The following is a 72,089-nucleotide window of genomic DNA, read 5'->3' as shown; positions in this document are numbered from 1 at the left end:
TCAATAATGTATATATGTGTAGACCAAAAAACTATATATATACCATAAAGGATGTATGTATATATATATATATATATATGTGTGTATGCATTGAGCACACAAGACCCTCCCATTCTTAAAAATGTTCATCTACCTTTATCTACCTACACATATATACATTATTGAACATTTTGCACAAAAAATTCTTGTATGGAAGGCAATTATAGGGACCAACATTCATACATACATTTTAGGTTAAATATTTTCTTTTGTTTGCTTGCTTGCTGTTCACCTTTTGGTTGGTATTATACACAACTGTATTTTACCAACCTTTTGGTTGGTATTATACACAACTGTATTTTACCAACCTTTTGGTTGGTATTATACACAACCTAAAGGTTTGGCCACTGCTATCGCTTCTTTAGCGAAGCATCTTGTACAGAGTCAGTACTCTTCCCCAGTCTAGTAACAAAATCTAAAGGAGGGCCAATTAGATTAGTGGCACTATACGCCCAGTAAAACACCAGCTATTGTTACATGCTCCTACACATGCCTCTGTGTGTAAGCACGGATTATTCTCCTAAAAGAAACTTCAATCCAGAACTTTAACAATACCTACACTGTACTCTCTATTTGCTCAATTTCCATGATTTACCATAACGACTAAATCTTTTTAACTGACTTGAGTGTCGTCTGTTGTGATAAATACCAGTGAATTTTTAGAACTGTTCTGGCATTTAGCGTTGTTCTATGTACTCCCTAAATGATCACATTGACTACATTTGCTTAATGTCTAAATGTTTTGTACAAGTTAGTGATATTACTGTTGTTTTGGAAATAACTGTTGTAATACTTGTCCATCTGATTTTTATTTCTATATATACTGGCTATAACTTCTAATACTATCTATTTCTTCACTCCCTGTCTCTTCCTACTTATACTAGCCTGGTGAACTTGTCCAGTCAGCACCTGAACTACCAGAAAATCCCTCTCCTTGAAGTCACTGGAAACTGTCAGGACTCTGGAAATACCCACCAGCTCCTTGAGAAGCCAGCTTGATTAGGACAGTGAAAGTATGTGCTAATCTTCAAACCTGAACCTTGTAGCAATATCTCTGTTTTTAAGAACCCTGCTACCTTAGGCAAGTTTCCCTCTCAAGTTAGCCAGCAGCCTACAACCCCCTCCAACTAGACTTTTTTCCTGCTCAGTTGGCCTTCGCAGTTTGACTACCTATTCTCTCTTCTTGTATTTCTGTACCCTACCCCCTCTCTCCTACAGCCTGGCTCCTTGTAAGTGGGTTGTCTCCAAAATCAGTTGCAATTAACTCACTGGTCACTAGGAGGCATCTTTCTGTACTGTTCAGTATCACTGACCCTGCTTTTTATCTCCCTATCAGACCCCCTAGCCCTACTTTAATACTTTTTTATTCTTCTCTCCCTAGAACCTGTTCTGCACTTCCCTACACTTATCCCAGTATATATTTCTCACTACACCCTAACTGTCTTACAAGTCTAAGCACCTTGTAGTAACCTTCTCTGTGTTCCTGACTATACCTAGGATATACTAGCCTGCTGACCTTCTTCAGCTTTCTCACACTACTAAACTTAATTAATTTACCTGCTTCTTTCTCCCGTACTACTGATTGTCTTCCTTGGGTGTCCACTCTCTTGTCTCTGCCCGCTCCGTTCGCCCTACGGGCTCACTCCGCTCCCCTCCCTACCCCCAATTCCCACCCACCCCCAGGAGTCCTACCCTTATACTTCCCTAGACACACCCCCTACCTCTACCATCCTATCCCTCTCTTTCCTGTTAACCCGCCTATCTACACACCATTTTCCTCCCTATACAATTGCTGTGACTATTCACACACCTCTCTTTATTTTTAGCCACACACCTTCCCATCTATTACTACTCTTTATTTACTTCTCTTCTCACTTAACTAGCCTTATCCTCCTTATACCCTTTAAACTTCCTCTAGTCCCTCCCACTGTATTACAGGTATACTATTCCCTTTCTAATCTACTTCCTGTACCTTGTTATTACTATCACTTTCTACCTTAACTCATCTCAAATAATGACTCCCTACTTGCCAACTCTGCTCATACTCTCAGTCTTACTCTTAACTACCCTATTCTCTGCTTACCATCTTACCTTCTTTGAAAATCCACTTATTATCCAGCCTATCAACACACAGAAACATACCACAACATGTATACATACTTGTCTTATCTCTCACTCAAATACTACTTCCACCCCTTCCTATCATCTACCTAAATTCCACAGACTGTCCCACCTCAACTATGTCTTACCCTCTGATAAAAAAATGAAAGTACAAACCCTTCTGAAGAGCATCTTCAAAACCAAACCAGTTAAACCCACCTTACAAGATGGTGACATCCACTCCAACCCTGGCCCAGTATACCCCTCTCCTCAACTGACTAGACCTACATCCAATAATACCCTCTTAATAGGATATCTTAACATTCAAAGTATAAACAACAAAGTATCCCACCTGCATGCCCTCCTTGATACCCATTCATTTGACATTCTCTGCCTCTCAGAGACCTGGCTAAAACCAGTCACTAAAGATACTGAGATTATACCCCAAGGCTATAATATAGTAAGACTTGACCATTCAAAACGTAAAGGTGGTGGAGTAGCAATTCTCTTTAAGAATCAACTAAATATCTCCACCCTTCCAGCTTGCCCAACCCAGGACAGTAAAGTAGAAGCCATCATAACTAAACTCCAAATAAATGCTAAGAAGTCCCTTCACATCATCTGCATGTACTTGCCACCAGGCAACAATATATCCATTTTAGAAGACTTTCTCAGTTGGGTATCTGCTACTTACCCCCAAGAAACTATAATTCTAGGTGACTTTAATATAGACTGGAACAGTATTAATGCTGAAAATCCTTCCTCTCATATGAACCTCCATGGTTTCACCCAATCCATTACCTCAACTACAAGATTCAATAAGCCTAGCAAGAAAGAAAGTATTTTAGACTGGATACTCATAAATAAAGTCAAAATCTCTTATAAAGTAGGAACCATGCCAGATGATGTCAGTGATCACTGTTTAACATATATAACAAGAGAAAAGACTGATTTTCCAATCCTCCCTAATATAAGAAAAATACGCTCTACCAAACATTTTAATATAGACCTATTTCAAACTGAACTCAGCATGTGTAACTGGAACCCCTTAAAATCACTTCCTCTTGAAAATGCAGTATTATACTTTAATACCACTTTCTTATCTATTCTTGACAAACATGCTCCCGAATGCACCATCAAAATGAAGTCCAATACAGCCCCATGGCTCTCTAACGAAACAAAAAAACTAATTCTCTCACGAAATAAAGTCTGGGCCAAATGGAGATACCATAGAGACAACTCTGATCTTCTCCATTTCCGCCAGCTTAGAAATCTGGCAAAAAAAGCAATAATTACTGACAAAAAAAACTTCTACTGCGAACTTCAACAAACTCATCTTAACAATCCAAAACAATTCTGGTCTTCAGTCAATAGACTCCTTTCCCCAGGAACATCCAAAACTCCTACCCCCCTTAATGCTGACCCAGACACCCCGCACCTTACTGCAAATGCTTTCAACTCTTTCTTTACTGACACTATTCAATCTCTAACAACTTAACACTAACAACTTCTACCCTCCAAGTAACCTAGCAGACTCTTCTTACAACTTCACACTACAACCTATCTCTACCTCTTTCATCTACAGACTTATTCATAAACTGAAACCTTGTACCCCTTCTGCTGACAAGCTCCCTTCTCTTTATCTCCAAAAGGCTGCTAAAGTAATCGCATACCCTATATCCATACTCATAAATAGGACAATCCAAGAGGGAACCATCCCAGACATCTGGAAAGTCCCTCATATTATCCCACTACATAAAGGTGGAAACTCTATTGATTCTTCTAACTATAGACCAATTGCTCTCCTTTCGCCTTTAGCAAAAATTATGGAGAAATGCATTCACCAGCAACTTGTTCAGTATCTCTCTCTCTATACAACATAATAGCAAACTGTCAACATGGTTTTAGACCTCATCATAGCACTACCACTGCTCTCCTTTCCTTTGTAGACACTATCAACAGGAACCGCAACAATAACCTTCTATCTTCTGCTCTCTTCATTGATCTCTCTAAAGCTTTCGACATGGTCAACCACTCTTTTTTAATTAACATTCTTGAATCCCTCTCTTTTGATAACCTGGCCATTAAATGGTTTAGATCCTATCTTAGTAACAGACAACAAACAGTTCTATGGGATAACCACATTTCTTCTCTATTGCCAGTTACCATTGGTGTTCCCCAGGGCTCCATTCTTGGACCACTTCTTTTCTCCCTCTTCATTAATGATCTTCATTCTGCAATCCCTCAAGCAACCTGCATTCAATATGCAGATGACTCTACCCTTATTTGCTCAGCATCATCCACCACAGAACTTATATCACTTACTCAAAATATCTTCAACACAGTAAAAACATGGTTCTCTAGACGGTACCTCCTGCTGAATGCCAAAAAAACTAAACTTCTCCTCTTCACCCCCACCACTCGGACCCCCCCCTTAAACTTCACCATCTCCTCAAACAATGCCACTGTCATCTCACCTGACCTGATGACTAAACTGTTAGGAATAACCATCGACAATAATCTCTCCTTCGACCAACATATTAATAACACCATTAAATTAGTCAACAGAAAAATAGGATCCTTATATCGAATTAAACCTTTTCTAACTGCATCTACTCGGGCCAAAATTGCTCATTCCCATCTTATATCAACTCTTCTATATGCCTCTCCCATTTTTACCAACCTTAAGAAAGCTAACCTTAACAAACTGGCAACTTGTTATAACAACATTGCCCGCTTTGCCACTGGTAATCCCTTCAGAACTCACCACTGTCTTAACTTAAAACTACTAGACTGGCTTGAATTCCAAAACTATCTAGTAATTCCTCAACTTACCATTTCCCATAAAATACTGCATCAACCTGATAACACACCCATACTCTCTAAACTTTTAATCCCTTATAATAATCTTAACTCCCTTCGTTCCTCTAGTAAACTCATGGCCAGTTCAATAAAGTCAAATAACTCAGCCGGCGACTCTCTATTCACTAACACAGTAGGCAGAAGATGGAATTTATTACCTAGTGATATAACACTGATCACATCTTTACCTCTCTTCAAACATAAAATCAAACTGTACTTCAAAAGTCACTGGCTCTGTTCCTGTAATAAACCTGACTAACAATCTTACCTTTACTCTGTTTTCTTCACCTCTACTTTCTCCACTCTACTATTCAGCCCCTATGCTTGTTTTAAGCTATCTCTATAACTAACTCTAGCTTTATGTATTGTTTAATACCTCAGATCTGCTTTATTTTTTTTGCATCTATTTCTCCTCTCTTACTCAACTGACTTTTGTTCTTCTCTTTTGACCGTTTCTAAATCTTATTAACTTTCAAATTTACTTGCACTCTAATAGGCTACCCAAAATTAGATGCTATTACTTTTATCCTTTTATCCATGAAATGTCTTTCTTTTGAAATTTGACTAGGTATTTTTTATGTCTTTGTTTGGCTGTAGTTTTTGTATTGTTGTCTTTTTTAATTTTTTTACTAGCATGTCTTACTAGTATGTTTTGTGGAGCTTTTCTCCCCGGGCCTCTACTGAAAATGGAAATATTCTCCAGCTAGACTAGCCCGGTCAACAAATGTAAAATAATAATAATAAAATAAAATTATTCTGTATATTTTATTCATATTTTTAGGTTTTTACAAAAGAATGTTAGGCTTGAAGCTAATTAATTGTATAATTGTATAATTGTTTTGAAACATTTATGATGTCATAATTAATTGTAGTATTTAACATTGTGAATGATTTCTATGTTTGTAGCATTTTGTCTGAGGAAGGTGGGGAGAATATCTCTACCGAAAGCGCTTATAATTAAACGGCTATTTGGTTTGAATCTGCTCAGCCTTTGCTTCAATACTTCGTGGTTTCCCATTTTTTAGTTTTTGTTTTTTGTCTTTTGGCGTTGTGGTTTACTTCTCCAATATGAGAAGGGATCATGTGCAAGTTATGTGACTTGAAAGTAATGATTATCTTTGGACTGTCAGATTCTAATAGATGAAATGCTACTTTAGTGATATAGTCTCAGTCCAAATAAAAATTCTGAAAGCCAAAACATAGTTTAGATCTTCATCTATCTTAAGATATGTCACAAAAGAATAGTTTAATTGCATTTTGCACATAGTCTATCCCTTAAAATAAGCCCCTTGTTATAAAATATAGTAATTTTGAAGAAGTCATCTGAATTGGGCCTCCCTCCAGACAATTATGATACTCTTTCTCTCACTGCTGAGAGCAATCATTATAAGAGATGGACCACAATTAGGCACCTGCCATAGATTTTTCAAGGATTTTTCATTTTTTTCTGCCATCCATCCCTGGACATGGCCAGATACACTTCAGCTTAAACAAGCAAAATAATACCATCACCATAACTACCGACTCAGTCTAGCCTCTTTCTAACTGGGTACACCTCTGATGTTTAATTGCCATTAATGGAAAGGAATTCTGTCTATAATAATGGACTTTAGGTTGCTGTTACATTGTTTTTTGTATGCACACTTCCCATCACAATCCAGATCCATAATTATTTTGTTGTGATCTGGTTACCATATGTTAGATGATTTCATCTCCCCATCTTCTTGCCTTGTTACAGCTCTATCAAGTTTTACTCTGATCACTTTAAAGATTTTCTGCCTTTACAAATATATTGCAACTCATTAAACACACAGAGACACACACACACACACACACACACACACACACACACACACACACACACACACACACACACACACACACACACACACACAGACACACTTATCTTCTCAATGGAAGGGCAAGTTTAAATTCTGCACACAAGTGTGGACTGTGTTTATATCTGTGTTGGCATGTGTGCACACTTTGTCCCCCTTAAAGGAGAAGACACCACCACAGCCGAGTGAAGACTTTTTTTTGTTGTTGTTCTTGAAACCTCCTGGACAACTTGCAGCTATAAAAGTGGGAGGGCACTTGACCCCCTTGCCCTATGTGTGGGAGGGCACTTGACCCCCTTGCCCTATGTTTCCGGCACCCTTGAGATGCATGTAGGAAGAGATGTTAGGAGAAAATAACCTTTTTGATGCTCTAGCTGGTGAATAATCTGATTCTAAAGATCAAGGATTATTTGTACATAAACCCAGTAAACATATTCAACTGGGGAAAGAAAAAAATGAGAAAATGGGAATTTAAAAAATATTTCTCCTAAGTTAAAAAAGAAGGAAAAGCAGCAATATTAGAGTACCATCAGTAAATGTGAACAGTATTAGTAACACCGTAAGACAGACAGGGATACTGGAATGGTGTGCTAAATGTGATCTGGATGTTATTGTGTTAGGGGATGTAAGATTCCTGACAAATGAAGGAAGACTACAAACAGAAACATTGTGGGGGAGGAAATATAATATGAAACTTAGGAAGTGAACATTTTCTAGAGCAGCTGTGTTGTGGAAAAAACAGTAAAAATACTAGATGCTACACTGGTAAGGATGGGTGATGGGAAGGTTAACGGCTATCGATGTGAGGTGTAGAGAACATGTTTATATAATTTCAGCATTATATGCAAGCAATAATGCCCAACAGGGTGTGTGTTAATGTGTAATTAACACCCACCCAAGGGGTGTGATGAGGCCCAACATCGCAGGCAGAGGGCCTCTACACCCCTGGAAGGGCATTAATTAAACATTAACACACACTCTGGAGGGCATTATTGTGCTTAGAAAATGGACTACTAGTGGCTATATTAAAAAAAAAAGACTTGGATTACTTTTTTCAAATTTCTTTTAATTAATTTTTATAATAGTTTTGACATAAAATAATCCCTTATTTAATTATTCATTTCTAGAACTGTATTGTTGCTATGTATTTCTTTTCCATTAATAACATTTTATTGGAACATTCTAAATTATGAAAACTATAATATTTTAATGAGAATAACTAAATTTACATGTTTAGTAATAGTTTATGAAAACTAAAACATATTAATGAAAACAATTAAATGTATAGGTTTACTAATGTAATGCTCATCTGTCTTTGTTTTCTATGCATGATGTTAGTTTAAAATAAGTTGCATCCGCTTTCAGATTTTCTGCTTTTTGTTGATTGTTGGTTGTTTTGATGATTGTTTTTTGTTCCTGTAGTGTTGTTTCTTCTGTTGATAACAGTATATTGCTCCAATGTTTTCTGTTTTCATTTGTTGGTGTCCAGTAGTTTATAAGGCTTGCTTCTGACTTGTGTCCAGTTACTGATGTTATTCATTTGGGTTCAGTCCTGCTTCTGCAAGTATTTGTATAGCAGCCGCTCTTATACTGTGGTTGATATATCTTCTGGTAAGATTTGCTATGTCGCTTATCTGTGGCATCATGTTTCCTAGGTAATTTTTTTCCCATAGGTTCTCTGGTGCACCAGCATATATTTTATTTATTTTTTTTACATTTGTTTACCGGGTAATTGTCTGACTGGGTAAAAAGCCTGTTTTCAGCAGAGACCCGGACAGAAGCTCAAGTACATACAGCACAGTGATATATCATGAGAAAGACACTGGGCCGGATTCACGAAGGCTTGCACGGAGTCTAAGAGTAGCCTTCGTGATCCAGGAACAGCCCAAAGTCCGTGTAAGAGACAAGCTAAGACGGCTCTTACACGGAGTGGGCGTGGATAAGCTAATCACCTCACTTGCAGCCAAATAGGATGCAAATGAGGATGATTAGCGATCCAGGAAGCCCAGAACAGCCCGTGTAAGAGCCATTTTAGCTGCAGAAATGTACTCAGTTGACAACTGAGTACGTTTCTGCAAAAACTGCAATGGAGCCATGTCAGCTCCAAATAAAGGGTGCATATGTGTCAGGCAGCATGCCAATTGCCAAATATGTGGCCATTGGCAAAGTAACCTGATGCAAATATATTAAAAATATAAAATTTTTTTCGGCGATTGCCGATGTTTAAACCAAGCGCAGCCCCGCGCAAATGGGCTGCGTTGTATAAAACATAAAAACGAAGGTTTTAAACCTACAAATGTACGTTTTATGCAATACATGGAATGTCAATGCAGGGACCAGCAGACCAAAACCAACATGGCCACCGTGTAGTGGTTGCTAAGGGGGGAAACTGAGTCTAAGACATGTAACTAAGCATTAGTAGGCAATCTGATGCAAATGAGTGTAAGGATACTAAATTCCACTGTCACATAGCAAATGAACACAGTCGGAGTAGTGTAAGAGTTACAGAAGGGGGAGGAACAGAGTAGGAGATAGGTGACATCACAGGGGGGAATGGTAGAAAGAAATGCAGTTCATTGGAGGTCAGAGTTACATGACAGATGTCAGACAGATATCATGGAAAGAGGTGTGCCACTAACTAAGCATGAGAAAGTCAAGAAATGGAAGGTGTACACTGTTGCCTACACCAAAGTTTCTTGCTGGATGTGTATGCGCACGTGTGCATGCCATGAAGTGCGAGTAAGGCAGTTTGCGTGCGTGTAAGACAGACTGAGCATGTGGGAGCATGTTGGGAGATGTTTAACACTGTTTGCGCAGGCGTGCACACGTTTTAATCCGAATAAGCAGATTCTGAACCGTGTAAGTATGTGTGCGCGCGTGTATGCCACTGTGAGCGTGTTTCTGCTGGTTTACACACGGCTCCACCCTGAGGAAACAGAAAGGAAAAAGGAAGCAACAGATTTAGTAGGAAGCTAGCAGGGAATACTGCTGGAGCTAGCAGGTGAAAACAATTAGATGCAGGCAATTACACAGGCAGAATAGTAGCCCAGCCCAGCACTTAAAACTCTGCAAACAGCAGTGCAGGATGTTTCTCTCAAGAGACACTGCAAGACAGGAGTTAAGTTATCAGAAGTGAAAACTGAAAAAGCTGAACTCAGAGCAGAAATGTTAGGGGCTGCCATAGCTGTCATAATGAGACATAGGCGACTTGCTGAGGGTGGTGACAATGCAGATGGTGCCAGATATACATACCCTCAGCTGGCATTCCATGTCCCTACCGCATAAAACCATACTCCTTGGTGATTTCAATATTGATTGGAATGGATGTACCACTGCCAACCCAACTACTCATATAAACCTCTTTGGCTTCCTGCAAACCATTAACCTCCCTACCAGAACCCACAACCCTAGCAAGAAACAAACCATATTAGATTGGATACTAGTTAATAGTAACCTCCATGCCTATAAAACAGGTATACTCCCAGATGACATAAGTGATCACTCTCCTACTTACATTACTAGTTGGATACTAGTTAATAGTAACCTCCATGCCTATAAAACAGGTAAACCCCAAGATGACATAAGTGACCACTCTCCTACTTTCATTACTAGTTGGATACTAGTTAATAGTAACCTCCATGCCTATAAAACAGGTAAACTCCCAGATGACATAAGTGACCACTCTCCTACTTTCATTACTAGTTGGATACTAGTTAATAGTAACCTCCATGCCTATAAAACAGGTAAACTCCCAGATGACATAAGTGACCACTCTCCTACTTTCATTACTAGTTGGATACTAGTTAATAGTAACCTCTATGCCTATAGAACAGGTAAACTCCCAGATGACATAAGTGACCACTCTCCTACTTTCATTACTAGTTGGATACTAGTTAATAGTAACCTCCATGCCTATAAAACAGGTAAACTCCCAGATGACATAAGTGACCACTATCCTACTTTCATTACTAGTTGGATAGTAGGTAATAGTAACCTCCATGCCTATAGAACAGGTAAACTCCCAGATGGCAAAAGTGATCACTCTCCTACTTTCATTACTAGTTGGATACTAGTTAATAGTAACCTCGATGCCTATAAAACAGGTAAACTCCCAGATGACATAAGTGATCACTCTCCTAATTTCATTACTAGTTGGATACTAGTTAATAGTAACCTCCATGCCTATAGAACAGGTAAACTCCCAGATGACATAAGTGATCACTCTCCTACTTTCATTACTAGTTGGATACTAGTTAACAGTAACCTCCATGCCTATAGAACAGATATACTCCCAAATGACATAAGTGATCACTCTCCTACTTACATTACTAGTTGGATACTAGTTAATAGTAACCTCCATGCCAATAAAACAGGTAAACTCCCAGATGACATAAGTGACCACTCTCTTACTTTCATTACTAGTTGGATACTAGTTAATAGTAACCTCCATGCCTATAAAACAGGTAAACTCCCAGATGACATAAGTGACAACTCTCCTACTATAGTTACTAGTTGGATACTAGTTAATAATAACCTCCATGCCTATAAATCAGGTAAACTCCCAGATGACATAAGTGACCACTATCCTACTTTCATTACTAGTTGGATAGTAGTTAATAGTAACCTCCATGCCTATAGAACAGGTAAACTCCCAGATGGCAAAAGTGATCACTCTCCTACTTTCATTACTAGTTGGATACTAGTTAATAGTAACCCCAATGCCTATAAAACAGGTATACTCCCAGATTACATAAGTGATCACTCTCCTACTTTCATTACTAGTTGGATACTGGTTAATAGTAACCTCGATGCCTATAAAACAGGTAAACTCCCAGATGACATAAGTGATCACTCTCCTAATTTCATTACTAGTTGGGTACTAGTTAATAGTAACCTCCATGCCTATAGAACAGGTAAACTCCCAGATAACATAAGTGATCACTCTCCTACTTTCATTACTACTTGGATACTAGTTAACAGTAACCTCCATGCCTATAGAACAGATATACTCCCAAATGACATAAGTGATCACTCTCCTACTTACATTACTAGTTGGATACTAGTTAATAGTAACCTCCATGCCAATAAAACAGGTAAACTCCCAGATGACATAAGTGACCACTCTCTTACTTTCATTACTAGTTGGATGCTAGTTAATAGTAACCTCCATGCCTATAAAACAGGTAAACTCCCAGATGGCATAAGTGACAACTCTCCTACTATAGTTACTAGTTGGATACTAGTTAATAATAACCTCCATGCCTATAAATCAGGTAAACTCCCAGATGACATAAGTGATCACTCTCCTGCTGTCATTACTAGTTGGATACTAGTTAATAGTAACCTCCATGCCTATAAAACAGGTATACTCCCAGATGACATAAGTGATCACTCTCCTACTTACATTACTAGTTGGATACTAGTTAATAGTACCTCCATGCCTATAAAATAGGTAAACTCCCAGATGACATAAGCGACCACTCTCCTACTTTCATTACTAGTTGGATACTAGTTAATAGTAACCTCCATGCCTATAAAACAGATAAACTTTCAGATGACATAAGTGATCACTCTCCTACTTTCATTACTAGTTGGATACTAGTTAATAGCAACCCCCATGCCTATAAAACAGGTATACTCCCAGATGACATAAGTGATCACTCTCCTACTTTCATTACTAGTTGGATACTAGTTAATAGTAACCTCCATGCCTATAAAACAGGTAAACTCCCAGATGACATAAGTGATCACTCTCCTACTTTCATTACTAGTTGGATACTAGTTAATAGTAACCTCCATGCCTATAAAACAGGTAAACTCCCAGATGACATAAGTGACCACTCTCCTACTTTCATTACTAGTTGGATACTAGTTAATAGTAACCTCCATGCCTATAGAACAGGTATACTCCCAGATGACATAAGTGATCACTCTCCTACTTTCATTACTAGCGGATACTAGTTAATAGTAACCTCCATGCCTATAGAACAGGTATACTCCCAGATGACATAAGTGATCACTCTCCTACTTTCATTACTAGTTGGATACTAGTTAATAGTAACCTCCATGCCTATAAAACAGGTATACTCCCAGATGACATAAGTGACCATTCTCCTACTTACATTACTAGTTGGATACTAGTTAATAGTAACCCCCATGCCTATAAAACAGGTAAACTCTCAGATGACATAAGTGACCACTCTCCTACTTTCATTACTAGTTGGATACTAGTCAATAGTAACCTCCATGCCTATAGAACAGGTATACTCCCAGATGACATAAGTGACCACTCTCCTACTTTCATTACTAGGCAAAAGGCACACTTTCACAATCAAATAGCATTTAGAACTACTAGAAACAAGACAAACTTCAACTAAGATTACTTCCAAGCTGAGCTCAAAGCCTGTAATTGGTCACCCCTAAAATACCTACCTCTTAACGATGTAGTTTCTTTCTTTAAAAAAAATGGAAATCCTAGACCTCCATGCTTCCACCTGCACTGTTAGAATTAAAAACAAACCATGTCCCTGGCTCTCTAAGGACACAAGGCTTAACATTCAACTAAGAAATAAACTCTGGTCCAAATGGAGAAAAACTAAAAATCCTATTGACCACCTTAACTTTAGAAAACTTTGTAATGCCACAAAAAAATCTATATTCCTTGACAAAAAGAACTGCTACCTCAAATTCCAACAGACACAACAGCAAAACCCACAAATGTTCTGGTCAGGAATCAGTAAACTACTCCACCCAGGACAGTCCAAAACACCCTACCCCTCTAACTTAACTCAAACTTCTCCCAACCAAATTTCTGACACCTTTAATAAATTTTTCTCTGAAACAGTTCAATCACTAGCATATACCTTACCACCTGTCACCACCATCAAACTACCCTCACTAACTTGCCCCAGACATTTAACCTCCAGCCTGTTCCAACATCTCTCATACACTCCCTACTTCTCAAACTTAAACCATGTACACCATCAGCTGAGTTCCTCCCAGCTGAATACCTGCAAATTGCAGCTGGTATACTTGTCTACCCTATTTCTATCTTAATAAACGGAACCATTTTGAATCCTGTGTCCCATCCATCTGGAAAGTCTGACATATTATCCCTTTGTTTAAGGGAGGTACCTCTAATGACTTATAAAACTTCTGCCCCATAGCCCTTCTCTATCCTCTAGCTAAAATTATGGAGAGATGTATCCACCGTCAGTTACTGCATCATATCATCCAAAATGACCTACTAGTGGACTGCCAACATGGTTTCAGACCTTACCATAGTACTACAACTGCTCTTCTATCCTTTACAGACTGCATTAATAAATATAGGAATACTAACCTGTTATAGTCTGCCCTTTTCATAGACCCCTCAAAGGCCTTTGATATGGTTAACCACCAACTATTGACAGGGATACTTAAATCACTTTCTCTTGATTCTAAATTAGTACAATGGTTCCAATCCTACCTGGAAAACAGAAAATAAGCAGTCCTGTGGGACAATAAACTATCCTCTCAGCTTCCAGTCACCCTTGGAGTTCCACAAGGATCAATTCTTGGACAACTCCTTTGTACTATTTTCATTAATGATCTGAAAATTTCCCTTCCCTCAGCTATGTGCATACAATATGCAGATGATTCAACTCTGATATGTGCCGCATCTTCTCCAGCAGAACTCCAATCCAATACACAAACAGTCTTTACCCAAGTAGAAAACTGGTTCCATCAAAAATGTCTCCTCCTTAACCCAAAAAAAAAACTAAATTATTACTTTTTACTCCTCCTATAAACCAAACTCCTGGGTGTAACTATTGACAATAATCTCAACTTTAACAGACACATAAATGCAACTATTAAATCAGTTAATAGAAAACTTGGATTCCTTTATAGGATCAAGCCCTTTCGCACAGCCTCAGCTAAGATTTCCATTGCTCAGACCCACCTCATTTCCACCCTTCTCTATGCCTCCCCTATCTATACTAACTTATCCAAAAGCAACCTGAATAAACTAGCAACATCCTACAACATAGCCAAATTTGCCACCAGTGCCCCCTTTCGTACCCACCATTGCCATAATCTTAAACTTCTAGGATGGCTGGAAGTTCACAACCAAATACTTTTCCAGCAACTCATTTTTATCCACAAGATCGTACATCATCCTACAAATACTCCCATACTCTGTAACCTCTTTAACTCCTATAAAAATCTACCAACCTTAAGATCCGCAAAAAAACTACAAGTAGCCACCATAAAATCCAACAACAAATCCGGGGACTGCCTGTTCTCAAATGCTGTTGGCAATACTTGGAACAAACTTCCAAGAGAACTAACATCCCTGACTTCTACCAACCTTTCAAGAAAAAATTGAAAATCGTCATTAAAAACCAATGGCTCTGCCGCTGCTCTAATCTTGACTAATACTAATTCTCCAATTTGTCTAAATACTTCAACTAAAAACTTTTTTTCTGATATTTCTCTATACTCTACACTGTTTTGGAATCAAAAAATGTTCTCTCTGACTGTATGTTTGACTGCCCTACTGTCCTGAGGAAACTCTTGTACTGTAAATGTTTTTGTTATTTTTTTCTTTTAATACATCTGTAAAATAACAATCTGTCTTCTGTGTGTAACCTTATAACTGATTTGTAAATATTTTTGCTAAGTAGTTGCAATAATTTTGTAATTTTTTTTGTTTTTCCACTGTTTTTGTGGATTCTATGTATAATATTTTTTCTCAGAGCTTTTCTCCCCAGGCCTCTACTAAAAATGGACATGTATCCAGTTAGACTAGCCCAGTCAACAAATGTAAAATAAAATATTAAAAAGTATATATATATATATATATATATATATATATATACATGTTTCAGACTTCATATCCTTCAGAAAATACATGCTAACATAAATCCTGTTATTCTAGTAATGTTCAAAGTTAAAAAGAGCAATATTTAAAAGCTATCCCTATTTTGAGCCATTGTATCCTGTTATTTCAGTCTTTGTCCAGATTTCTTGAAAAATTTCCTGATTTTTGCCTCATATACGTATCTCTCAACTGTACAAATTTTTGCAGAATGTCCTGATTTTTCCTCATATTTTGGCCTATTCCTCATTTGTCTTTATTTTTTTTTGACAAATCACTGAGGACTGAAATGACTAAATCATGTCATATATTTCAGTTTCAGTTTTCACTTTCTTTAGAAAATGCATGCTAAGACAAATAATATTCTTCTGACAACTTTCTAAGTGTATAAGAGCAATATTTAACATGTGTCCCTATTTTGGGGTGTTTGCCCCCCCCCCCATTATTTTAGGCTTTGTCTAGATTTCTTATGCTAAGAGATTGAGAAGTATGGAGGCATGATATATAATGCCCCAGTTTGGGGGGAAGGTGGGTTAGTCAATTAACTTGACCCTGTAACTTGGTTAAATGAGACAAGAGTCTGAATCCCCTACACCATCTACCAGACTGGTGAAGGAATTGTGAGTTTGAGTTTCAGTGCATTTTCAAGACATTAAGTGTTTCAGTGCATTTTCAACGAATTAAGAGTTTCAGTGCATTTTGATGGAACTGTGAGTTTTAAGGGAAGAGAGGTTTACTGTTGCTCATGCTGAGTCTGTTTTCAATGTGCAAATAATGGTTTTGTTTAGCAAATGACAGTCACTGTTTGTGCTGTAGAATTCGAAAGCAGTGTTAATAGCATAATTGCCTTTGAAGCAGAAGACATTGGGTTCTACTCCCACACCATGTAGATGGAACAAGGGAAAGAATACAAAAACTGGGTAAACGCCTGGTATACACCTCAAGCGGAAAAATGAAAAAAACAATGGTTAGACCACAGCTGAAGATATAAAAATGGAATTCTCCACGCCAGGAAATAAATCACTTGCACTTCACAGTAGTGCCCTTTATAAAACCAAAAGTTGTGACTGAGATGTAGTAGTCAAAGTAGGAAACAATTCACTTGCAGTTTCACTCCAGCTGCCCTTTATAAAACAGTAAGCGCTTTCGCGATCTAAATCAACTGATCGCTTCTTCAGACTCATAAAAAACAGTTAAACGTCTGCAAACGGACACTGTAGGACTCACCACGAAACAGGTAGAAGCCAAAAATCAACAGTCTTAAAACTCTTCCAAACCAAAGCAATTTATTGAAGAATAAAAATGCAGGATAAGCGCTTTCGCGTACTGCAACGTACGCTTCCTCAGATCTACATTGAAGTGAAATCTCTCAGTTTAAATACAGCCATAATTGAAGCTAATTAAACAATTAAGCAAATGCTTAATCCATCTAAGACCTATTTAAAGAAATATAGCAATAATGAATCATTACATAAATGCAAATGCATACTGAAGTATGCATTAATTCAACTAAAATACATAAAACACCTAAAACACAAACTGCCTAAAAATGACTTTCCTATTTTCCTACTTAACAACTGCTGTAGAATAATACTTAGAAGTATATAGGCACATGTAGTAAATATACAACTAATAATTGATGGTGTATATACATACATAAAATCATCAACTCAGAACTACAATAGAACACTTCTTTGTGCTGATTAAAGTGGCATTCAAACACAATAAATATTCACATCTAACGAATGAAGCACATCCTGTTATTTAATAATGTATATTATATATAATTACATATTCAATACAACAAACCTCGAAAATTAAATTTTAATAAAATATTCTACAACATATAAATATATATATATATATATATATAGTTTAGAGACAATCTATATGCATTGTGTATGAAAATATATAAATATAAATAAAAATGTATATATGAATATCTAAAATTACTTAATGAAGTTACCCATTCTGTCTAAACCATAAACCTGATCAAGGTACTTATTTCCTAGATACTAGAATGGGTTTAAGTGAAACATATAGGTTAAGACCTGGGTGCACATGTGCTCTTAGTTTAAAGATCCAATCCAAATCGACCTTCTCTAAAGTGTTCATGTGGTCCCTTCCTCTCTCGCTTTTAGGTACAATTTGAAGAACTCTAAAGCTGAAAGTATGATCATGAAATGCAATAATGTGCTTAGCTAAAGCATTTTGTTCCTTCTTTGTCCGAATATCATACACATGATTGTAAACCCTCTTCTTAAATTGTCTCTTTGTTAGCCCTACATAGAAGGCTGGATATCTATCGCAGGTGGCTAGGTATACTAGATTTTGTGTCTCACAAGTGGCATGAAACCTAGGTGCAAATACATAATTGAATGAAGGATGGGTAAACTCTTGTACTTTACTGATATACCTACACATATTACAATGTGTACATGGATAGGTACCAAATATCCCCATTGTACCCGTACCTATTTCTCTTTCAGGTTTAGAACTATCACATAACAATCTTTTTAAATTCCTATGGTTACGGTAGGCAAGACTTGGTTTATTGCCTACTAGTTGTAAGGTTGACTGATCAACTGTTAATACTTTCCAGTTGTTCTGAATAATATTCCTTATAGCTATGTAATCATTAGTGTAGGTGATAGTTAACCTAACTCTATCATTGACTGTGTGGTTTAAATTGACAGTCTTATATCGCATCCTGTTTAAGGGTTGATGTTCCTGAAACTGATGGAAAATTTCAGACCTTATATCCTTAACCATCCTTCTATCATAACCCCTCTCCACAAACAGCTCTTCCATAAGGTCAACTTGCTCTAATTTGGTGGCTTTGTCTTTGCACATCCTATCTAGTCTAATAAACTGACTTCTGATGATACCAGGAAAGACATGCCTAGGATGCATGCTGTCAAAACTTAGGAGCGTGTTTTTCCAACAGGGTTTCCTAAATAATGTGGAGACCAGCTTACCAGCTTGTATACTTAAACTCACATCCAAGAAACTGATCTCAGTGTGGGAGGCTTCCAAGGTGAAGCTTAAAAAATCACTGGTGGTTTCTAGATGACCAAGGAAACTTTCAAACTCAGCCTGGCATCCTTCCCATACTATCAGTATATCGTCTACAAAATGCTGGTACACTACAATCCTCTTATACAGTTCATGGGTGAACATATGCTCTTTCTCCCAGTGGTAGACGACCAGGTTGGCATACGTGTTTGCACACGATGTGCCCATAGCTACTCCCCATTTTTGATGGTATAGCTGTTTCCCAAAAGTGAACACATTATATGATAGAACCAATTCCAGCAACTGACAAACAAGGATTTGTCTGTCATTTCTTAAATCAGTATCCGTCAGCATGAGTTCCCTAATCGCCTGAATCCCCACATCATTGGGGATAGATGTAAATAAATTCTTTACATCAAGGGTAATTAGGACATAGGCACCCTGCTCTAAATAGACCTCTAAATTCTCAAGGGAGTCAAGTAACTGGTATGCATCTTTTAAAACATGTGATAACTCATCCACCATAGGTCTTAAACCTTTTTCCAGATAGACAGAGATGTTATCTGTCACCCAACCATCACCTGATACAATCGGCCTCATTGGGGGTGGAATCAGGCCTTTGTGCATTTTAGGGAGCCCTTTTATAACTTGAACCCGTACAAAATCTTTGTGAAAAAAAGTGTATAGCTCTTTGGTAATTTGTTGACACATTAGCATATCAAATAAAGAATCTTCAACAATTTTATGAAAGTCATTTACCTTGCTCATAGTAATGGGTGCATAGGTCTTAATGTCATTAAGCATATTACACATACTAGCTACATAATCCTCAGTTTCAAATATAACAATCCTGCCCCCTTTGTCCGCTGGTCTAAAAGTCAAAGTGTTAGTCCCTGACAAAAATCTTAAAGACTCATTCTCTTCCTTGCTCATGTTAAAATACCTACATTTCCTCTTATTACCATTATAAAAATATTCATATAAATCATCCTCACAAAGTTTGATAAAACACTCAACATGCGTAGGCAGCGGTGGAGAAAAAACACTCTTCTTTTTGCACTGTTCAAGTGTAACAACACTACTTGTATTAAAACTGTTTCTATCATTAAAGTAGAGTTTCAGAGCCAAACATCTCCCAAACAACCTGAGGTCTACACAAAGTTGATTTAGGCTACTACATTGTGATGGAATGAACGTAAGCCCTCTATTTAATAATCTAACATCTGAATCTGACAAGGCAATATTGGACAGGTTAAAACATAAAGTCTTTACTGTTTTCGTTGACGCCTTTGCTGTGGACTGTCTTCCGAAAATTTTCTTTTCTTTCTGTCCCAGCTGTTGAATCGACCTCTCTAGTAATTCTGCGTTTTCACCGGAAGGGGAAAAAAAGGGCGACTGGTGTCTTTGTCGGATAGCACAGTTTTCGGTTTCGCTCCCTTCTGATGGTATTCCAACTGGATCAGATTGGCCTCCTGGTTAGGCAGGGGAGTGTGGACCAACAAACTCGCTACTGTAGCTGGTAACTCATTGGGTGGAGTTATGAAAGCTCCATCGGAGCTATTGCTGGATGTGTGTATCTCTATCCTCGGCTCCAAAGGAGTACCTGCTTATACAGTGGTGAGTGTACATTCAGTAGACGTAGAGTGATGCTGCAACCCGTCTTCACGCTCATTGGGGCAAGAACATCTCGGCCAAACAAATACATTGCCCAATGAGAAATCTCTGTGGTCTCTTTGAAGTTTGCGGTGCTTAGTTAACTGTAACCTGTTTCCATATGATTGTATCTGCACATATAGATAGTCCAATTTATTCAAACACAGTTCATTGTTGAAACGATCTCGTATCTCATGGTTCAGCTGTTCAATTTTAGCTAACAACTGTTCCTCTATTGGAGAAAAATAATCAATAATCAATTTAATATACTTAAAACTCAGGTCTAAGTTTAGTTCTTGCCATTGCTTGAGTAAATCAGGATGACTGTCCCCATAGGTAGGCATGCACAGCACCCTCATGCCTCTGGGGACAATCTTAAAGTGAATACAAGCCTCCATGTGCTTGCGCTGCCAGACCAATCGTTGATATTTAAATAGATCATTCTCAAGCTCCTTCATTAGAGTGTAAAATTGTTCAATGGTATCCGCAGTACCACTATCACAAACTGTGTCCTGGAGCTGTAGATCCAGAGTCAATAAAGGATTATCAACTTGCCTGGTGATATGGTTCCACTTCTCACCATATGTCCTCGTCTCCGGATTGAACGGTAGCTCTATAGACAGGTTAGCCATTTCGTGGGGTGATGCAGTAAAAAGTAGAGCACAGTTACAAGATAAATACTGCAGCACACACAGAGTCTCCACGTGAATGAAAAGAATAACGTCTGCAAACGGACACTGTAGGACTCACCACGAAACAGGTAGAAGCCAAAAATCAACAGTCTTAAAACTCTTCCAAACCAAAGCAATTTATTGAAGAATAAAAATGCAGGATAAGCGCTTTCGCATACTGCAACGTACGCTTCCTCAGATCTACATTGAAGTGAAATCTCTCAGTTTAAATACAGCCATAATTGAAGCTAATTAAACAATTAAGCAAACGCTTAATCCATCTAAGACCTATTTAAAGAAATATAGCAATAATGAATCATTACATAAATGCAAATGCATACTGAAGTATGCATTAATTCAACTAAAATACATAAAACACCTAAAACACAAACTGCCTAAAAATGACTTTCCTATTTTCCTACTTAACAACTGCTGTAGAATAATACTTAGAAGTATATAGGCACATGTAGTAAATATACAACTAATAATTGATGGTGTATATACATACATAAAATCATCAACTCAGAACTACAATAGAACACTTCTTTGTGCTGATTAAAGTGGCATTCAAACACAATAAATATTCACATCTAACGAATGAAGCACATCCTGTTATTTAATAATGTATATTATATATAATTACATATTCAATACAACAAACCTCGAAAATTAAATTTTAATAAAATATTCTACAACATATAAATATATATATATATATATAGTTTAGAGACAATCTATATGCATTGTGTATGAAAATATATAAATATAAATAAAAATGTATATATGAATATCTAAAATTACTTAATGAAGTTACCCATTCTGTCTAAACCATAAACCTGATCAAGGTACTTATTTCCTAGATACTAGAATGGGTTTAAGTGAAACATATAGGTTAAGACCTGGGTGCACATGTGCTCTTAGTTTAAAGATCCAATCCAACTCGACCTTCTCTAAAGTGTTCATGTGGTCCCCTCCTCTCTCGCTTTTAGGTACAATTTGAAGAACTCTAAAGCTGAAAGTATGATCATGAAATGCAATAATGTGCTTAGCTAAAGCATTTTGTTCCTTCTTTGTCCGAATATCATATACATGATTGTAAACCCTCTTCTTAAATTGTCTCTTTGTTAGCCCTACATAGAGGGCTGGACATCTATCGCAGGTGGCTAGGTATACTAGATTTTGTGTCTCAAAAGTAGCATGAAACCTAGGTGCAAATACATAATTGAATGAAGGATGGGTAAACTCTTGTACTTTACTGCTATACCTACACATATTACAATGTGTACATGGATAGGTACCAAATATCCCCATTGTACCCGTACCTATTTCTCTTTCAGGTTTAGAACTATCACATAACAATCTTTTTAAATTCCTATGATTACGGAAGGCAAGACTTGGTTTATTGCCTACTAGTTGTAAGGTGGACTTCATAGGTTCATAGGTTCATAGATTAGTACTAGGCTAACTGCCCTTGCGAGCCATTTTAAGCCTAGCCAATTATCCCCTGTGAGATTCAAACCCTGTACCTTGTGTTTGTAAGCAAACACCTTAACCATTAGGCCACCCTCCCAACCCCTGATCAACTGTTAATACTTTCCAGTTGTTCTGAATAATATTCCTTATAGCTATGTAATCATTAGTGTAGGTGATAGTTAACGCTGACTCTGCTGTTCCTGGGTTTTCAGAAGAAACAACGCTGACTCTGCTGTTCCTGGGTTTTCAGAAGAAACAACGCTGACTCTGCTGTTCCTGGGTTTTCAGAAAAAACAACTCTGACTCTGCTGTTCCTGGGTTTTCAGAAGAAACAATGCTGACTTTGCTGTTCCTGGGTTTTCAGAAGAAACAACGCTGACTCTGCTGTTCTTGGGTTCTCAGAAGAAACAACGCTGACTGTGCTGTTCCTGGGTTTTCAGAAGAAACAACGCTGACTCTGCTGTTCCTGGGTTTTCAGAAGAAACAAAGCTGACTCTGCTGTTCCTGGGTTTTCAGAAGAAACAACGCTGACTCTGCTGTTCCTGGGTTTTCAGAAGAAACAACGCTGACTCTGCTGTTCCTGGGTTTCAGAAGAGGTTAATACAGTCGCTTCATTGCCTTGACTTTTTTTTCTCATTTGATTCATTACAGAAAGTTGTCCCCAGTTTTATTAGCTTTTTAAAGTCATGCAATAAACAATTTATTTAAAAGCACAATAAATACATACATATATATTGTGCATGTAATGATCATAGGAGGTTACTAGGCTAATGGCCCCAGGGCCCTTACACGCCTAGCTAAGTACAACCCATGTTCCCAAGGGTGTCTGGTTCAAGCACACACTAAAATCAGCACCTATTTTCCCTGTCCAAGAGAGAAACAGGTGAAACCCCCAGGGTGAATTTTCTGGATACCCATCCAATTGTCCAAATTATGCTTAAATAGGGCCAATAAGGGGCTTTATTTAAAATGAATAGGAAGCTTGTTCCAAAGGTGGGGCAACTTCTGTGAGACAAATGTGTCTCCCCAGCAAGTTCTGTTGATGTCACATACCAGGTTTAAGTCCTTTGAGTGAGTGGCTCATGTGCCATTTAACTTGTGAATGTGCAGTATTTCCATTAAAGCTGGGCCACAGATTTCTCTATATGCAAGGCATAGGTTGCCTCTGAGCAGTCTGTACAACACAGAGTAAAGTGATAATGATTTCAGTCTGTCCACATAAGACAGATCTTAAAGACCCTGAATTTTCTTTGTAAGGAACCTTTGTGGTCTGTCCAATTACTGCAGGTGTTGGGAAAAAGAACATACTAAAGGGAGCGTTATACACTATTATTGGCCTTATGAGAGAAGAGCACAGGGAGGTTATAACATATTTTTTTCTGGTGGTAATGCCCTTATTAGACGAGCAATATAAAATGCCCTTCTTACCACTGTGGAGAGCTGGTGATTGAAGTTAAGGTTGCTGTCAACCTGTATGCTCAGATCTCTCACTACTGGCTGTGTGCTTAGGGTACTGCTGCTGATGTAGTAGTAGTTTGTAGGAACATCACCCTTGCCAAAGAGGATGATAATGCATTTTTTTGCATTAAGTTTAAGGCCATGACTTTGGCACCAGTCATTAGTCTGTGTAAGATCTTCTTGCAGAATATTGACATCACTAGGGGTTTCAATGATTGCTCCCAGTTTGCAGTCATCAGCAAACTTTGTCAGCCACAGTTCTAGCCTGTACTTTGCAGAAGTATATTCTGAACAGCAGGGACCACAGAACTGATCCCCTGTGGAACACCACTGGTTATGGGTCTGCCAGAAGAAGTGGAGTCCCCTATTTTGACTGTATGAATTCTATCAGTGAGCCATTTTGCAACCTACCTGACAATATATGGGTTGATACTCAGCTGGGTGAGCTTATCAATGATGCCTGAGTGGGAGATTTTGTCAAAGGACTTGGCTAAGTCCAGTAAGGCTGTATGCACAGATTTGCCTTCGTCTAGGGCTTTGTGTCTCTCTCGAAGAAGTCCACCAAGTTTAACAGGCATGATCTCACCTTGACAAAGCCAAACTGGGTGTGTTCAAGTGTTTGACGATTTTCTATATCTCCGTTAATAAGGTCCATGATGATTTGTTCCATGGCCTTGCAGATAAGGCTGGTCAGACCCATTTATGCAAAGGAAATATGGTAACTGTTCTCTATTCTACTCAGACGAAGCCAGTGTTTAGGCTATGATTGAAAAGCATGCCTGATAGTGATCGTGTTAAGGATGCTTTGGGATATCTGTGGCAGGGACAGGGCAGTGAAGTCTTCACTGAACCTGTCAGCCAGCATTTTTGCTCTATCCACAGGTTCCCTACAGGTAGCACCATTAACTACGAGTTCAGCACAAATCCAGGCCTTGCCTTGGAGGTTAAGGATGTAACTAAAGAATGCCTTGTGGTTATCCTTAGTTAGGGAAGCTAATTTGGATTTGTAGTTAGCTTTGGAGGACTTACTAGGAGTCTTATTTGCTTGTTTAAGTTGAGAAGGAAGCGTTTCCAGTTTTCATACTATTTCTTCCTACTCATAGACTGCATTTTCTTTCTCCTATTCTATAGCCTATTAATGGCAGTTGTCCATCAGCCAGGTTTGTTTTTTCCTTGAAGATCTTGCTTTGGTTCTATCAGGAAGAGGAGAGTCAATACAATTGTACAGGTGCTTGTTTAAAACATTGGTGTATAACTCATCATAACTGTCTGTTCCATCAGCGGGGGGGAGGAGCCATCATGTAAGAGGTTGTAATTGGCCTTGGAGAAGTTTTTTAGTCTAGTTGTTGCTAAGCGGGGGAAGGGTCTTGTGTTATAGTTACTTCTAGTGAGACTGATTTGTGGTCACATCTCACCAGTGATGGGCACACACTCTCGGGATGGTACAGTAGTCTCCCATGTTGGTGAGCACCATGTCCAAGATATTTGAGCTCCTTGTGGATGTGTCAACCAGCTGGTCCAGTCTATGGATGGGTAATTAAAGTCACCCAAAACCAGGGTGTTTGGTTGTATCTTGAGCGACTCAAGTAGATCCAAGTAGGCTGAGTGGATATTCTGATTCATGGTAGGGTCCTACAGCTGGAAATGACTTGAAGAGGGGTCTTACCTACAGTCAATTGCACCTGAAGTAATTCAAGGGAATTGTGCTGTTTAACCAATCTAGAGGTCTGTTTATCTTTAATGAATATTGATGAACTACCTCTGTTAGTTTTCATGCCTTCAGTTTGTGGTCTGAACTTGTGGAAGGAAATGTAAACTGGTATAGCTAGGGTGCTCTTAGCAGCCTTAAACCAGATCTCAGTGACTGCACAAATGTCAGCATCTTCCAGGATGAGGATTGATTGCAGTGAGTGCAGTTTCTGGTTTAGACTCCTACCATTTAGCAGCATAACCTTGAGGTTGTTTATAGAAAGTATTTTATGTTGGGAATTTTGTTCTTGTGACATTGCCTAAAAAAGGCACTGTGAGGATTGCAAGAGCCTTAGCCAGTAACTGAAATCCCAGTGGTGACAGATGAAGACCATCTCTGGCAAAGCATCAGGGTCTGTTGACCATGTCATCCTAGGCTGACAGGTACTGGATCCCATTTGAATGACACCATAAACTAAGCCAATTGTTGAAGTCAATCATTTTTTGTTTGCATTGAGTTATCATCCTAGGCAAGGCTAAAAATGCTGCTTAAGGCTAGGGACATACCTGCCTGAGACACATGATCAGAGAGCACAGTCATGTCTTTCTTTATATAGTCCAGTGAGGTACGTCTCAAGTCATTCACAAAAACATGGGCTATGATGAAGTCATAACAGTGACGGTTATTGAGAGACTTGAGTGCATGTGTGATGTGTTGGATCCGGGACATAACAGACAGCTGACCATGACCTTCTCCTTATGCAGCCTGGTGAGAGGGACATCTGTGTCCTGGCACCTGACAGACAGCTGACCATGACCTTCTCCTTATCCAGCCTGGTGAGAGGGACATCTGTGTCCTGGCACCTGACAGACAGCTGATCGTGACCTTCTCCCTATCCAGCCTGGTGAGAGGGACATCTGTGTCCGGACACCTGACAGACAGCTGACCGTGATCTTTTCCTTATCCAGCCTGGTGAGGAGGACATCTGTGTCCTGGCACCTGACAGACAGCTGACCGTGACCTTCTCCTTATCCAGCCTGGTGAGAGGGACATCTGTGTTCTGGCACCTGACAGACAGCTGACCATGACCGTCGCCTTATCCAGCCTGATGAGAGGGACATCAGTGTCCTGACACCTGACAGACAGCTGATATTGACCTTCTCCTTATCCAGCCTGGTGAGAGGGACATCTGTGTCCTGGTACCTGATAGACAGCTGGCCGTGACCTTCTCCAGCCCGGTGAGAGGGACATCTGTGTCCTGACACCTGACAGACTGCTGACCGTGACTTTCTCCTTATCCAGCCTGGTGAGAGAGACATCTGTCTCCTGACATCTGACAGACAGCTGACTGTGACCTTCTTCTTATCCAGCCTGGTGAGAGGGACATTTGTGTCCTGACACCTGACAGACAGATGACTGTGACCTCCTTATCCAGCCTGGTGAGAGGGATATCTGTGTCCTGACACCTGACAGACAGCTGACCATGACCTTCTCCTTATCCAGTCTGGTGAGAGGGACATCTGTGTCCTGACACCTGACAGCTGACCATGACCTTTTCCTTATCCAGCCTGGTGAAAGGGACATCTGTGTCCTGGCACCTGACAGACAGCTGACCATGACCTTCTCCTTATCTAGCCTGGTGAGAGGGACATCTGTGTGTCTCACAACTGAGTTGCCTATGACTAAGATGTTTGTTTTTGTAGGGACTTGACTGGTGAGACACTGCTGTGTCATACATTACATGTTCAATGTTCTGCAGAGGATGTATTATGTGACTCATGCTCGTGTTTGTGTTTGGGAGCTCTCTGATGTTTATGTCAGCTACTGGTAAGAACCTCCACATATGTAGGTTTATGTGTTGTTGGTTTGGTAGGTACAGGAGGTGAGGTGTGCATGCTGACAACCTGCTTAGTATCAGATAGATGGACTGGTAAGCAAGAGATCCTGGATTCTAGGTTCTTGATACAGATGTATCTCTCACATAATGAATTTGTGTGGACTAGACGTGGGTTGTCAGTGTACATGAGGCAGTTGCTACATTGCCTCAGGATGCCATTGTTGACCAGGCTGGCTGGAAAAACTGTGGGAAATTGTCCATCCATAATGTTAGGTCAGTTGATGTGGTCAGAAAACAGGAAGATGACAGGACAGACCAGGTAAAGTAGAAGACAGGAGAAGTGGACAAAAAATATGAAGGGCTAGTGGGTAGGATCTGTGTTGGTACCTTAGGAACTTCACTGAATGTATCAACTCTTAGTGAGGGACAATCATGAGAACTCACCAATGGAGCACCAGCAGAATACTAAGGGAAAAGTTGCAGGCAAAAATGTTGCATCTATAGCCACCAATGATGTCCACTACTGTGCAGCAGTGTGCAATGCACAAATGCGGTGCTATGTAGCAAACTAGTACAATTGGATCTAAACAAAGTAACCAATAAAAAAGCTCAGAACTGAGCCCTGTTCCAGCAATCATCAATCAGGTGAGTTCCAACTGCACATTCCTGCCACTAGGGTACAGGAGAACTCTCTCTCTAACAAAAGATGCCTTGGTTTAGTGCTCAAGTTATACAAACAGAACTAGATTCAGCAGGTCTGAATCTAGTCTATGCTACAGCAAACAAAGTGCAACAATTTCAAGAAAAAAAAAACAGTTCAAATAAGCAGGCATAATAAGCCTTCAACCAGCAATTTTCAGGTCAGAAGGGCAGAAGCTACCCTCTCCTACAACAAGGCTGTAGACCACAAAGCTTCTTAATTTAAAATAACTGGCCTGAAGCCCAAGTGCTTAAACCAGAACAAAGCACTTTTAAAATAACAGACACACTAAGCCTTCAACCAGCAATTCCCAGCTTAGAAGGATGTAAGCTACCTGTCCTGCCACAACAGTGCAAACCACAAACCTTCTTAATGTAAAACAACTGGTCTGAAGCCTAAGTGCTTAAACTAAAAGGCTTACAATTACAATTTAATCAGGCTACTAACAAGCAGTAATAAATGCAGCACAATAAATACAATTGAGTACTTTTAATGAACAACCAGCAAAATCAAAATAAAGTAATAAAGGTGTAAGAAAATTACAGTTAAAGCAGATGAATAAAGTGCAGTTTTTTAGGCTAAGTTGGAAGGGAAGAAACAGAAGATAATTAAAGTTTCAAAAACTAAGGGGTGGGCCTTCCCAAATGATCTCTGTCTGTACTCAGTAAGTAGAATGAGCTGATGAGATGGGACTGGAATGAGTGGCCAAAAACAGATTTATAGCATGAGTGGGCAATACAAAAGCCACCAACTTTAAGAACATGATAAAATGCAACCAGAACCAGAGATCAGCAATATTCAGGCAGAGTACAGCAAGCAGCCAAACACTTCAGCTAAATAGAGATATTTCTAACTAAAAGAGGAATGCTGTTTCTCAGCTCCTCCCACTAATCAACTGATGTTATTCACTGTTTGCAAAGGAATTCTTTGCTAACTTTTCTAACTGACCCTAACCAAGACCTCTTAAAACTCCAACAGAACAGAAAACTTAAAACAAGACAAATGCAATACAAGAACAAGATACAGAATACAAGTGACCAAATCTTAAATGAAAAACTTCAATTCAAGGGCCTTCTCCAGGGATTTTGCACTTTCAGAGTTAGTATATATAATAAGCAGTGGGTGGGGGGCACAGCCGCCACATTCGCTTGCATGAGGACTTGCTACCCCCCTTGCAAAAAAATCTTTTTTTTTAGTTTTAATTTCCATACAGCAGGACATTCCTCACATATGGGTGGTATGCTGTTGACTTTTGCATTGCTAACCTTTTGTAGTTGATGTTATTGGCTTTGATGTTTGGGTGCTTCAATCACAGTCATATATATATATATATATATATATATATATATATATATAAATGAAATAGTTTGAAAAGCAAGCATTTCATCTGAGAAAGAAGAAGAGCAGTTAATCTTATGGAACGTGTTTTTGATGTAGATATATTATTGCTATTTGTTGCAGCCGCATGGCCACTTATCTTAGGTGTAGGTCAGTAATCTTATTAAAACGTCCTTTTAGACCTAGCTCAGATGTTATCTATAAAAATGTTATGTACGGGCAGGGTGAATATATTATAAAACAGCTTAAGGCTTAAAGTGGCAGCAAATATAAGGAAGTTTCAAGATGGTTCCAGAAACAATTTGAAAATACTCACCTCATAAGGAAGAAAAAGATTGTGCAGAAAATCGGGATAGACGGTTGTCACAATGCCTGCCTCCCCTCCAAGAGACAAAAATGAAAGTAAGGGAAGAGCATACATTTAGGCTTAATTGTTACACTAAGGTGTTTTCAGATCAACAAAGCTGGAAATAGGAAACTGAGGTTGGCATAATGGTTAATGTGTAGAGACACAAGGTGCAGGGTTTGATTCTCACATGGGGTAACTGGCTAGGCTTAAAATGGTCCAAATAGCAGTTTGCCTAATGCTAACCTATGAACGAGTTTTATTATATTATTTTATAGAAATCTGTATATGGGCATGGTTAAGGCCAAGGACAGTGGTGACGTATAGTAGATCCTCTGGATAAGTAGAGTTAACAGGATTTCATTGACCCTAGAGAATGTATGTGCTCTCAAGAAAGATGCCCCTAAGTATTTTGAAGATGAGAAAAAAGGGCTGGTGGTGTTTTTGGTTGGTTTACTAAGTATTTTGAAGAGGTTTTTTTTAGGAAAAGGGAGAACTTCCCTTTAATAATAGACAATAGAGTTCTTGCAGGTCACCTTAATCTACCTGTTGATCCTTGGATGGACAGGCTGCTTAACAAGGAGGAACAGCATTTAAGACCCCAGAATACTGATAAACATTGGTAATGAATAATGGATGGGTAGATTGCTAATGCAGTATATGAAGGTGGCTTTTTTGGAGAACTTGTAAAAATGTACTTGATTAGAATGCAGTTTTCCCCTTTTGGATGATTACTGTGATGGCTATCAGAGTGATAAAGGAAACTGCCCCATGACCGTGCTTCAGTTGTTATAATTTTTGGAATTCCCAGTGAAGGTGTTGTGATTAAGCTTGTTGAGGTGGGGATATTTTATTTCTTTCCTTATTTATGGTTGGCAACCAGGATGGTCCAACCGGGCCTTGTAAGATCGCTTTTCAGCAAAGGTCTGGGGTGAAAAGAACCAAAAACAAGAGAAGTATACAATGTTTTAAGATTATACAATATAACAAGATGAAATGAGCAAATACATGAAATAGAGAAAAAGAAAAAGAAGGCTATGACTAAACAGAAATTGGTAATTTGCGTGAACAGAAGTATTAATAAAATAAAATAAGTATTAATAAAAAATCACAAATACATTAAGTGAATAAGTAATAAATACAATTACCTGATGCAGAGATTAGGCTAGGAAAAATGAAAGTGAAGGTTTGAATGAATAAAGAAAAGAAAAGAATTAGACATCTGTGAAGGAAAAAAATATGTGCACTGGAACACCATCAAGATTAAAATGGTTTTGTGTAAATTAAGATATTTAAGGTTAAGAGAGAGGAGAGACAAGAAAAGCACATGATGATTATATGGGGAGTTAGAAAATAAGTTTGGGGTACCGTTAGATGTGGTAGATGAAAGGTGTGAAGAGAGAAGACTTTAGTTTGGAGACAGAGAGACAGTGAGAGAGAGAGAGTGAGAGAGAGAGAGAGAGAGAGAGAGAGAGAGAGAGAGAGAGAGAGAGAGAGAGAGAGAGAGAGAGAGAGAGAGAGATAGAGAGAGAGAGAGAGAGAGAGAGAGAGAGAGAGAGAGAGAGAGAGAGAGAGAGAGATGGAAAAGGATTTTTCTACCTATAAATTGCAGAGGGTCTAGTTAGGGAGTATCACTGAAAGTGAGCTTTAGTTCAGTTTAACAACTCCATTAATATGCAAAGCCATGGAATAAATTATCTTACAAATGATAAACAACGACATTGGCACTCTGCAGACACTGGATCCATTTCAGTTTGGCTTTGCTATTGAAAGTCATGCCTACTTAACCTGGTTAGCTTCTTTCAGTAGGTCACCAAGGCAATGCATGAGGGTAAAACTTTGCATACTGCTTGTCTTGACCTGACTAAGGCATTGATACAGTATCACACTCAAGCATTGTTGACAAACTCTCTGAGCTGGGCATTAATGCTTACATAGCTTGCTGGATTGCCAGCTGACCCACAGATAGGACCTAAGAAGTCAGGATCAGTGAGACCACCTCCACCAAGAGACCAGTCACCAGAGGAGTACCCCAGGACTCCATGCAGTGTCTGCTCATGTTTGGCATCTGCTTCTCTTAAGTCAAGGATAATATTCTAAACATCTAGTTCAACAAGTTTGTAGATGACTGTAAATTGGGACCTGTCATACATTCCCCTTAAGACACCAACATCTTGCAAGAGGGTTTAACACAGACCAATGACTGGTGCCAAAGCTATGGCCTAAACCACAATGCTAAAAAAAGCATTATAATGTCCTTTGAGAAACGGTCAACCCAAGTTAAATACTCCATCGATAAAACACCCCTAAGAGATGACCCGGTAATAAGGGATCTGCAAATATATATAGATAGCCATCTGGCGTTTGATCAACATATAGCTAATATAATAAGAAAATCATTCTATGTCTCCCAACTTACAGGTAAGGGTATGGTATCCAGGTATAAAGAAGTTATAGTACCACTCTACTGTTTGGTCCTTATCAGACCCATCATTGAATACAATGGACACTTTGGCATATCTAACCAGACACTTTCAACAATTGGAACACCCAGAAAAGTTTCTCAACAGAAGAATTCAGGGCATTAACACCCTCTCCTACACTGATCACCTAAAGTCTCTGTCACTGTATTCAGTCTTCTACAAGCTGCTGATAGGTGATCTTTGCCTGGCTTACACAGATTCCTCAGATACAGCCCTGATGGATTTGTTGGACATGCGAAAGACAAACAGCACTAGAAACACTAGATCCAGAGATCCAAACTTCACTTGTGACATAAACATAATGCACTGTATGGACAGATATGTGTCCCAAGGGATTGCCACACTATGGAACAGGCTCCTCATCCATGTAAAACAGGGCTCATCCCTGACCCTATTCAAACAAACCTTGACAGTTGGATCAGAAATCAATGAAAATCATAAATTTCCCCCCAGTCTGGCCCCCATGTCCCTTATAGATCAGAGGCTGTCAATAAGAAAAGTATTATCCTATATAACACCCCCTACAAATCCCTCAGTTGCCTCACTAAGAACATGTCCCCCTCATATAATTGCCCATGACACTTGGAACCCAAATGGTTTGGGGTGAGTGGGTAGGGGGGTGGGCAGCTAGGCTTGTAAGGATCCTAGTGATCATTAGCCTGGTAACAACCTATGACTCTATGAGATGATTTAGGAAGGGTAGAGAATCTTAGGTGTCAGTTTTAACTGTGTAAGCGTTAAGTAGTTTGGGGAATTTAAGCCAGTTTAGTGAGTAGTGTGTGGAGTTGGGCATTATTTTACTTTTTTTAATTTCTCCAAGTCTTTTGGGTTTCTAATACCATGATGGGAATGGACCCCATTCCTAAGTCAAAGTACAATTAAAGTTCATGGAATTAGTATTGTTTCAGTCTTTGATGCCAGCCAACAGTGCTCTTCGGAACACCCACAATGTGACTAGTAATGACTCCTTCTGCAATTCGTACAGAGTTACATGGATTGGTAACATATCTAAATACGATTGTAGATTATTTTTTATCAGACCTGTTGCTTCTACTACTACTGGAACCATCTGGGTATCTTTATTCCACTTTGCTGTCATTTCTGCCTGCAGATCTTGATATTTTATGACTTTGTGTCTCTATGTACGCAAGACACTGTAGTCACGGGGTGTGACAATTTCAGTGATCAATGCTACTCTTGCCTTCTTTTCTTGAACCACTATATCTGGTTTTCTAGCATCTATCTTTTGAACTGTTGGTAATGGATGATCCTATGTGATGTAAACTTCATCATTTTATATGATGCTCTGTGGCTCATGTTTCCAGTGTTTTTCAGTGACTTCAGTACCATAATGTTTGCACCATCCCCAGTGCAACAATCTTGCCACATTATTATGCCTTTCAGTATACAGTCCTTCTGCCATTAGTATGTCGCAACCTGCAACAAGGTGTGCAACTGTTTCCAATATCTGTTTCTCCCACATGTTCAATGGACTTTGTAAACCAACGTGTACGTAGCCCACTATCTTGGGCTGCCAATATTAACCTTTCATCTCTTGGTTTGAATTTGCCTCTCCTTAACTATTCCTGCATTCATTCCTGATCAACATGAGGTTCTTCCAGAAGTTTTCTATACTTGCAACTACATTTATGCTTTTTCCACATTTCTTGGCTTCTCATCTGGTCCTTCACCTTATATTCTTCCTTTTGGTTTTTAGCACATTCAGTTGCTGCCTGATCTTTATCCACTTCTGGTTTGATTTCTATTCCTGCTTGATACTGATATGCTTCTGCTAAATTAAGCACAGTAGTCATCGTAGATTTATACTCCCCATGTTTCAAAACTTTCACTACATTTGGGTCTTGTGAGGTTAGCAGATATATATGAAGTCCTATAATTGCAGATCTATACATATAATCTATTTCAAGGAGGCCCATCCCTCCTTCAGAATGGGGAATATATAATATTGATATGCACTGATTTTTATAAATCATTTGATGAGCATGAAGCATTCTTCTTGTTTTCCTATCTAATCTATCCAACATGTTTTGGGGCCAATCACTCCAAAACTGTAAGTTAGGACTGGAAGAGCAAATTGGTTTATAGCTTAAATTTTGTTCCTAGATATCAGTGCTGTTTTCGAGATTAACTTAAGTCTTATGAAATATTCCTTCTTCTTCTTCTTTTGGGTTTTCCTGGTTAGGGGTCACCACAGCAGATCACCTTGTCTGCTCATGATTGGCAGTGGAGTTTTATGGTGTTTAGTTGCCAGCCCAGCACCCAACCTTCCACAGAATGCACATACACACATGCACTCATGCCTAGGGCCAATTTAGAGTGCCCAATCAACCTACAGCATGTCTTTGGGATGTGGGAGGAAACCCACGTGACCACAGGGAGGACATGCAGACTCTACACAGAAGGCACCCCAGCTGAGGATTGAACCAGAGAACCTCTTGCTGTGAGGTGGCAATGCTAACCTCTGCACTAACGCGGCCGCCCCTTATGAAATATTCCTTACTAAGTTTTATTCACATTAGTTCATGTTTTATTGTTGATCCTTCATCAAATCCCATGTATTTATACACTCCCACTTGCTCAAGTTCTTTTATATCACATTCTTGTCCCAAACTGATGTCTTCCTGACGTTCCATCTTTGTGATGTTATTTTTTTATTGTGAAATTTTCCATATCTGGATGCCTTTGCCTGTATTTCTCTTCGAATATCTTTGGCGCTGCCTTCTTCACATTGATTAATTTTGCTTTCTCCTTTGCATAAATATTGTACCATATCAAATGTCTCTTTCTTTCCCATGTCCATATTTCTTTTTTATACTTTTCAAATATCTCTTGGTTTTGATGTTTATATTTTCCCACTTCCTCAGATGCTTCTTTTTCCAAACAGGTAAAGGTTTTGTGATCTTTATACTGTTTTTTACAAATCTGTTGTATCAATGAACACAAGTTTTAATTTGAAGCTTCTGACAGTTTTTCTTGCGGAAGTATTTTTCTTTCCTTTAATTTCTCTTTTAATCATTTTGTATATCTTGTGTCTGGAAATTCTGGGCTTTTTGCATAATAGTAACAATGCGGTGGTGGTGCTGCGGTAGAATTGTCACCTCATAGCAAGACGTTGTCCCGTTCGATTCTCAGCTAGACCGTCTTCTGTGTGGAGGCATACATGAATAGGGCATGCCTTTGTTGAAGGTTGTACATCAGGGCTGGTAACCCGGTACGTAAAAATCCACTACCAATCATTAGCGGACCGGAGTTCCGCTGTGGCAACCCCTAACCGGGAAAAGCCGAAAGACACAAACAAGTAACAATTCATAATTTCTTTCTTATCCTCAATAGTCCACTTTACTGTCTTTATGGCTCTTTTTTTGGCCTATCAATTTTTGTGGACTGCTACTTACTTCTACAACAGGGGGGCCATCCTCCCCCCTGGGACTAGCTTGACCCCATTGTAGGAATGTTTCTGTATTTTGAAAATTCTACACTGTCATCTTTTGCAGTCCTGGCACTAGTGTGCCTACCAGGATTGGGCACTTTTTTATCCTGGGCCTTGTGCACCCAGCTATCTTTTTTAGTTTTTAACCTACTTCTGTCCATGATATTTTCTATACAAATACTGTCTATATATCAGTGTCACCTTGGTGAGATTTTGTAAAAACAGGGTCCACCTCGTGAAGGTACTCACCGAGACTTGAGGATGAATTCAATGTCAGCACTACTACTCTCCTTTTCTTGCTGACTTTTCATCTCTCCATTGGGACCCTCGAACCCTTGTTTTACCTTAGGGACTCATATAGTGTTAGTAAGAATGCGGGAGGCATGTAGTAGGCTAGAGAGGGGATAGGCAAGACAATGAAACTGAATGATAAATGGAAAGGTGAGCAAGAAAAGTTATACAAAACTGTAGAAACAACAAACAATAGGGGGCATCACAGAGAATTTAATTGCAAACAAATCTTTTTGGCTACCTTGGATGCAGTGGTTTTACATGCTTGTGGCAGTTATAGATCGGCTGTGTGAAGGCCCTACAACTGGATTCATAGCGGATTTACTATATCTTTTACTTTTGGCTGTTTTATTTATTTGCTCAATTTTGTTTTTGCATTTGGCTGTTGTGGCAGTGAGGGAGTAGTTTGCCCCTAATTATACATTATACCAACATTTTTATGCATCACTATTGTCAGAGAAAGAGTTGTTACATTGATATATATATATATATATATATATATATATATATATATATATATATATATATATATATATATAATTTTTTTTTTTTACCAAGGAACTCATCTCTGAGTTTGAGGTACTGTATGAAATCTTCATCTCGGAATATAACCAATTTGAGTTAAGAAGCTTGAGAAAGACAAAATAAATTTAAAAAATGCAGGCAGTATCTCTCAACTATATCACTTTTGGCAGTAAATGTCACCTTTCAGCCTTAATTGACAGGCTCTCAGAAAATATAGGTCTACACACTACATTTGATCTTAATCACAACATAGAGAAGTGATTCTGGCTCATTTAAAACATTATTTCTGTTTATGTGTTTATTTTTTGCTTGCAGAGTCACAGGCTATAACCAATGAGGCATAAAGGGATCAGCATTCCAAGAATTAGTGAATGAGAAAACACACAAAGATCTGAAAAAAATGGTGGTGCCTTTTGGTGTTTAATGAATATGTTATCTATTTATTTATTCATTCATTCATTTACTTAGATAAAGGAGTAATTGAACTAAGTGGACAATGTTAACTTTATCTGAAAGTGTTTCTTCTAGCAATGGTTTTCTAAATCAAGCTGAACAAATATAATAGCTTGTACTGGACTCCTACTTTTTTAAAGTCTGTATCACAGAATAATGTGGCAAGACTGAGATAAGTGTGTTATTTCCCATAACAAAAACAAATGTGCTACAGTTTTCATGTTGTTACTTAACGGGAAGAGTGAGACACTATTTGCACCTCGACCATAAGGGAGTTCTTGTTTGTTCTCTGGTTTAGAAGTCCTCCATTTCTGTTGCTACTTCTTCAGTCTTCATGTTGGTGTGTGCGTGTTTTCATTGTAGTTTGTGAATAAAATCTGTAAAGGCATCAATGTCTAATAAACCACCACATTTTGATACTTACTACATATAATCCTTAAGATTTACAATTAAGGTATTAAATGGGAGTAACCAAAAAGGGTACATCAGGCTGTTGCGTCATCCCAAAAGTTCAGAATCATCCTAGTAGCTTAAAACCACTTATTTGTGAAACTTTTCAGAACAGAACTATTTATTTATTTTATTGAAGCTAAAGTTAACTGTAGGCTTCCTGTTAGTTTGTGTGAAATGTCAGTTGTGTACCTTTCACTGAAAGAGTTTTCAGGAAATTAATGAAACAAAGAGAAGGAAGTTAACTCTTTACAAAAGGACCAGATAGTAGCTAGTGTATGTGCAATATGATGGGGGTAACATTGTCGCCTCACAGTAAGAGGTTCTTCAGTTCGATTCTCTGCTGGGTTGCCTTCTCTGCAGAGTTTGCATGTTCTCCCTGAATTTGCTTGGGTTTCATCTGGGTACTCTGGTTTCCTCCCATAATCCAAAGACATGCATCTGGAGCATTTCTCTCTGGGCCTCCACTGAAAATACACTCTGTCCTAGTAGGGACTTTCCTGGTCAACAAATCATAAATAAATAAATAAAGCAGATACTCAGTTTTGGAAGAAATGGATACATCTTTGCCTTACTGAGACAATTGCACCAAACCAGTTTTGTTAATAGTTCCCAAATCAGATGTGGGATGTGTACAATAAGTTAGGTTTGAGAACTCCATCTTGTCAGTGAACACTCACCCTGGGGTGTGTGGTGGAGTCTTTCATCATGCCATCTTTGTGGTCTAGAGAGAAAAAATCTTAACAATTTCCCAAATGACCTAGGTATAAGCCGCTTCCTGGTTGTTGAAGGAACCAGTTGGGGATGGTGGTAGTGAATAGCCAATACAAGCTCTCCCATCCTAGTGGGGCAGTGGTTCTTCCAATGTAAATGAGATCCTGACGTGACGGTGGTGGATACCCTCACTGTTTTTTTTTTTCAATATGACATTTATTTTTAATTCAGTGGTAAAGTTATGTTTTATTTGTTTGGCCCTTCTGTTACCTCAGCAAGCACTGAGCTTTTCCTCTTGATTCTTTGGTGTTTAATGCTGGAGATAACTGAATATTTAAGCTATAGTTTTTTGTTGATGCACAATTTTTTTAAATGTTTTTATGAGTGGTGTCCTGCACTCTTACTGGAAATGGGAAAAGTTATGCTGTTTTGATACACACATTTTATGAAAATTATTATCCAGATTTTTGGCAGAATAAACCTTGTTTTAAAGAGTCTTTACTTAAGATTTTTTGTCCACAGTTTAAGAGGTTTGGGAGTGAATCAAAATATTTTTTCTTAAATAAAGAGAGATTTGCAGTCTTGTACAGATCACCACACTTTGATCAGGAGTGACCATACAATATGAAGAAGTGAAGCCCTTACTAAGTCATTGTTTTAAAACATCATAGACTATGAAGTAAAGGTTAACACTGGGACCAGAAGCCAGGATAGAAGTCATGATTTCTGTTACTAATGATGAAATTAGGCGTTTATTGCATGCCTCTCAACTTGCTATACTTATGCAAAACATCCAGGATTTTGCCTCTTATTTTTACCCTTTTCCTTAGTATTTTTTTTATTTTTTGATAAATAATTGAGTATTACAAATGTCAATCTACAATGCTTAATGTTAGAATGTCACACTTCTTGTATCTCACGAATAATGTCAGAAAGTGAATTAGAGTAATATTTAAAAATTGTTCCTCATTTTGGGCCTTTGTTTTCCATTATGTTTGGCATTTACAGTTCTGGAGCAAAGAACCAAAGAACTTCAGATGTATGGATTATTGAAATTATCATTTTACATTCTGTCAGGCTGGGGGGTTGTCTGTAAATGAAAGTTACTTATCTTGTTTGCTCAATTTAAACAGTTTGGCTTTGCAGGACTAGTGAGCATTTGTGAAAATAAGTGCACATATGTAGGCTAGTGTATATGTGTGTGTGTGTGTGTGTGTGTGTGTGTGTGTGTGTGTGTGTGTGTGTGTGCGTGTGTGTGTGTGTGTGTGTGTGTGTGTGTATGTGTGTGTGTGTGTAAAACAGACCTGAAATAAATTATTGAGTCTGTAATTATTTTTTTTTACAAGAATCAGACATCTAGGATGTACACAGTCAGCTATGAATACTGGGTATGGAGGCTGGCTGTGAATCAGGATGGCTAACCATGCTATCATGATCAGGTTAAACAGTCATTAGTCTGGATTTGCAGGACTACTCTTCATTTGTGTAAAGCAAGTTGGATGACTTTACTGTGGCCATTTTTATCCCAGTCTGGTATCTAAGGTGGGTACACTCACTGGTGGATTATTACAGCAGTTTGAATGATGGTCTTAAATCAAGAAAGTAAATGCAAAAGAACATTTGCATTTATGTGTAGTTCAAGTGTGAGGGGTATGTGGGGGCTCATGGTCTAAAAACTCCCAAGACCTAAGGTACATTTAATCCGATACTGCCACAAAAGTACTCTGTATAAAAGTATCACATTTACAGGTAAATAACATTTACAGATGCTACAGAAATCTTAACTACAATAAAGTTCACTCGACTGGCAAGTCAAACTCCCTAAGGCAGCAAGGCCAAGACAGTATATCTGGTTACTTCTTAGTCATAGGTGACTGCATAGCCAGAGAGACAGATGTACAAGTTGCCATGCTGAGTGAAGACAGAGTGATGGGCAGCAGCCTATCAGGTTGCAGGATCCACAGTGTCATTAGGATCCTTATGTCCCTTCACTCCAGGTACACATATGACATGGTCATTACATGGGAGTAAATGACCTGAGACATGCATCTTTGGATCATATGAAGATGGACATAATGGAGCTCTCAGAATATGCATCTGAAAATTGTTGTGAAACTATCCTTCATTAGTATACTACCATCACCAAGAATGATGTGAAATACAAATGATAAATGACTTTAATTATTGGCTTAGCCATTGGTGTCATTCTAAGGGGATCTAATACACACACACACACACACAAACACACACACACACACACACACACACACACACACACACACACACACACACACACACACACACACACACACACACACACACACACACACACACACACACACACACATATGCACACGCACATATACATATACATACATATGGACAATCTTAGCTGCTTTCCTAGACATGGCATGCACATCTCTCTGGTTTCTGTATATTGGCTATGACTCTTTCTTCCCCATGGTGCCTTTTAAGGCAAGGTCAGATTCCTCAAATTGCACACACAGCCCAACAAAAACAAGACTATATAAAGGTAGCACTATCCCATGCTGAAAGCCTAAACAAGACCTGACAGCCATTCCTAACTCTTGAACATATCAATGTCTGTATAGTTACTTTCACATGCAGCTTCCCTATACTCAACAGCTACATTTACCACATCACTAGTTCATAGGTTCATAGGAGATTACTAGGCTAATCGCTCAAGAGCTCAGATTTTAGCCATTTTTTTATGGGGAGTGACTGAAGGTGATGAGGAGGTGAAATTATAGCTGACTTCATTGGTCAGCAGGTTTGATATTTCTTCTGGCTGAGTATAGGTAGTGCCATCTATGCTCATCTCAACACATTGATGAGTGTTTCCCTTAAAATTTTGGACATAACTGAAAATGCTTTGTGGTTATCCTTTTCTTGGGAGGCTATTTTAGTCTTGTATTTAGCATTTGAAGACTTGACTAGTGGTTGCTGAGGGCAGAGTATGGAGGGGCCTCTTACTTTTGGCTAAGTTACCTGTGAGCACCCCAGTACCCCTGCATATATGGGTTTGTGTGTCAAGACCTTATTTAGTGAAGGAATTGATATGCAAGTGCTGGCAGCTTGTTTGTCATTTGATGTCAGTATGTGAAAGTCATGTCTCAATTTTCATAGTGTAACTATTTCTTTCACATACTGTGCTTGTTTGTTTCAAAATTAAGTGGTTGTCAGTATGCATTTGATGATGGCAACATTGTCTCAGGATAGCCATGTCATTCAGGCTGGTGACAGAGATAGCAGTAAAGTGCCCATCCATGATTTCAGTTTGTTTTAGTATGGATTTAATTAGAGTGGGGAGATTTCACTGGACTGGGATGACAGCACACAGATGAAGGTTGGTGCTCTACTCAGTGTGAACTGCAGTGATCCAACAAGGCCATGCTGATCTGTGCACAACTAGATAACCCTAAAGCAGCAGGGGGACTGGGGTTAGGTTACAGAGATAGTTATTCTAAGGAAACGTTTAACTTGAAAGCATATTTCTATTTATACAGGGCAATGCTACCTGCCGCTGTGGAGATATATAATCAGAAAAACAAGTTTTAAACTTATTATGTACTACAGCAGATACAATGTAATTAAGTACTACAGCAGTCATATCTGGAAACCGTTCAGTAATATTCACTATGAGAGTACAACCCGATTTACCACAAAACACATCTGTCTTTACGGAGTGCTCTAAGGTGAACCTATTGCAGCTAACGGATGATCTGAAGAAATTCAAGCACTCCCCTCACCTCATTTGTTTGGTAACTGGTTGACAGACCGTTTCCTACTAAGACAGAGTTCAAAAGGCAGACTGAATAAACATCTGAAGATGAAAGACATGCAGAATTTACAATAAACATGTCTACAAGCATAAACTGACTTTTGGCTTTTCCTGGTTAGGGTTCGCCACAGCGGAACTTCAGTCTGTTAATGATTGGCAGTGAATTTTTACAGTGTCGAGTTGCCAGCCCGGTGCCCAACCTTCAAGGAAGACACACCCACTCACACACACACCTACCTGCATGTCTTTTAAAGTGAATTTGACCATGGAGACAACATGCAGACTCCGCACAGAAGGCACGCCAGCCGAGAATTGAACCAGAGAGCCTCTTGCTGTGAGGTGATAATGCTAACTGCTGCACCACCGCGGCTCTCAAACATGTCTACAAGCATATTAACACATATTTACCAGAATAGTAAAGCCAGTATAGTAGCAATTTGAATATTACAATCATTAAGCAAAGTAAGAATGGCAATTGCTTTATTTGTTGATTTTGTCTTTAACTCATTCCATCCATTAGAGCTCTGGCAGTCTGCACTGTAACTTTCAATGGCTGGAGCCTAAGCTTTTTGATAGAATCAAATTATACTCTTACATTTCAAACAAATGATCATATCTCTGAAACCACGGGGGTTACAAAAGAAGTATGAACAACAAACTCTTCAACACAAATTGTTTTTACACCAGTAATATTCTTTAGCTTTCAGGTCTTAAACCGCATTTTATAAGTGACAGTAAAGATGGTAACTATAAGTTTGTAATATTTTGAAAACAACTTATATCTCAGAAACCACTTAAGTTACACACATACTGTCAGCAGCATTTTATTCATCTAGCTGAAAGCCTTCATATGAGGCTAAAGAGTTCTGTCTGTGGTATTTTATTGCCAAGATATTTAGAAAAGCAAGAAATTTATGATAATTCAAATAAATAACAACAATGAATTTATCTTTACCTGCACTAGGCAGAGGTCAGATATCAGTAGAGTTGTGTTTGCCATTGTGTACATAAGCTTTAAGAGAAAATCTTTAAATGCTTTGTATGGAGTATGGTTTTGGATTAGTGTAAATATGAATAAGCTATATTTGATGCCTAGAGATGTCAGTAGGCTTGTAACTGCAGAAACCCCTGGAGGAGTAACTGGTTGCAATGAGTTAAATCATTTAAAAGGTCCCTAATACCTGAAATTGCCTTGTCAATGTAGTTTAAGTTTTGTTGTAGCATTACACTTGCAAGCAAGGGCTGCTCGTCCCATTGGACTGCAGGACTGCAGCTCCCCCAGCAAGAAAGAAAAATAAAGAACATTTTGTAAATAAATATAAATTAATTTAATAGAATTATTTATTTTAAGCTGGCTGCTGCTTATTTAGCTGCGAGTCCGACTGACTCGCTGAAGTCCCGGAACTCGAACTGCGCATGCTTGCCGGGTTCTGGGCTTTAAAAAAAAATGTATAGTTTCTGTAAATAAATCCAAACTGCTGTAAAAGCAGTCCGGATTAAGGAGCAAAGGCATCAGTGTGATGCCTAGAAGTCTATGCAGTTTGTAACTGCATAGAAGTGTAAGAGGCTTGGACTGCCAGGTCCGCAGGCACGTACGTGATGTGGATGGACTGAATGGCTACTGATTGGTTCTTGCTCTCTTCCTGGGTATTATGTGCTAGGAATAGAATGAGAAACGAACAGTAGCAGACAGTTAAGTGAGTTAACTTGTTTTTTTACAACTGAATTGCATTACGAAAATCCTAATTGAATTCCTAACTTCCTTTGGACAGTGAGTGACTAAGCTGAGCTGACAGCTGAGAGACTGAAGTTCAAGTGACTTTACATTTTTACTCTTTTTCTTGATGGTATGTAAATGTAATCGTACTAATTAAATGTAAATGTAATTGTACTAATTAAATGTAATTGTACTAATTAAATGTAAATGTAATCATACTAATTAAATGTAAATGTAATCATACTAATTAAATGTAATCGTACTTATTAAATGTAATTGTACTAATTAAATGTAAATGTAATCGTACTAATTAAATGTAATTGTACTAATTAAATGTAAATGTAATCATACTAATTAAATGTAAATGTAATCATACTAATTAAATGTAATTGTACTAACTAAATGTAAATGTAATCATACTAATTAAATGTAAATGTAATCATACTAATTAAATGTAATCGTACTAATTAAATGTAAATGTAATCATACTAATTAAATGTAAATGTAATCGTACTAATTAAATGTAAATGTAATCATACTAATTAAATGTAATCGTACTAATTCAATGTAAATGTAATTGTACTAATTAAATGTAAATGTAATCATACTAATTAAATGTAAATGTAATCATACTAATTAAATGTAATCGTACTAATTAAATGTAAATGTAATTGTACTAATTAAATGTAAATGTAATCATACTAATTAAATGTAATCGTACTAATTAAATGTAAATGTAATTGTACTAATTAAATGTAAATGTAATCATACTAATTAAATGTATATGTAATCATACTAATTAAATGTAATCGTACTAATTAAATGTAAATGTAATCATACTAATTAAATGTAATCGTACTAATTAAATGTAAATGTAATCGTACTAATTAAATGTAATCATACTGATTAAATGTAAATGTAATCGTACTAATTAAATGTAAATGTAATCATACTAATTAAATGTAATCGTACTAATTAAATGTAAATGTAATCGTACTAATTAAATGTAATTGTAATGTGTACTAATACTATGCCAATGCCATTTGCTGTAACCGTTTTATAATGTGCATGAGAACAAGACCAAAAGCAGTAGAAATAGTCTGTACATTATGTCTGTCTGGTACAGGATCATTTATTGCTTAATTTCACATGTTTTGTATTGTATGTTATATAACAAGAGAACCTGAAAAACTCATTACAGTCCTATTAATTTCAGAAGAAATCAGAAATGGCATGACAGACTTTAACTGTAAATAAAAGAGCAGTAAAAAACACACATAGTCTGCATTATTGTAGGCATTAACATGTCATGGCTTTGGATTAATTAGCTGAATATTTAAAAGTCTATATGAAGGAGTTATAACTACAGTTACTGGCCAGTTAGAAGGATTTAGAAATGCTGAGCCATAGGTGTTAGCACAAAGACTTTGGACTAGAGTAACTAGAACCTCAGCAGCTGTAGTCATTTAATTCCTGGATTTGATCACTTAATAGGCATTAGAGCTGCTCAGGTACATGTTAGAAAAACTGATACGACTACTACAGTCACCACTGATACATGTAATTCTGAGTACTGTAATTGTAATAATAAATCTGACTGGAAATCAAAAGTATTGTACATGTCTATTTCTGCGCTGTTCTTACCTTAGCTCTCATGACATAAGTACATGTAAACACACCATCCAGCTTACATAAGGTGCCATTCCTTACATGGTAGCTATGACTTTATTTTGATTCGGATGATACAGTTGTGGTAACTATAACATTAAGTGTTCCCCACTATTAGGTGTGTGTAATGCTCCAGTTGCTATATAGTGATGGCTAGAGAGAACTCAAGATACATGGCAGTGGTTAGAGAACACCTCAGGCTTGAACCCTGTACCTTGCGTGCAGGTAGCAGGAGTCTGAATTCCCTACCCACCACCATTTGTGAAACATTTGCAGATTTTTGCCTCATATTTGTTCTGTTCTGTTCCTCATAAAATCTGTGGTTTTGGATTTTTAATTCATCACAAATTTGATGGTGCAGTAGTGCAGTGGTAGCATTGTTGACTAACATCTGGAGGTTCTCTGGTTTGATTCTTGGCTGTGGTGCTTTGTGTGTGGAGTCTGCATGTCTTCCCTGTGTTTGTGTGGGTTTGCTCTGCTGTCCTCCCATCATACAGCAACATGTGTCTGTAGTGTTTCTCCCTGGGCCTCTGCTGAAAGTTGGCTTTTGTTCCAAGTCAGACTTTACTGTATTCCCCCCTTTATTGGCTTTGTCCAGGTGTTTAGTGCTAAGAGGTTGACAGCTATGGTGAGAACTGAATTCACTAAATGGTAGCCATTTAAGTTTCAGTCTTCCTCTCTTTCACAAAACAGCTGATTTGGCATAGTGATATGTTGCTCTAACTGGTTTGCATAGGATCCTGGGTTCAAGTCTTGGCAATGAAATGTATGGTGGTAACACAGCATTTTATTCTAACAACTTCCCAAGATTACACAAGCAATGTTTAAAATGCATCGCTGGTTTTGGGGCTTTTGCCTCCCCCCAATAAATTTTTGCTTTTTCCAGATTTCTTGTGCTGCAAAGTTCAGAGATACAGCTGAGTGTCGAGTAAATTTTACAAGGAGCTGAGAGCTGCAGGGGAAGAGAAATTTAGTGCTGCTTATGCTAAGTCTACTTGTATTGTTAATAGCACAACAGGTAGTGTACTTGATTTTGATGCAGAAGGCTGTGGTTTCTACTCCCACAGTATGTAGATGCATTGCTAATACTGTGCTGAGTTGTAAAGGGGGTGGATACAGTCCTTTTTGGTGAAGATACCTAGTAACTATGAACCTGTTATCAGTTTTCAATCCATTCCCTATTGCAATATTATTAGCTTAGCATTTTTTAATGTAACATAGGCAATTTATTCCTCAAGGACAACGGGCACTGTATTTGTAGTTGAAACAATGACATACAAAGTTGTTTGCTAGCAGCAACCTCTTCATTAGTTACAGATCTCTTTAATGTGGAATTATTTAGATGACTTTTACTTCTTCAGGGATTGTGCATATTTACTGATACTGGTGGATTATAGACTTTTGAGCAGACTTTTATGATGGAAATGCTCTGAATTGGGCAGTTTTGTCATTATTGTTGCATGCATTTTCTTTCATTGTTTACTGGAAAAATGTTCAAAACATTAGACTTAAAACACTCTCTAACAACTGTACTGTATTACACAAGGAATATAATTGAAAACAATCAGGAAGGTGCATCAAAGAACACATGTATGTTTTGTGTGCAAGGGGCCTATGATTTGATAACAGCCCAAAGTTAATCTTTATCTGCCACTGGCCAGATGTATTTTCTTTGAATGTGGGTTTCAATGCTGTTTCAATGAATGTGTTTCAAGGGCAGAGAAGTTTTAATGCTAAGTCTATTTTCATTGTGAGACTGCATTGCTTTCTTTAGCAGATGTCTATTAGTGTTTGTGCTGTAAAATGCAAAAATAAAAGACCTACAACTGATTGTATTATCTTTCTAAGTTTATAAGAATAATATTTAAAAATATTTAAAAATTGTCCATATTTTTGGGCCTGTGTCCCACTTCTATGTATGGCTTTGCCCAGATTTCTTGCTCTGAGGTTGAGAGGTATGAGTGTCAGAGCCATCACCATCAGCCAGAGAAATTTCAAAGTGTGACGTACTTGTTGCACCTCACTCCCCTATGTAGTAACTCTGGATGTGTCCAAGGAAGGCAAGGAGCAGTTATGCAGTGTATGTGTGCAGAGTATTCCCCCATCCAAGGTATACACAAGTACGACAGTGGCTTTTCATCTCTCCTTGATGTTCTGGTTTTCTGTCATATTTTTATACTGTTGATTTATGCTTCTTATTTTTCAGAAAATCCATACTGTCACAGTGCCCTGTTGCTCTGTGTTTAACTAGCAATGCTTTAATGACCATCAGGTAAGCTTGTTGGAGATTGTAAGAAGCAAGCAAGCTTTAATAAACATACTGTTAAATAATTACTAACATTGAAAGCCTTTTTGTTGTTGCCATGCAAAGAATATTTACATAACTGGATAACGTATAAAGCTTAGGTATTGAAATGCATATGACAGTATTTGTAATAAAGGACAGGATTACAGTATTTTCAGAAGCTCATTACATTTGTTGAAGACTTGCAGTCATCTTTGCAGGCCTTGCCCATAAACTAAACTGCCAGTCTATCATGTGTGGTCCATAACCAGTGCAGTATTATCTTGAGCTTGTTTCTTGTTCACTGTTCATTTTACCAGTGCAGTATTATCTTGAGCTTGTTTCTTGTTCACTGTTCATTTTTTACTTTGATCATGTCTTCTCCATGAAACAGGTAGATAGTTGTTGTCAGGCAGCAGGTTTTTTTTGGATAAGAAACATTTGTACAAGTGGGGGTATAACAGAGATTGCTACTTTCACCATGTTACTTGGTAATTTTATAAAGCTGAATATAAATTATAATTAGAACTGCAGTGCAAGGAGAAGTGGTTTGAGTTGAGTGATGTTTGTTTTTTTATACTTGATTTTGACTGGCATTCCAGTAATGTATTTAAAAAGTAATTTATTTTTTCATGCCTCACAACCTTTGCATTTCCATCTAGACATTAAGTAAGCTGTCACATAGCCAATGCATTGAAATATTTTTTCTTCTACACTTCATTTTGTCTTGATTGGACTCTCGTAATGACAGTTTGGCACCCAGGGCAGCATATTTAATTAAAGTTCCAATTGTGGTTTTGAGCATAGCTCCACCCCTTTCTAGTTGGCTGCACTCCTTCTAATTGGCCCCACACATTCCACTGTCTCCTACAGCCCCCCCACCATTAATTTGAAGTCACCAGCCACCACTGCTTGCAAGCAATCCTTCTTGGTGTTATTACATCAAGGGGTAAGCAGTGCCCTGTTAGAGACACAAACACCCACAAAGTAAATTTTATTTATAAAATTTCCCTTTAAACTGAAACGTAACTCAGTGTGTCTCAAACAAACACATTGTGCATAGACAAGCTTAGAGCAGATAGTCTTCACATTAAATACCACTATCAAATCTTAGCATAATCTAACCTAGTATAGCACCAAACCTCAGAGAGCACCCAAGCAGAGCTCTGTATAATGTAGTCCACAACCTACAGTAGCCCTAAATACACGACCAGACAACATGGATATGCAATTTCCAAATGCCTCCATAGCCAGCTTGGTAAATATGAGCATCCTTAGACAATGTAGCAATTGTCTTATGTTCACAGACAACTATTTAATCCTTGAAGAAACAAAGTGTGCGAGAGATGCATATATCTTGCATAAAAGGAAGGTTGTCAAGAACACACACACATATTGTCCACCATACAAACAGACACACACACACACACACACACACACACACACACACACACACACACACACACACACACACACACACACACACTCTATCACATCTCTGTACATAATTTCCTACACACACACAGACACTCTTTCAGCTCCGTACATCAGTTCCTCCACACACACACACACACACACACACACACACACACACACACACACACACACACACACACACACACACACACGCGTGCACACACAAACATACACACGTGCGCACGCAGGTGCACACACACACACGCACACACGCACACACGCGCGCACACACACACACACACACACACACACACACACACACACACACACACACACACACACACACACACACACACGCCACTACACCACAGCTACCAGTATGATTTTATCATAGTCCATGTTGGTGTTAAAGACTGGAGACAAACTTCCTTGGAGTATATGAAGAGAAACATTGTCGATCTCTCTGAATATGTGTCTCAGGCAGCTATCTGCCTTGCATTGAGCAGCATCCTACCTTGACCAAGGATGATGTCACAATATGAACAGAAAATGATTGACTTTAATAATTGGCTTAGTTTATTGTCTCTTTTCAGGGGGATTCAATATTTGTTTGCATGGGAAGACATAATTAACATATCAAAGTGCTGTGCAAAGGACTGCCTGCACCTGTCTCTCCTAGGCTTCCATGGGAAGACATGATTAACAGATCAAAGCGCTGTGCAAAGGATGGTCTGCACCTTTCTCCCCTAGGATTCCATGGGAAGACATGATTAACAGATCAAAGCACTGTGCAAAGGATGGTCTGCACTTGTCTCCCCTAGACTTCCATGGGAAGACATGATTAACAGATCAAAGTGCTGTGTAAAGGATGATCTGCACCTGTCTCCCCTAGGCTTCCATGAGAAGACATGATTAACAGATCAAAGCACTGTGCAGAGGATAATCTGCACCTGTCTCCCCTAGGCTTCCATGGGAAGACATGATTAACAGATCAAAATGCTGTGCAAAGGATGGTCTGCACCTGTCTCCCCTAGGCTTCCATGGGAAAACATGATTAACAGATCATAGCGCTGTGCAAAGGATGCTCTGCACCTGTCTCCCCTAGGCTTCCATGGGAAGACATAATTAACAGATCAAAGCACTGTGCAAAGGATGGTCTGCACCTGTCTCCCCTAGGCTTCCAAATATTGGCTAAAACTTTATCCACCACCTTAGAGTCTTTTTAGACAATGCCAAATTGACAAACCTATCGCTATAGCAAATAAAATTCAAGGAAACCTAAAGGTGTTACTGCTCAGTTCTAGGCACCTAAACAAGAAACTCCCCACCCTACAAGCTTGTCTCACTCTGGAGAGTATGGACATCTGTGCCATTACCTAGACTTGGTTTAAATCCTCAGAAAGTACTCTGGCAGTGCAAGCCTTCAATGCCTTCCACACATTTAAACTATCAGCTGCACAGACAGGGACAAGAGGGGAAGGAGACTCAATGTACATCAGCAACAAGCATAATTTTATGTTGGTTAAACAGGATGAGGCCCTAGAATTTATCCACATGCAAATCCCCATACCATATCCTAACAAGCTATAGGTCACCCTCTCTGTCCCTAGAATCCCACAGGTCATACCTAGACCTATTGGTGACACATACCATTAAATAAAATACCTATTCATGGGTGACTTTACCTACCCTTCTATAGAATGGGAAACATACACTGCCTCATACTGACAGGCACAATGATTCATGGACTTAACATAGATACCCTTGACCAGATAGTGCACACACTGACCACAGGTCCAAACATACTGGTTTGGTTCTAGTGTTCACCAATATGGGAGAGCATACCACTGCTCCCCTCCCAGTGTCATGTCCTTACTGGTGAGGTTATGCCACAAAGCTGTGTCTTTCAAAGTAAAAATCACCTTGGTAACCCTAGCAAATCCTAACAGTTAAGAAGTATACTAAAGAAAACTATACCCTATTAAGTACTTGTTTATCAATAATCCATGCCCCTCCCAAGCCTGAAATCACAACAACTTATGTAGAATTGCTTAAAGAGACCCTGTACAATCATATAAATGGCTGTATAGAGGCTGCTGTACCTGCTATAAGTAATTCCAAAACAAACTCTAAAAACAAACCACACTTGTGGAATCCTAATCTTAATAGGGTATATAACAAATGGATAAAAGTCATGGTTTAAATCAAGAAGCACAACACCCATAATGATAGGTGCTCTCTAAATTAAAATAAACAGGAAACTGGGAGGACTAATTACATCCAACAAGGCCAATTATGAAGTCAAGACAGCTTCATAGGCTAAAGGCAACCACAAGGCCTTCTAAAGCTATGTCCAAAACCTTTAAGGCAGAACAGACATCAGTGTGCCAAACTGGTGGTCAATGGTTTTACCTTCACTGAGCAGAGCAACACAGAAAAGTTACTGGCTGACAAATTCAGCTCAACTTCACCCCCCACCTCCTTACACAAAATACCTACTAGCATACCCTCCAACTGCTAACAGGGAGCAGATACTGGAAGCCCTTGCTAACGCCAGAAACACAGCCTCAGTGTGCCCTGACAATATCCTGTAATGCTTCCTAAATAGCTGGAAACATGACTTATAGGGACCACTTGAGTCACTTTTCAACTATAGCCTCAAAACGGGTTTTGTACCGCAAGAATGGAAGACTGCAACAGTTATCCCACTTCACAAGGGTGGACCGTCGACTGATGCCAGAAACTGCATGCCTATTAGTCTGACTACTCTAATCTGCAAAACCATGGAATGAATTATCCTGGAAACGATCAGCAAAGACATAGACAAGCTTCATGCACTGGACCCAACCCAGTTTGGCTTTGCTAAGGGAAGATACTGCCTACTAAACCAGGTGGACTTCTTTGAGAAGGTCGCCAAGGCAATGGATGAGGAGAAAACTGTGCATACCACCTACCTAGACCTGCCTAAGGCATTCCGTATAGCACCACACTCAGGTATAGTTCCCAAACTCCAAACTTTACATAAAGCGCCACATAACTCACTGGCTTACAGACAGTAAACAGGAAGTCAGGACTGGTGATACTACCTCCATTAAGAGACTGGTCACCAGTGGGGTAATTCAGCACTCTATGCTGGGACCAGTCCTATTTGGAATCTACTTATTGGATGTAAAGGCTAATACCAAGCTTTGGCTGGCCTAGTTTGGCAATGATTGCAAATTGGGAGCTATCAAAGATTCCCCCATGCCACAACCATCGTACAAGAGGGTCCCTAACACAGACAACTGACTGGTGCTGAAGTCACAAATTAAAACTCAATGTGAAGAAATACATTATACTGCCTTTTGGGAAAAATACCACCCAGGCTAATTATGCCATTGATAAGACTCCCCTAAGAGGTGACCTGATAGAGATCTGGCAACATATGTAAAAAGTAATCTGGCCTTTGACCAACAAATGGCCGAGGTAGTAAGAAAATCATTCTATTTCTCCCAATTTGTAATTAAGAACATGGCATCAGGGTGCAAGAAAGCCAAAGTGCTACTTTATTGGTCCTTTTCAGACCCATCACTGAATATAATGCTCCCTTTGGCATGTACCTGACCAAACATATGCAACAGTTGGACAGCCTACAAAGGTTCCTTAGCAGGAGAATCCAGGGTATAAACACATTGTCCTGTACAGATTGCCTTAAAGCCTTATCTCTGCACTCTGTTAGTTACTGGCGATCTATGCCCAGCATACAAGGCATCCCTTGATCCACGTCTGATTGATCGTTTGCACATTCACAAAATGAACAGCATCAGAACCTCCAGATCCAAAAATTTAAATTTTGCTTGTGACATAAATAATACATGTTGGTGAGACAGATATGTGTCTCAGAGGATCCCAGTGATCTGGAACAGGCTGGATGGGGAATCCATGTGAAGCGGAGTCCATCCATAAACTTATTTAATTGCAGCCTTGACCGATGGACAGGAAATCTGAAATTCACCCCACGTCCGGCCCCCAAGTCTCTGCAATGCCCAAGGTAACATACCCCCTACATGACCTGTAGACACCTCTTAATTCACATTCCCCTCCTAATAAACTCCCATTATACAGAGGGACACAATTGGGTTGGATTGCATGGCTAGGCGTATAAAGGCCTGGTGGTTATTGGCCTAGTAAATAACTATGAACTATACAATTAGCCATTGTCCTGAAAACATGAACATTTGGAGTCTGTAACAAGTGTGCTTTTAACTAGTTTTGAAGAACTTCAGTGTTGTTTGCTGTCTCACCTCTATTGAGAGTTGATTTCATATTACTGGGCCTGTCTAACAGAAAGCTGTTTTATCTGTCAATATTTGATGTGGAACTTAACCAGTAACAGCCCTTCTTCCTGACTATGTCCCAATGCAGAGTTCTGCTTTTTAATTTGTACTTTTAACTTCAGAGAGGGGCAAAGTCCTACTTTTACCATTTTGAAGATCTTGGAACTATGTAAAAATGTTGTGCTTTGGGAGAAAGGAAGCTAAATGAACTTTTCTAAAATATGGCATTGGTGGGCATGTGAGTTGACTAGCAGAACAGATCTACAGATTATTTTCACTTGAGCATAGAACTATCAGACGTAGGCCACACAGCACATTCCTGGCTATAGCTTTGCATGCTATCTGGGAAAGTAGATGAGTAATCTTGAAGAAAAGTTTAAGCTGGTATAGAGTTTTGCTAATAATATTATCTGTAGGTCTTCCAACTGAGAGTGAAAAGTGTAGAGAAATTCTCAGGTATGTCTGCTCTTTTATGAATGGTAGAGTGTTGCCTGCAGCATCTGAAATTATAATAATTGTGGCTTTGTGCAGTTTTTCCGGGTTAATGAAAATCATGATATTACATTTGAGAAAATTAATTATCAGCTGACTTCTGTCTGACCATTTGCATAAGTCTGTGAAGCTTGCTTGTACTTCTTGTTGTTTGAAGTTTTCACTACACCCGAGCAGTAAGATGTCATCAACACACATTACCAGTTTGAGCTGGGTCATGTCAGAAGGTAGATTGATATTAAATAGTGAGAAAAAAGGTGAACAAGTTCAAAGCCTATGGGTACACCAGTGATAAGGATACTAAGGCTGGAGAGATGGTTTCCTGAGTAAACCTGAAAAGGTTTGTTTTAGAGCTAGACGTCAAACCATCCTATGGCTGATGGCCTGAAGCTGTATTTAAAAAGTTTAAAGAGGAGCAGGTTATGCTGTTCTGTATCATGTCTGAAAACAGTCCTCCTGTTAGGTTGGATTGATTGGTGTTGTTCAGTATGATGTCTGTAGAAGAAAACAATGCTGATATGGTACTAAATGCATTTCTAAAGCCATGCTGTTTGTCAGAAAAGAGCCCATATTTGTTTATGGGATCAAAAAGTTGTTTGTAAATCAATTTCTCAAAGATTGCTACTAGATGACTTAAGTTAAGAACTGGTGGGTAATCTTTGTATTCCTTATGGTCGGTCATTTTAAGTAGTGGGATAATGTGTGCATGTTTAAAGGCTGAAGAGAAAGTAGCCGAGGATAAGAAAATATCAATGATCTGGCTGAGTGGTTTTATTATAAGGTTTTATTTTAAGGTGTGCTAGTATTCTGAGGGAATATGGGTTTTATTATAAGGTGTGCTAGTATTCTGAGGGAATATCGGTTTTATTATAAGGTGTGCCAGTATTCTAAGTGAATATGGGTTTTATTATAAGGTGTGCTAGTATTCTGAGGGAATATGGGTTTTATTATAAGGTGTGCTAGTATTCTGAGGGAATATGGGTTTTATTATAAGGTGTGCTTGTATTCTGAGGGAATATGGCAGTAGCTTAGAGGACATATTATCAATTCTGTCATTTATCTTGAAAGAGCTTTTCTGACTTTTTTTGGCTATTTGTCAAAAATGGAAGATTGGAGTATATGCTGTTAAGATGTACAACTGTGACAATTGTCCTTGCAAGTCTTGTGATGTGTCTATCATTGGCGACTGAGTTGGAATGTGACTGAATTGCCTTGTTAGGACTTTTAGTGTATCTATAAGAAGGCGACTGTATTCATCAGCAAAGTCATAGCTGTCTATGAAAGATTTGCCTTTCTGTGTGGAGCTATTAATATTCCCAGTCAGGAATTTTAATGCTTTGAAGAAGTGTTTGGGCTGTGAGAGAGCAACATGTGTGTAGGCCTCAGAAATGTGGCTTTTACTGTTGGTGTTAGTAGGACACTGATGTCATCTTCCAGGCTTTGTCCCTGAGTTTGAGACGCTGTTTTATTTCCCTTGAAAACCAAAGGCATTTATTGTCCTTTAGTCATCTTTTAACTAATGCAAACATTTAGTCCTGAATTTGGCTAAGCATATCCAAAAATTGTGTTAGGACAGCAATAGGGTATTTTCTGTTGTAAACTGGTATCTAATTTAAGGGATTCAAGTGAAAGTTTAATAATTATTGTTCTGTTTCAGTTATACATCTGTATAAGTAATGGTGTGGGGGGGGTAAAGTTGAAACATCAGGGGACTGGTCACTGAACACATTAGCAAGAATACTTAACTCCTTATATTTACTTTAAATGCTAGAAATTATTAGGTCTAGAATGGACTCCTAAATTATCTGCACTGAGTTTAAATAGAGGAAAGTTTTGTTTAGCTGGTGAGTAGGTGAGGCTGTGGTGTTAATGATGAAGTCACCAAAGATGATGGTGTTCCTTGGTACGCTGGAAGGAAATATTCATTGAAGTTGTCATTCTAGGGTTTTAACTGAGGTGGTGGTGGTGGTGGTGGGGGGTCATACAATATCTATGCGTAAAATGAAGTTTAATCAACTTATAATTTTCTCACATGATGAAACATTTGGGGATGATTTCTATGCCCACCTTAAAGCATGCATTGAAGTATCCAACCCCTTAAGATATAAATATGTTGCCATCTTCAGGAGTAAATCCAAAATGGTGAACATTTGTAAAATTTAAAACAATTGATGTCCATAAAGTAATTTAATTACAGATGAAGTGAAATAGAAAGATTAAAAAGAACTTTCAAAAACAAGAAATTCCTTACTGCAGTCTGTTTAGTTCATACACAATAACAAGCCAAATGTGGATTCATTGAAAACATTTATTTTCCATTTGAATTTTAGTTTAAGTGCCACATTGGAGTCATTAAGACAGGACTGGCAACATCTCTTTCTTCAGCAGATTAATTTCTGGCCATAGTCTGGAAGGGAAAACATAAAATCAATGTTAATTAAATTAGATAAATAGCACTACAATTTTCTTACATCATACTCACAAATATAAAATCTGTCATTCTGCATAATATGAGTCACAGACCAGTTTGAAACTACACTTTGTAGACAGAAGTCCTCATTTGCATTTTTTCTCAACAGCTAAAGTATCTAAATGTGTTTTACGTATAGACTCTCATTTATGAGAAAAAAACAATGAACTACAGTTCTGGGAGAACTCTGATAGCTTATGGCATGTGTTTAAAGATAAGATGTGAACAGTAGGTACCTTGCTGTTTGTCTGAGAAAATATGCCCATGTAAACTTCTGTGAATTGTAGAAATATTAATAGATCCAAGGGTGAAACAGAGACACTCACAACTCGCAAGTCGACCAACTTTATTGCAGATTAACACCACGTAATGTCACACGTTTTCATCCACACAAGTAGACTTCATCAGATAACTACAGCAGAATACACAGTCATCCTATATAACACAGTTAATAAACGGAGAACCAATCAAATTCCTAACGCAATTAATTAATTAGTTCTAAAAATACATATCATTTTATAGAAACATTCAGACATATAAAAGAATCACATCTCTTATGAATAAATCTGTGATTTTAAAATCCAATAATTTATGTAAAATCTTAAATATAAATATGTGTATATATAAATCCTTTTAAAAAACTAACTAATGGTAATAGCACCATCTTCTGGCCAACTCCAAAAATTAAAAACCAATACACAAAACATTCATAACCAAGTGTAATTTGGAATATAAAAGCATATTTAAAACATTTAAAAAAAATAATATATGTGCAATATATTCTTAAGCTTATAATTTAGCTGCCCTGAGTTTTAATAGTTGGAGTATTGAAATATATTCATTTAGTCCAGGGTGTCTACTAACATCCAAAATGACCCACCAAAACAGCTCCCTATACTCAAGGCGGGTTTCCCAAGGTCCCGATAATGTCCATAGAAGCACATTCTAGAACAAAAAGTGGAACTTAGCCTGACTACATATAATGGTGTATTTGAATAGGGCATTTGTATCATTGTTGGTCCTAATGTCATATATATATCTCCTGATTAGTATTACTAAACTCCCTTTCGTATCACTCCCACTGCTCTCCAACCTTACACTACAGTACTCTACCTCCTATCTAAGCCCCTGCTAATTTCTCACCAACTTAACATATAACCTACTCAACCTCTTCAAACACTCTCCTTTCCTTACTACATCACCTACTACCAATCCACTCCCTACGTAAATCCTTTTACTATGGCCCCAACAAATAAAACTATACTCACCACCTTATTACTCTTAACTATCACACTAGCATTTCTTACCATACCTTATTCACTTACTTCCTACGAATAGCTTTCTCTATCTGAACAAAACCATTACAGCCAACAAACTTTACCATCTTCACTCACCTTCTCCCTTAACCATAGTAACATAACATGTTACTCTAACTATATATTACCAAAGTTCCACAGAACAACCCACATTATTTACTTCTCTACCAAAAAGACTTTCAGTAACCTCTATAAACTCCTAAAATCTCTACAATACCCCCAGCAACACCCCCTCCTAGACGGTGACATTCATCCAAACCATGGCCCCTATACTGACTCCACTACTAACCCTACCAACTTAACAGTACCTATAGTTTCTACAATTACAAAACCACCTAACTCCCTTCTGATAGCTCATCTTAACATCAGAAGTATTACCAATAATCTTTCCCACCTGCATGCACTCCTTAATGTACACTCATTCGACATTCTTTGTCTTACAGAAACTTGGCAAAAACCATCTACTCTAGACCAGGAAATTAGCCCTCCTGGCTACAACATCCTCAGAAATTACCATAAAATAAAAAAAGGTGGGGGCATAGCCATTCTCTATAAATCTAACCTCCAAATTTCCCCAGTTAATGTGCTTCCATCATTAGACACCAAATCTGAAACCCTATCCATCAAACTCCAAATCAATAACTCCAAATCAATCTATATAATCTGCATGTATCTACCTCCAGGTAATAATACATATTCTCTAGAGAACCTGCTGAGCCACCTCTCTACCCAACTACCCCAGGAGACCATTACACTTGGTGACGTTAACATAGACTGGTCTACTTGCAGTTCTCTAAACCCTACCAACCACATAAACCTCTTTGGATTCTCACAACTAATAACAACTACTACAAGAATCCATAGACCCAGTAAAAAGGAAAGTACTTTGGACTGGATCCTTATTAATAGCCACCCTAAATCTTATACTCCAGGAACCCTCCCAGATGATATCAGTGACCACATATTACCTACATTATTAGACAAAAAGTCCATATTGCAACTACTCATAATCTCAAAACCTCCCGCTTAAAAAAATTATTTAATCCAGACAGCTTCTTAACTGAATTGCAAGCATATGACTGGTCACCACTAACCTATCTAGAACTAGACGAAGCTGTTACCTACTTTAATACTAACTTTCTTCAAATCCTAGACTCCCATGCACCTTATCGCTCCACTAGAGAAAAAACAAATCTGCCCCCTGGCTCACAAAACAAACTAGGCAAAAGATACTGCTCAGAAATAAAATCTGGGCTACATGGAGATCTACCAAATGTCCAACTACCCACCTCCAATTTAAACAGCTAAGAAATGCCACTAAGAAGGATATTCTTAGAGACAAAAAAGATTTCTACCTACACTTTCAACAAACCAATCAACAAACTCCACAAAAATTCTGGTCTGCGATAAACAAACTCCTTCAGCCAGGTCACACTACTACTCCAGACCCAACCGGTTTCAACAATAGCAACTCCAACCTGATCCCTGATGCCTTTAATAACTACTTTACAAAAGCCATTCAAACCCTGGCCAATTCTTTACCACCCATCACTGCGTCCCAACCAAATATCTGCAATACTTCATTACCTACCTTTCAAATACAACCTGTATCTACATCTCTCATCTGTAAGCTACTTCAAAAATTGAAACCTTGCACCCCTTCTGCTGACCGACTCCCATCTGAATACCTACAAATAGCTGCAAAAGCCATAGACTATCCCATTTCTATCCTTATTAACAGAACTATCTCTGAGGGCAAAATCCCTGCTCTATGGAAAATATCCCATATCATCCCTCTACATAAAGGAGGACCATCTACAGAGCTCTCTAACTTTCGCCCTATTGCTCTACTCTCCCCATTAGCTAAGATAATGGAAAATGTATTCACAAACAACTACTTAACCACTTACTACAAAATAACCTACTGGCAAACTGCCAACATGGCTTTAGGCCATTTCATAGCACATCTACTGCCCTTTTATCCTTTACCAACTCTATATATAAAAACCGCAACAGCAACTCATTTTCCTCTGCACTATTTATTGACCTGTCAAAAGCCTTTGACATGGTAAACCATAACCTACTGCTTCACAAACTTAAGGCTCACTCTCTCAATCCCCAAGCCATACAATGGTTTAGATCTTATCTGGAAAATAGACAGCAAGCAGTACTTTGGCATAACAGTCTATCTTCACTACTTCCAGTAAATATTGGAGTACCCCAGGGCTCTATCCTAGGTCCCCTACTCTTCTCCTTATTCATTAATAACTTACACATGAACATACCTCAAGCCACCTGCATTCAATATGCAGATGACTCCACCTTAATATGTACAGCCAAGGATATATCCTCTCTCCACTCCCTCACCCAAACTGTTTTTCAGAATGTTGAAAACTGGTTTATGCAATACTGCCTCCTCCTAAATCCCCAAAAAAACAAAACTACTGCTTTTTACTCCTACTCATAAATCATCAATTCTTTTCTTCTCTATAACCTCTAACAATGGCACCAACATTACCCCAGATACTACAACCCGCCTACCTTTCTTCTCTATAACCTCTAACAATGGTACCAACATTATCCCAGATACTACAACCCACCTACTAGGTGTAACTATTGATAATCATCTCAAATACAATGAACACATAAACTCCACTATAAAGTCTGTTAACAGAAAACTTGGCACCCTCTATAGAATAAAACCCTTCCTCACCCCTTCTGCAAGGAAAACAATTGCTCAGACCCGCCTCATTTCCACCCTTTTCTATGCTTCTGTCATATATACCAACCTATCCAAAAACAACCTCTCTAAACTCTCCACCTGTAATAATAGCATAGCTATATTCATCACAAGTTCCCCCTTTAAAACTCACCACTGCCTTAACCTCAAACAACTTGGATGGCTAGAACTGCAAAACCATATACTCTTTCAACAATTACTTATTACGCAAAATATTCTATACCACCCTAACAACACCCCTATCCTGACTAATCTAATTACTCCTTATACTAATCTACCTACACTACGCTCTGCTAACAAGCTTCTAGTTTTATCAAATAAAGCTAACAACAAAGCCGGGGATTCACTTTTCTCAAACACTGCAGGAAAATTCTGGAATCAGCTTCCTGCTGAATTATCTACCATCGCTTCTACTTCTCTTTTTAAAAAACATCTTAAAGAACATCTGAAAACTCACTGGCTTTGTCCATGTACTAACCCTCACTGACATCTTTTTTCACTTTATATTCTTAAACCCTATCCCTACTCCTGTAACCTTTGCCTTCAAATCTACTTACAACTCCTACTCTGTAATATGAGAATAACATATATATTATTTCCCTTATCTAAGACTTGCTCATACCTTCTAGTGTGATTTGTAAAATTGTTTAATTTTTGTAGAATTGTTTAGTTTAAATTTTGTAGAATTGTTTAGTTTAATTTTTACTAAAGTTATTTAATATACAAATTTATTATTACAACTGTTCATTAGACCAGTACTACCTCTGTATTGTGATTCTTACTGGTTCTGAACATTGTTAACTTTGTCATTATTCGTGTTTGGAGCTTTTCTCCCCGGGCCTCTACTGAAAATGGACATATATCCAGCTAGACTAGCCCGGTGAACAAATGTAAAATAAAATAATAAATAAATTATATATATATATATATATATATATATATATATATATATATATATATATATATATATGTATACATATATATATATATATATATATATATATATATATATATATATATATATATATATATATATATATATATATATATATGTTCATAAATACGTCTTTTTAACCTGTGCTCATTTTTCCCTATGTAGAATGACCCACATTGGGTACTGGTTGCAAGATGTACTACTCTCTCATTGTTAAAATTATAGTAGTCACTTTATATATATATATATATATATATATATATATATATATATATATATATTTTTTTTTTTTTATTTTACATTTGCTGACCAGGATAGTCCGACTGGATGCATGTCCATTTTCAGCGGAGGCCCGAGGAGAAAAGCTCCAAGGGTAAGCAGATACAGCATTACATAATACCAGCATTACATATTACAAACAGACTATTTACAGAGATTACATAAGTAAGCAAGTTAAACAAGTTCCACAGGTTACAGTTAATCCTGAGCGCAAGTCAGGATTAAATTAAATTACACAGTAAACTGGTTAGCAGATTTTTACACACACACACACATATATATATATATATATATATATATATATATATATATATATATATATATATATATATATATGTAAATACTTTCCTTATTGGAAACATATTCACATTGCTGACGGGCACCACATTTAAAGTACCTTTGCGTTTGTTGCTTATGACTTTGTTATCATGCTTTGCCACATTCCAAAATAGTCTTAAGGTTCCTACCTTTCTTGTAAATGAATTTTAGGGGGACTGACCTTGGGAATGGAAGGTCCATAAATTCCAAAAAACTTTCCCATTCTATTTTAAGAATGTTTTTCAAGCCTATATTTTCACTATTAAATTCTGTAATAAATGCTCTACTACAGCCTGTATTAATTACTATCCAGGTTTCTTGCTCGGGCAATAAATTAGTGCCTTTGCCTAAGATTTCTATCACTTTCAACTTTCTGCCTTAAAAACACGTGTGTTTGCATATTTTTCACATTGTGCAGCACTCCGAGGCTACAGTTAAACTAATCCAGGTGTCAGAAAGTCTGCTCTTCAAATTTTCCCTTAGAACTAGCTGGTTTGTCAGTAGTAGCACTAAAATCTGAACCCCTGTGACTAGCACTTGCTCTAGAACCTGCTGGAAAGCACTAGAAAGCCTGAAACTGATTCAAGCACTCAGCTCTCCTTGTCAATAAGGAGAAATTAATCATAGGCACTAAACAGCCTATAATTGCAAAGTACCTTGCAAAGGTAAGGGAAGGCAGCTCTTAAACTTTACAAGAAAGCACTAGGAAGCCTGAAACTGATTCAAGTACTCAGCTCTCCTTGTCAATAAGGAGAAATTGATCATAGGCACTAAACAGCCTATAATTGCAAAGTACCTTGCAAAGGTAAGGGGAAAACTGCTCTTAAACTTTACAAAAAGCACCTAAACAGGCATGTCCAAGGGTCAGCTTCCAGTGATTTCTCCTGTCCACCTGGTGAATCTGGGCATACTGGGGCAGTGCGGCAACTGCCTCATGTACACAGACAATCCTCTCCTCCTACCACCCAACACTACAACATGCGAGAGGTGCACTGACATAGACAAACTGGAAGCAAAGCTCTCTCCAGCCAAGATTGTGCTAGACAGTCAAAAGGAGAAGGTTAACACCTGCATTACACCTCAAGCAACTCATAGCCCTTCAAAACCCACACCATCAACACCCACATATAGCAACACTAAACCCACATATGCAGAGGCCCTTAACTGTAACCTGCCCAAGCAACAAGGACCTCTGAAGCCGAAACGCAAACAAACACCGGTCACAACCAAAGTGACACATAGCTCACAACACCAGTGTGCCACCCAACAACAGCCCCTAAGGCAAGACAAAGTACCCAACACTTTAGTCATAGGTGACTCTATAGTCAGGCACACTGATGTCCCACTCACCAGGCTGAACAAGGAGAAAATTACAATCAGCTGTCTGTCGGGTGCCAGGATCCGCCACATAACACACGTACTCAAGTCACTCCACAGCAAGTACAAATACGACTTTGTCATTGTCCATGCTGGAGTGAATGACTTGAGACGTACCTTCCTGGACTACATGAAAAGAGACATGGAAGAGCTCTTGGATCATGTGACCCAGGCAAGTATGACCCTAGCCCTGAGTAGCATCCTGCCTTTGCCCAGAATGATACCACAGTATAAGGACAAAATGATTGACTTCAACAATTGGCTAAGCTTCTGGTGTCATTCAAAGGGGATCCAGTATCTGTCTGCCTGGGAAGACATGATCGACAAACTATGATGCTTTGTCAGAGATGGTCTGCACCTGTCACCCCTGGGATTCAGGTTACTGGCTAAAGCTCTTGCCACCCCTATAGTGCCTTTTTTAGGCAAGGTTCAAAGGATAAAACCACCACCATAACAGATACAAGTATGCAAAATCTGAAGGTAATGCTACTCAATGCTAGAAGTCTAAACCTCAAAATGCACTCTCGAGGCACTCCTAAAAATGGAGAACATTGATATCTGTGCAGTAACTGAGACCTGGTTCAAGGCTCCAGAGAGCACCCCTGCAATACAAGGCTACAATTCTTACCACACTTTTCGGCCACAAAACCAAGACCGAAACACTAAAGGTGGAGGAGTGTCCGTATTCACCAAGGATATTCACACTTCCAGGCTAGTTGCCCAACACAATGCATCTGAAATTCTCCAGGTGCAACTAACACTAGGTAAGACTGCAATCCAAATTGTAGCTTGCTACAGATCCCCCACCATGCCCCAAGATTCTCATTACACCTTTCTAAACATACTGGAAAATATTAAGATACAACCAAACACCCTAATACTGGGTGATTTCAACTACCCTGCCATTAATTGGGAAAACTACTCGGGTACCAACTCCTTTTCCCAAAGGTTCTTGGAATTCAAAAATTCCAACGCCCTGGATCAACTAATCCATTGTTCCACCAGGGGCTCCACAATATCCTAGACCTGGTCATTAGCAACATGGGAGATAGATGCTCCACACCAGTGGTCACCCCCTCATTGGTCAGATCTGACCATAAGCAAATCACCTTTGACATCCACATCCCCAGTAAGGAAACCTTCTTAAAAAACTTCTCCAAAGCCAACTTCATGCTACTGAAGTCAGAAGTGACAAACTTCACAACACCCAGGCAGACGGAATCTGGAAGTTTGACTGCAGAATCCTACACTAAGGCACTGTACAAGCACATCCACTCGTGCATGAATTGTGCCATCCCAAATAGAACCAAGATGCTCTTCTCCAAGAAAAGGAAGCCAATCTGGTGGTCCCCTGCTATAAACAAACTATACAACAGAAGGAATAAACTGTTGCAGAAAAGGGGAAAATCCCAGGATGCAAAAAACTCCCTCACCAGCCTTAGTAAGAAGCTGAGATCCCTCATAAAATCTTCAAAAGCTAGTTATGAAAATAAAATTGCCAAAGATTCCAAAGACAACCACAAGGCATTCTATAGTTATGTCAAGAATCTAAATGGCAATGCTCAGATCTGCTCTGAGCTACAACAGAATGGCATTAAATATACTGATCCCAAGGATATTGCCAATATCCTGGCAGATCGATTTAGTGCTAACTTCACCCCCCTCTCACCCCCTAAAGGACCCATCTCAATACCAAAAGATTGCCAAATTCCGATAATCACGGCCACACAGGTAGAAACCACACTCTCTAAAGCTAAGAATACAACATCCATGAGACCAGATGACATCCCAGGCTGTGTACTACATGAACTACAAAATGAACTGGCCCCTCACCTAAGTCTCATGTTTAATCATAGCCTCACCTCAGGCTTCGTGCCCACTGAGTGGCACACAGCTACAGTTATCCCGCTCCACAAGGGAGGATCCGCCTTGGATTCCGGGAACTACCGTTCCATCAGTCTGACAAGCCTGATCTGCAAGGGCATGGAACGCATTATCATGGAACTTATAAACAAAGACATTGGCAACCTTCAAACACTGGACCCCACCCAGTTTGGGTTTGTGAAGGGCCAATCTTGTCTCCTGAAACTGACTGACTTCTTCGAATCAGTCTCCAGAGCTGTGGATGAGGGTAAGGTGGTCCACACAGCCTATCTGGACCTCGCCAAGGCCTTCAACACCATTCCCCACTCTGGAATCATAGATAAACTTACTAAGCTGGGCATAAATCCCTACATCACTCGATGGGTTGCCAACTGGCTTACTGACAGAACCCAGACTGTAAAAGTAGCAGACTCCAAATCCAGCTCCAGACAAGTGACAAATGGAGTACCTTAGGGTTCAGTCCTGGGACCACTCTTGTTTGGCATCTACTTCTCTGAAGTACAGGCCAACACTAAGGGACTCTGGCTAACAAAGTTTGTAGATGACTGCAAACTGGGAGCCATTATTGAATCCCCAAATTATGTGGATATTCTACAAAAGGGCCTTACAGAAACAGATGCCTGATGCCAGAGCCATGGGCTCAAGCTTAATGCCAAGAAATGTATAGTTATCCCCTTTGTAAAAAAACATGCACCCATGAATTACCACATAGGTGGCAGGACACTAAACATTGAAAGTGTGATGAGAGACTTAGGGGCACAGATGGACCGTGGTCTCACTTTCGATAACCACATCACCACAACAGTCAGGAAATCCTTCTGTGTGGCACACCTCATCACTAAGGGCTTTTCATCCAGAAAAAAGGAGGTCATTGTCCCACTGTACTCATCCCTCATTAGACCCATTATAGAGTATAATGCCCCTTTTGGTATGTACCTCACAAGACATCTGCAACAGATGGAAAGGCCACAAAAATACCTCACTAAAAGAATCACAGGTCTAAAGCAGATGCCATATACTGACCGTCTAAAAAAACTCCAGCTATACTCTGTGGCATATCATCTACTCAGAGGTGATCTCTGCTTAACATACAAGGCCATGTCAAACCCTGAGCTGTTGGACATGCTCCACTTAAAGAAATCCCAATCCCTCAGAGCCATACGCTCCAGGGATCTAAACCTTGTCATCACAATGAACAAAACATGCTGGAGGGATAGGTTCCTGACCCACAGACTCCCCATAATCTGGAATAGACTGCCCATACATGTCAAGCACAGCGCCTCATTGGCCCTCTTCAAAAGGAACCTTGATGATTGGATGGGAGATAGGAAATTCACCCCGGGGATCATGTCATTCGCCCTGCGAGACAGGGGTCCAGAGAAGTAAATATTATGGGAAGAAACATCCAGGGAATTGTTATGGCTAGAGCCGATAGCCTAGTACCAACCTATGAACCTATGAACCGATAAGACAGGACTAAATTTCACTGCTCTAGAGGCAGTCACTTCAGATCTAATATTATTTAATAATTCAACTGGATATCCCCTCTCCTGGAATAACTGACAGAGAAAATCACAATCATAATTAAAATCTAAATTATTTGAAATCATTCTACATGCTCGTGTACATTGTCCTTTTACTAAATTCTTTTTTTTTTTTTTGAAAATAAGGGTGTGCACTTGTATAATGTAGGTAGGAGTTAGAGTATGTGTTTTTATGGAAAACTTAGATTTTACATTCCCATTATCCAACTTTTCTAAAGTAACATCCAAGAAATGTAAAATGTCCTTGGAAATGGTGTGAGTAAATCTTAAGAACTCAGTGGTGGAATCAATATAAGTCAAACATTCTTGAAGCTTGGCTTCTGTATCCACCCAAAATATACAAATATCATCCATGAACCTCACATATTGTGTCCAACATTGCCTAAATTCAGATCGAAGGATGTATTTTTCTCCCACCATGCTAGAACAATGTTAGTGTATGTAGGGCCACAACTGACCCCCATTGCAACACCCTTAATTTAGTAAAAACATTCACCACTAAAAAATATAAAATTATTCTTTAGGACCAAATCCATTAATATAAGTATAACATGCAAGTCATTAGTAGGAATATTTTGATCCTCTGTTAAAATGGCTTCTAACCAGTCCATACCAGTAGAGTGGGGAATGCCTGAAAAAAGATTCTTAATGTCTATAGTGACAAAAATGACATTTTCATAATTAAAATTCATATCAATACTTCATAAGAATTCCAAAGAATCCTTTAAAATTTGGCTACTGGTACCCCAAATGGACTTGAGCTTAACATCTAAATACTTAGCCAGGGGTGCTGTTTTGGACCCTTCGGCTGACAATATAGGTGTGAGGGGTGTATCACTAGGGTCCTTATGTACCTTTGGAATTCCAAATATCGTTGGTATTCTAGGTCTATCATTACTCAAATAATGGAAGGAATTCTTGTCAATGCCTATAGTGTCAGCCGAAGGGTCCCAAACAGCACTCGTGACTAAGTATTTAGATGTCAACCTCAAGTCCGTTTGGGGTACCAGTAACCAAAATTTCACCCTTGGATCTTTTATTGTTTTTTTTTTTGTTGGGTGAAGTTTTTTCTCTTGGTTGTGTTTGGTTATTCATAGAAATATTCCCTTTGGAAGTTTCTGTGTTATAGAATTCTGCACACATGCATTAATGTATTATAATAAATAAAAACATACATACATGTAAAACCTGTGATAGCGGTAAGGCAGCATATAACGTACCTGCAAACTACCATTATATCAGTCTACCTCATTGTTTTTTTCTTGATTCATGCACCTCTTCAAGTTGGGCTGACCTGCTGTGTTCGCCCTCGCTAAACTCAAGCTCCCTCTGCTCCTCTACCTACCCCTATTCCCACCCACCCCCTCTTTCATTACATTTATACTATCTACACCACACCCCTTCCTTTTCCTCCACCCAATCAGCCACTCTAAATAATTAACACCTTTTCTCCTTGACAACCACTCCTTCTACACTCTCCTCCCTTATAGCCTCATTGCCTGCCCCACCCCCTTCCCAGTCCCATCCATTTCCTACCACATAATCCTACTCTCATCTTGAACCATTCCCTCCCACTCTCATACCCTATACCACTACATATCAGCCATATCTACTACTCATTGTCCCTCTCTACTCTATCTCCTATCATGTGGCACCTCTAGCTCTGTGTCTCCTTTCTCTTGTTCCTCTCATTAACAACCCCCTACCATACTTCATTTTGCTTTCAACCCCTCTCTCTCATGCTTCCTAATACTCTCAACACTCAACTCTATCACTCATATTTAGTCTCACCATCACTCTTCCCCATCTCACCATCTGACCTCTTCAAAATTACCACTTTTTCTAGCTCATCTCTCCCCACTAGTCAGAGACCTAGATATCCTTCTACTCTGAAACTATGCTTCTATATTTTCACGTTCTTGGACACACTTTTCTTGGATGGGGACATCCACCCCAACACAGGACCAGACACCCCTTGTTTGCACAATTCCGCAACACTATTTTATTCATTTATTTTATTTTATTTTACATTTGTTAACCAGGAAAGTCTGACTGGATACAGGTCCATTTTCAGCAGAGGCCCAAAGAGAAAAGCTCCACATCTACATAGATACAGAAGACTTAACAGCTGCAGTTTTTTATACAATTACATATAGATACATGTTCCAGATTAGTTGGAATACATACATAAAAACTTTACAATTATTAATTTTCATATTAGAACATAAACAGTTTTAGTAGTACAAAGCTGAGCAAGGTAGCATATCATTCAGTAGTACAATACATTAGAGTGAGACAGCTAATGTTTCAGACTTTTTATAAGACAGTTTCTACAAGTAGCCAGGGAATGTACTCATACAAAGTGAATAGTGAGTAGGTTAGTCTGGGTTTCTACAGCACAACCAGTGAATTTTTAGGTGTGTTTTGAGAGATATTTTAAATTGGATTATGGAGGGAACTGCTGTAAGTTCAGCAGGGAGTAGGTTCCAGATTTTGTCAACAGAGTTGGAAAATAATGACTCACCAGCTATTTGATTTATCAGTTTTTACTAGCATTTTATCAGAAGAGCAGAGTGTTTTTAGGTTGCTGTAGGGGGTGATTATATTTTTGAGTATGGGTGTGCTTTCAGGCTGATAGAGGACTTTGTGGGCTACTATTAATCGGTTATACTGAAGTTGAGAGGGTAACTCTAGCCAGCCTAGGGATCGTAGGTTAAGACAGTGGTGTGTTCTGTGTTCTATATGCTGAATCTGTGGCAAATCTGGCTATGTTATTATAGCAGCTATTGAGTTTATTGAGGTCAGATTTACTTAGGTATGTATAATTCGGGGAGGCATAAAGAAGGGTTGATAGTAAATGTGTATGGGCAATCACTGTCCTAGTAGTCAGGGTTAGGAATGGCTTAATCCTATATAAAAACCCAAGTTTCTTATTGACTGTTTTAATGGTTCTATCAATGTGGGCATCAAACTTAAGGTTATTGTCAACTATTACACCTAATAGTTTTGTAGTAGATTCTGGGGAAAATATGGTGCCATTTTTGGATTATGGTAAATGATGGCAAAGGGACTTTCCGAGTTGGGGTGAAGAGTAACAGTTTTGTTTTATTTGGATTTAATAGAAGACACCGGTCAGTGAGACAACTTTCAACTTTGTTAAAGGTATTTTGTTATAACATCTGTAGGTCTATCGGGGAGGTGGCATTACAGATTAGGGTAGAGTCATCTGCATATTGAATGCAGGTTGCTTTGGGGATGACTGCATGGAGATCATTAATGAAGATGGAAAATAGGAGAGGTTCTAGTATAGACCCTTGAGGCACTCCAAGGGTGACTGGCAGAAGGGAGGATAGGCTATCCTTCCATAGCACAGCTTGTTGTCTGCCATGTAGATAGGATTGAAACCAGCATATTGCCAGGTTATCTATGGTGAGAGTTTTTAGTATGCAAAAGAGTAGTTGATGATTTATCATGTCAAACGCCTTGGATAGGTCAAGAAAAAGGGCAGAGGAGAGCTTGTTATTATTACGATTTTGATTTATTGTCTGAGAGAAGGAAAGAAGGGCTGAGGTTGTACTATGGTGAGGACTAAATCCGTGCTGAGAGGGGGCACAGAATGGCATTAGGCTGGTAGTTTGATAGAGCAGTGGAATTACTCCCTTTATGGAGAGGAATGACATGGGAAATTTTCCACATGGAAGGAATATATACTTCCGAGATGGTTCTGTTGATTAATATTGAAATGGTATATGCTATTACATCAGCAGCTTTCTGAAGATATTCAGTGGGGAGTAGGTCTGCTGATAGGGTGGTGGGTTTCAGTTTCTTGATTAAGGATCAGATAAGTGATGTTGGTACTGGTTGAAAGTTAAAGGAGGGGTGAGTGTTGGATATGGGGTCAATGGGTCTGGGTTATTGGATGCTAGATGGTTGGCAAGGGATTGTATAGTTTCTGTAAAGAAAGTGTTAAAGGAGTTGGCAATATTTTATGGAGGTTTTTGGAGGGCAGTTGCAGGGGTAGGGGTAGTAGTATGTCCTGGGGTGGAGAAGATTGTTTAAATGGGACCAACATTTTTGTGGTCGATTTTGATGTTTTTGTTGCAGGTTAGAGTAATATTTTTTTTTTTGTCTAGAACAATAGACTTTTTTGTATCATTCCTTAGCTGTTTATATATAAGTTTGTCCTTTGGGGATTTATTGGTTCTCCAAGAGGTCCAGGCTTTATTTCTACTTACAATTTTTTGTCTAATTTCTTTAGACAGCCAATGTGCTATAGTAAGAAATGTGAAGTTAAAGTATCAAACTGCTTTGTCTAATGGGAGTAATTTTAGACAAGTCCAGTTACATGACTGAAGTTCTTTTCGGAATTCAGTTTGATTAAAGCACTTATTGCTCCTAATAGTTCTGAAGCTAGGTATTTGAGGGATATCAGTTTTTTGCCTGAGTATATACGTTAGGAAGTGATCACTTATTTCCTCAGGTTGGGTGCCTGCTTTATACATTTGGGGTGGTTATTTTTGAGAATCCAGTCTAGTATACTTTCTTTGTTGCTGGGCTTACTAATTCTAGTGGTGTCTGATATGACCTGGGTGAAGCCATATAAATTTATGTGGGTGGTAGGGAAGTCTGAGGAACAGCTGTTCCAGTCAATATTAAAATGTCCAAGAACAATGGTTTCTTGTGGGCAGTTTATGGGCAGCCACTGTAGGATGTCCTCAAGGGTATTAGTATTGTTACTTGGCGGAATATAAATACAGCCGATGTTTATAGATTTGTGTTTGTGGATTTGTAGTTTTGTAATGAGTATTTCTGCATTTTCAGTTTGAGGAGCTTGTGGAAAATTGGAAATAGTTACATTGAGTGTAGTTTTATATAAAACAGCTACCCCCCTCCCTTCCTTGAGGTGTGATCCAGTCTTAAAATATTGCAACCTGGAGGTATAACTTCATTGTCAGTGGTGGTCGGCTTAAGCAAGGTTTCAGTAAGGCATAGTATGTCTGGAGAGTGTACAGCCACGAGTCCATGCAAGTAATGGATTTTATTATTTAGGCTTCTAATATTTAGGTGACAGATCAGGAGAAAGGGAGAGGTGTTGTTTAAGTTTTTCAGGCTAGTGAGGGAATTATACATTGGGCTGGTTGCATCAGGTGGAGTTGGTCCTGTGTTGGGGTGAATGTCCCCCATCCATTATGAGGTTAATTTGTGAAATGATTATGAGTTTCTGGAGTCTGAATAAGAGTTTGTAGTAGTGCTTAACATAACTGGCATGAATGAGATGTTGTATT

The sequence above is a fragment of the Protopterus annectens genome, chromosome 2.part1, assembly GCF_019279795.1.
Source record: "Protopterus annectens isolate FY-2018-M chromosome 2.part1, PAN1.0, whole genome shotgun sequence".
In the NCBI taxonomy this organism is placed as follows: Eukaryota; Metazoa; Chordata; order Ceratodontiformes; family Protopteridae; genus Protopterus; species Protopterus annectens.
The sequence above is the reverse complement of the archived record's forward strand: the minus strand, read 5'-3'. Positions refer to the sequence as shown.